The following is a 72089-nucleotide window of genomic DNA, read 5'->3' as shown; positions in this document are numbered from 1 at the left end:
ACTGATCAAGGTAGTACCCCTGGAAACATCAAAATTTGGTAATATCTGTTTAGTTTGCTAAAGTATTACACTGGCTTCCTTTCTGAAATATAAAGTGACAAAGTGCTGACTTGAACTCCTCATTATAGTGTCTTGAGCTGCTACTGTGATTCCTAATGCCTGGAGAGAAGTGTGATCTCAAGGTATGTCCCATCTCACCTTTTCCCCAGCTTTTGCCTAAAAGTCTTCCAAAGGAGATTCTATCACAGTAATTCAGTTCATTTCAGTTATGATCATGTGGTGGCATATGAAGTTGTGGTACACTACAGACCATGAAAATGCAAATGGAAAGGTAGTTCTTTGTCCCACAGACCTTAGAATCTCTGTGGAGGACAAATGGAAACAGGAAAATACTTCAGCGTGGTAAGCGACGTGACTGCCCTGCTCTGCATGGTGAGAAGCACTTTCAGTGCATCAGGCAGATAACCATTCTTTGCTGTTCAAATTCTCATTCTTGAAGAAAACCCATTTTCAGCTTCTCCTTTGTTTTTGAAGCTCCCAGTATATTGTTTATATGTGGGCTTAAGTTAATTTTCCCAGAGATTCCTGACCACACAGCAGAAATTGTATTGCCTTAAAGGAGATAAAGATCGTTCCAAGTCAATGCATGATCTCTGCTCTCTCCTTGTTTTAATGATGCAACCGTGAGTGAAAACACCCAAGAAACTGGTCAAATGAGTCAAATTTCATGGAACATATTGTTCTTTTCCAAAGCGTACATTTTAGTATTAAAAGTTAAAAGTGGCTAACTGAACCGCTTGTACTAGAAGGACAGAAACATAACTGAGAAGTAAGAAAATGGATCGTTTTCTTGCCGTGCCTACTGTGTCCTAATGGCTAGTACTGCTCAACATGGTTTGCAGTGTCTTCATGAGATCAGTCTTCGGAGACCTTCACCATCACCTCTTTCCTGGCTTCTGGGTTTCTGCCACATAAGCATGGCATCATATGAGTTTGTTTAGGTACTGGTGTTCTGTAGTTTGTTCTAGTACTCCAGTTATCTTTGACTACTTCAAGCAAGACCTTCTTGTACAGCCTCTGCTTTTTGACTGAAACTCCTGGATCACTTGTTTTGTTTCTGGTGGTAATACATACTTCTTATCCTTTTTCATGGAATCTGTATGTCCATGAGTACTGAGGATCCCCTTGCTGTTTCTAACCTCTGAGGTCATCTCACATTCCCCTACAAAAGGCAATCCTTCCTATGATAAGACAGTTGGCACTAATTACTTTCTGGTGTAGCTATCTCTTTCTATTGATTAAAGAAGGAGCTTAAAAAGCTAGCTTTGCCTAGGCATCTGATTTTATACAGGGTGGAATGGAATTAATATCATTTTAGGTGCCTCATTTTAAATGGTTAATATTAGGAAGGAAGGAATTCCACCCATCCTATAGAACAAATCACACTTCATTAAAATGCTGATTGCAGGGGTATATCAGATTTTAAATACAGCTTTCCTTACTTCCTGTTCAATATCAGAAACAAACTTTTTTTGCTCTTTGTTTTCCTTATTCTGGTCCTTTTTCTGTTATACCTTTTTCTTACACATTTCTGGCTCTATAACTAAAAACCAACTGCAAACCATGTCACTGGTACTAAATGACCTCATTTTCGTGAAAGTTACATCAGAGAGATTGTAGAGATAGGTGATGTGATCCCCTTCTGCATCACCTCACACCATATGCTAGTTGTCATCTCTGTTGAACTGCAATACTGGATCGACATTGCTGAATCTTCTGAGCTGAGGACATCGTGTTCTGCTGGTAAAAACGGATGCTTTTTCTTCTTTTCTCCACTAGAAGCTTGTGCAGAAATACCATAGTTTTCTCAGCTCTCTGACAAGGTAGCAAAGTGACATAATTGGAGATGTATACAGTTTTCTTGTCAAGTTTTGCCAGCTATGCTTCACCTGTATTACTCAGGTATAACTTCATCCCACACTTTTTATCTTCAACTTCTTTTTTCAAGTGCTGGGCTGCATCAGCTTTTTTGTGGAATTCAAAAGAAAGAAATAGAAGGAAAAAGCCTACAGATTTTCTGGCAATGTTTCCTCTAAGATGGAGAAAAGAATGGATGACACTCATAAAACATGACTTAGAATCTATTATTTACAGGGAAGAGTGCTGAAACATAATACAGAGAATGTACATTTATTACCAAGGTCCAGACAGGATCACATGCACCTTTAAAAAAATAAAAGAAAGGACCGATCAAAGATTCTTGTATTTAGGGTGGTAACATGGACCTCAGAACAGCTTTCTTCATCTTCTGTTCTTTCCACACATTTCTTGTACTGCCTGAGAAAGAGTTTCTCAAAGACCTTTCAGTAGCAAAGTTTCCAAATGTCTGTGAGACAGTAAAAACAGTGTTTTCCAACATCACAGGGGACTTATACATGATAGGTGTGAAAGGTAGGCAGATAATGTCTTGGCAGAAAAAAACCAGCAGAACTCAAAGACATAAAGAAAATATTTTTTCTTGCAAAATATTTTTCATTGAGAAAATGCTAATTATATGTATCACAGTCATAAGAAGCAAAAGAACAAGATCTAGTTCAACAGCATTCACATATTTATCATGCTTAGAGAAATAACATGTTACTTATTAATAGCGTTTGGGATGTTTTCCATCTGAGATGATAAAACTAAAGTTCCTTTCCATAATAAGTGTTGAAAATGCAGAGAAAAATACATTAATCATCTTCTAACAATCTCAAAAAGGCTTTCCAAATAGGGGCTTATTTTCTTTTTCAGCAGGGAATCCCTTTTGACCCTCTTCTGACCTCTTCAATGAAGAATTAATTGTTTCTTATTGCAAACATTATTACAGGCACCTGATTCTCCCCTTGGTGACACTGATATGTTTCAGGAATTACTCCATGACAGCCAATGAATTTATTCCAGTATGAAACCAGTGCACATGAAAGCAGGATTATGCCTCTTTTGCTGCCTGTAGTACAATATGGAAAAAAATAGTCACATAAGATCTTTTTCCACTGAGCTATATCAGTTTCTACTGGTAAAGACTTTGGTTGTATATATCTTTAAGACTAATTTAGAACTACGTGGCAAGTATGTAACAGCAGTAGACTTCTTGTCGTATCTACCAGTCCCACATGGTAGCCTTCTTACTTGCAGGATGTCTCAGATGGTACTAAATGCCAATACTGAGGCAACAAAGTCATGTCTCAGATGTCTGGGAAACCCCCAGGTCAAAGAACGAAGCTCTGAGGAACAGATTCATCCTTCCTATATACTGAGAGATTAAAAAAAGAAATACTTTTAAGTTAGGCTCCTGAAGTAAGGTGTGGAGGAATGAATGTCTTGGGGCATATACTTTCCTGAACACGGGATTTTGAAGCTGAAATTTTGAATCCTCAGGTGTGCAGAGACTCTCAGTCCATTCCTTCTGGGGATCAGAGGCAAAATACAGGGGAACACAGACTTTTATATTCCTGGAGTTTTCATCATCATTATTTTTAGCTCTTCACAGTCATTCACGTATTTTCTTTTTATGGGTAGAGAGATAAAGTTCCTAGATTCAGAACTCCAGAAATGCTTGGAAACAAATTTTAGGATTTTCCACCAGAAAGTGAAGAGCCTTCCTCAGACTAAGAAACCCATAGAAAACAAAAGAAGAACGAATATGGTTCTCAAGAGTTGTTTGCCTCTACTTTAAATGTCATGAGAAAGAAACCAGAAAAACAGCAAGAGTTATGCCCTTGACAGAGCTACTGACTCGATGGCCAGGCTTTGGGTAATCTACATATATTCTGCATGCTAATATCCCACTCTTAAAATGTAGATGATAGTGATTTACATTTCCTAGGATGGATACATATCCATTCAGATTTTATTGCTATACATAATTTATACACTGTTTACCAAACAGGAACAATGGAGTTAAAAGCTTCTTTGGAATTAAATAGAAAACTGAAGGATTCCCTTAAGGGTCCTGACTTTAACCACAATTGTTTCCTTGGACAGCCTCAGTCTAAAAGTGTATAAAAAAATTAATTTTTAGGTGGACTAGGGAGAGGGGACAAGAATGAAAGAAACGTGTTATAATATGGGAAATGCACGGTATGTGTGCAAAGAAGGGATAAATTTACATAGGATATTAGCAATGGGTAAGGAAAACGGTGCAGATGTTAGGACTAGATTGACATGAAGTGTGTAGCAAAGCTGCCAAAACTGTGCTTTGCTAGTGTTTCTTCCTTCTGCCTCTTTGGGCAGTGAGGAGTGGAGGAAAGTCCTCAAAAACTCATGAGACTCTTTCAGTTGAGCATTTTCCCTACTTTTGTAGGGATCCACAAATGCCATGTATCATCCAAGTGCCAGCAACTTAATGAGGGGCAAACTTACTTGGAAGAACTGTTGATTTACACTTTATGATCTTCCTGATGAGTTCCTCCTGCTCTTTATTTGGGTGACTGAGTTTGTGCATGGTATTTAGGCTCAGACTTTACATAGGGAAAGGAATCACTGTGCTTCTGTCCTGTTAGCTGCATGCCTGGCAAAACTGGATTTGTGTTGGAAGTGGTTAAGAGCTCAGATTTGCTCTCTGATCACAGACCTTTATATATTGTTGTACTGAAAGACACAGATGATCTTTTTCTGACTATGTGCAAACCTGTCAGCATGGCCAAGCAGGGACATTTCAATAGTTAGGCTGAGGACAGCTTGCCCTTATTTATATCTATGAACTAGAAGTGAGATATAAGGGGCCAGAAAACAGAAAATTGGAGTAGGGGGGTGTTGATGCTGGCAGGCTTCCTTGTTTAAGGTCTGTGTGATTGATTTAGCAGCAGACGCTAGGAGCAATGCAAAGGAGTAGGGTGGGAGGCAAATGGTTTGTAATGATCAGGGTACCAAGACCCAGATGGATAACTATGGACAGTAAAGTGAGGGTTTACTATACAGTTGTATAGAATATAAAGGTTTACAACAAACAGGTAGAACTTTGGATGATATCATATCTAACAGCTAGCACAGAAGTAGCCAAAGAGACAGACTAATTCAAATTTCCACAGTACTGGAGTAAGTGAGAATAATTCTACTGAGCTCAGTAGTTTGACTTTAGCAGGTACCTTGTCAGAAGAGTCAAATAGGCAGAATACAAGCAATAACAATAGAAAGTTCATAAGCTGATTGAATATGTATGTCATAGAAAAAACTCACACATCTAACATTCTTTCCAGGAAACATACACAAGAATAATGATCTAGATATTAACTTATGAAATGTTGCCTACAGTAAGTTACTGTTGCATGTCTTTCTACTGTAGACAAGATGAATTGGAGGCTTTGACTTAATATAATGAAAATTTTCTGTATTTTTCTCAGTTGAGAAGCTTCATTGAGACTTTATATTAATGTTTCATTATATATGAGATGGGAGAGAAATCTACCTGCTTTTCTCTGCCAAGTCTTTTATCAGACGAGAACATGCATTTCTGCAGTTGTGTGAAATGGAGAGTTGCAGATGTTCAGAGACTGCATCCAGAAGTCATCCTTTACTTGAAGACCCAACACCAATTTTCTGTCATATCTAGCAACAGCTACTTTAAGGCTATCAGGGACAAGTTAGAAGAAGGTGTCAGAGTAATGTGTTGTTTTGGCTCTTGCAGTTTTTAAAGTATGTGTGAAAAAGCCCTAAAAAAACAGCTAAACAAAAATGGTTCTGCTTAAATTTCCATAACTGCAGAGTCGTGCCCTGAAGATTATGAAGACAGTAAGAACCAGCAGATGAATAAAAATATGGTAAATTAAACCTCATTCATACCTGACAAAATCTGCCTGGTCTTAGTCATATTAAGAAATATTAGTGGTTCCTCACTAGATTGAGCAATGTATGATTTCTTCTTCAGATCAGAAAAAAACCAAAACAAAATAACACAAACAAAAAAAACCAAACAAAAAACCCCAACAAAACCTGCTAAATATTTTCAAACTCTGCAAACTACATGGTAAACTTAGAGTAAACTTCTTTCTCTCAGACTTGAAGCACAGGATAGACAATAACTTTGTGGAGCTACCTACATAAATGATATTAAAAGCATTTCTTAGGCTACTCATTTTCATCTGCTGAACTGTAACTGTATTAATGGAAACAAACAACTTCATGTACCTAGCTTGTATTTAGTATCTTTTTGTATGGTCTGAGGTAATAGCTGATGGGATATACTATTAATAAGTAAATACTGGGGTGGAAGAAGTCACTCATACTAAACTCATCACAGTTTGTCAAGATGTTGTCAATTTTTGTAGTGTGGTTTGAAAACTGACAGAAAAATTGCTTTTATGTGAAGGATATGTTTTTTGTTCTCCTACAAGCAGTCACTCACTTTAGACCTTCCTGTGGTCTTCAAAACCTCTGATTTGGTTTGCCAAGCTGTAAACGACAAGGAGTCAGGAGCTGCTTTACAAGACCAGTCTTCAGTGAAGCGTTGGACACCTCGTGTTCTGTAGCTTTTATCAGTTGTGCTAGAAACACCAATACTGTTTGTACACCAAAAAGTTAGATACCTCAAAGTAATTTAAAACCAGGTCTTTCATACTGGAATTTTCAAAGTGTCCAGGGAAATTCAGCATCCAGATAACACATATTTCCCTGTGTTGGATTTATATGGCAAGGTTTTAGTAACAGAGGAGGCTGCAGGGGTGGCCTCTGTGAGATGACACCAGAAGCTGTCCTTATGTTGGACAAAATCAGTTCCAGCCAGCCCGAGGACAGACCCACCGCTGGCCAAAGCTGAGCCAATGAGTGACAGTGGTAACATATTTAAGAAAGTGTAAAAAAGCTGTGGAACAGCAGCTGAGAGAGAAGGGTGAGAAAAGATAGAAATCCTATTGCTCTGAATAGCCACTGACATTAGAATCCTTTTTCACTGGAGTGGTAACTACAGCATATAATGTGTCATAATACCATGGAGAGGAGCCCACGCAAGAGCAGGTTTTCTGGCAGGACTTGTGACCCCATTGGGAACCCACACTGGAATAGGAAAGGACCCATGAAAAGGGCCCATGCAGGAGTAGTTTCTGAAGAACTGCAGCCCATAGGTAGGACCCACATAAGAGAAGCTGGTGAAGAACTGTATCTTATGAGAGGGACCCCATGCTGGAGCAGAGGAAGATCATAAGGAGGAATGTGCAGCTGAGATGAAGCATTATAAACTGACCACAACCCTCATTCCCATCCCCCTGTGCCAGTCAAAGGGAGGAGGAAGAACCACTGGGAGTGAAGCTGAGCCTGGAAAGAAGGGAGGGATGGCGGAAGGCATTTTTAGGTTTGTTCTTATTTCTCATTATTCTATGCTGTTTAATTGGAAATAAATTAAATTAATTTCCTTAAGTGGAGTCTGTTTTGCCCGTGACAGTAATTGCTGAGTGATCTCTCTGTCCTTATCTTGACTCATAAGCTTTTCATTGCATTTTCTCTCCCCTGTCCTGTTGAGAAGGGGCAGTGATAGAGCGGCTTGGTGGGCAAGGTCAGTCAAGGTCAAACCCACCACATTCCCTTAGAATTCACTGAAATCCCCTTCTCAGTCTTACATCTCCCCCACGTATCTCCAGCCACTTCCCTGGTTGAGCCAAGCAAGACCCTGCTTGCCCCAGGAGCCCATACAGCTGCTGAGAGACAGATGTGTGATCTCCAGGGTGTGATCCAGCCTGCCCAGGACTGCTGGGCAGCTGCACAAGGAATGCAAGATGACTGTGCTCCCACTTCTGGTGATTCATGTAATTGCCCAGAGTCAGAGAAGTGAAACTGAACCTCAGTGCTTTCATTTGCACCCCTTGAACTTTCACAGGATACAATATTAGTTTATGCCTGGCACAGTCCCACAAAAGACACCAGCTGCTCCAGCCCCTTCAAAGGCAGAGAGGAGAGTCCCATGACTATTATCGAGCTTATGATTTAGGTTGCAGGCGATGGCAGGATAGTGCCTTGCATTTTATTCCACCCGTATATTTTATGCAGTTCTTCCATTAGCTGCACTCTTAAAAGATGAGGGGGCAACCCTTACCCTGCCACAAATACACATTTTCTGGTCACTTATCTGAATGACACTACAGTATTTAATTACACATTTAACTATTGTATCTCAAATAAAATACAATGCCCAGCATCACCAGAAGGAAAGCAGAGCACATCCAAATATCAGTGTTCATCTACTAGACCAAAAATTGCAGGGCTTGGTTTGTATGGTGTTTCTGCCAGCAACACAATGAACATGCTGCATTAACATACTATCACTAAAAACATAAGGCATCTGATATAATGGGAATGTAACTATTAATCTTAAAACCTGTCCAGGTCTTAATATAATTAAATCATTAAATCAATCTCCATCTTTCTCTTTCAGGAGGTACTAAAATGCATACCCACCAACGTGGATGTGTTAAGTAAAAGAAAAAAATATGAAATTTATATTTTCAAAGCCCCAAAGGAGACATTTAATGCTGGAAAAGAGAGGATAAATTGCTGATATTTCCCCCCATCCCCCCATCCCCCCCCCCCCCCCCCCCCGAAATGGCTTGGAGTGTTATAATGTATTTGATTTTTTTTTTTTTTTCTAGAGGTAATCTTAGATGTGGAGTGAATGAAGTGAAGTCTGTTATCAATCCATAACATCTGCTGCAGTGTCAAGTGATGAAATGGGTGACTCCAGAGCCCAAGACAGCTGGGATGGCTTTCTTAATGCAGTAGGGTATTGTGCAAACAAACAGGCACTGATACCGTCTATGGTTGTCACAATTATTCAAGCTGGTGATACATCTTCCTGTATTAGCTGCTTGAGAAGCCCTATTTCTTTTAAAAGTAAACTACTGTGTAACAATCACCCATTCTGTTCTCTAACTCAGTTGAGTGCAAACATAATAAAACATTGGGAAAAAAAATAAATTAAGATTTACCAACACAGCAATAAAGCATAAAATAAGTATATACAAGCTTGCAAAAAAAAAATATCTACTCACAGTTTACAGAGCTAAGAAGTAATGTATACCTTTGTAGCTGAATCTATACTGGCAAGATTATTCTGCATCTCTGTCGTGTCTCTCAGTTACTGGGAAATCTAGTACACTGTTCAGAGAAGTTAAAGATCAAGAGTTAAAGAGAAAAGACAAATATGGATCTCTGAGAACATCCCTTTGCCATTGCAGGGTGAATACTGAGTTCACTTAGGGGATTTTAGATCAAGGGCAATATTAAAATGTTTCAAATATAAGGGAAGAAAATTAATCTAGATTTAGGATCCTACATACAAACAATCACCAGCCTTAACTTAACAAAGCATTTTCTGCATATGGAGTATATAGGAAACAAACCCTGTGAAACAGAGGTTGTTGTTAGAAAAGAGTAATACTTAGCAACTGCTTTTCATGAAAATCTGAAAATTATAACTTGGATTTGAATTATGGAATTTATGGACAAAATTTAATTCCAGAGTCACTTTCAGTCTCCAAAACAAGAAATGTGTGAGAGAGAAATGTGTAAATTCAAAGCATCTTTTATATTATTATTATATTTACTTTTCCAAAATGAAATGTTTCAACCTTCAAGCAAATAGAAACACCATTTGCTTTTGGAAATTGAGCTACAGTTGTGATATTTTAATGAACAAGGTCACTAGAACTGAAAATAGAATTTTTCATTTGCACTTAATGTTATCATCAACCTAAATGCTATATATTTATATATATATAAAATATATATTCTTATGTTTTATATTTAGGTTGAGCCACAAGGTGTTTTATTTTATCTCAGGTATCAAATGAATAATAGTAATTTTTAAAAAATGAAACAAATGTTAACTGAGTACCAAGTGTGACTTCAAGCCCTGAATTTTAGAATCAGATTTTCAGTCCAAACTTCCTTCCTTCCTTCTTTCTCAGGGAAAAAAAAAAAAAAAAAAAAAAAAGGAAAAAGAAATCTGGCCACAATGAACAGGGCATTTGACTCCCTCTTGCACATGTGGGAGAGAGGGCATGCAGACTTGTGGAACTGGTTCCAATCTCACTGATGATGCTGAGGTTGTGGTGCAGTGTAAGTTGCAAAACTAAGGGCTAAAAGGTAAGCAAAAGATGAAAATAGTGTGCTTGCTTGGATGTTCTGCCTGGTGTATTTGCCACTGCCTTTCTATTGCTCTGAATCAGACCTACACAGATCTTTCTGATTGATTCCCCTGTCATATCTGCAGACATCTCAAAAAGATAGCTGTTCTAAGAAATTGGGGTTGGTTTTTTTCTCCTTAACTGAAGCTGGTGAATCGTTTTGAGGTTGAAGATTCTCCCTTCTCTTTCCCAAGATGAGAATAAATTACTAAAATGCCAATTTTATGTTCTCATGCATTCCTGACTTAATAAAAGTCCCTTGTTTGCCTAGATGCGCACTATTGGTTATTGCTTACCAGGAGGCTGGAAGAACCCAGAGAAAGATGAATAGATTGTGCTAGTTTCATTTCATATCTGATTCTGTTAGATCTTCTCATTTGATTTTATTTTTTGAAACAATGAGTGGAGAGCGCAATTTCCCAACCTATGACCAATCAACAAACCTTAAACTGCTCCTGAAACACCAAGGTCATCACATATACATAGTGTGTGGCAATTGTCAGAAAAATTCATCGAAGGACTACACTGCCAGGAGTCAGGCTGTGTGGCTCCAAAATTGCTGGTCATCTTCCTCCTGCCAGGGAGACAGGACTGAACAGTTTTGGTAGTGGGACTTGTAGGGACTGTACACAGAAAATGTTAAGGACAATATTCAGGTCTGTTAAGCACAGTTACCCCGAAACATTTTAACATCCCCGAGTGAGTTTCAGACTGCTAACTACTTTGTAGGCCGTGAAAAAAATTTCCATTTTTCTGAAGTGGCAACATTATTGCTAAAGCAATGCATTAGCAAAAAGCAGTGAAGGAAGATGACAGAACACGCTGAGTAAGGGAGGTGAAAGTATGGCTCCATACTAGAGTAACTACAGAGAAGCACAACTCCTTCAGCTCATCCATGACAGAAGAAGAGCTCCTTCAGTGCAGAAAGAGGAAGGACCTAGCAGACATCTTCAGGGAGGTAGAGAACACCTCTCCCAGATGCCAGTGAAATGAAGCAGTACCAACCTTGCCAGCATCAAGAGAAACTGAGGAGCTTCTCATTTAGTAAAGACTGATCCTGCACTGAAGGAATAGTCTTGGTGTAGGAACCTGCAGACAAAAAGTATTAATCCTGAATCTTGTGTTCATAAAGAAATAAGCTTCATGTGATCATATACCTTTCTCTCTTTCTGTTCCTCACCTTCTCTTCCTTTCAAAGACCTTTAATCTTAAAATGTGTCAGCTATATGCGATAGGGAGAAATTTCAAGTCTGTTGAAATGCTCAAGGTTTCACTGAAACTAGCAGCATGTAGATGAGTCTCTATGAGGTCACATATTAGGGACCTCAGTTAGGGAAAAACAAGATGGAAAATTCAACAGCTGCTGCATGTAAAACTATAAAAATCCTTTGGTAATACTGTTTCTGAAACCATTTATCTGTTACAGCGACTGGGAACTGAAACTGAGAGTGTTTCAGGTAACTTCCATTATTCACTTCATTCATTCCAACCACTTAAAAAAACCTGAAAGCTTTAAAAACAGAGCCATAACCTGCCTCTTCTGAGTATGTTTCCTACTTCATTTTCAAAGCTTGACTATCCTTATGCAAAAACAATAGCTAAGGTAATTCAGACAGAGATGAAAACATATGATTTTGCAGTACTTGTCCAGTTCTGTTGACACGCCACACGGACCCTCATAAGCATGTGCTGACAGCACAGCTGCTCCCACCTTGAGAAGGCATGCAATGGATTTTGCCTGTTCATGGTGTGAGAAACTGCATAACTGAAGTATCAGATTGCTTGTTCTATCTTTCTTCTCCAGTTTAGCTGCCTTAAAAAACAAATTAAGGGTGTCCTCAAAGGCCACTTCCAAAAATACAAAGAAGCTGCAAACTTCGTGCAGAATTTCACTGGCTGGAAAACACCAATGAGAATTACAATGGTCATTCAGTAATTCAGGCTAGGGACAAAACTTGAATCAGTTCTGGAAGTACTTCTCAGGTTCTTAATTTCCTCATAGATGCTCTCCAGCAAAACACACTTTTGCTGCTGAAATTTTCTTGTCTGTTGCATAGAGGGATGTTGATTTGTATTTTTCAAGGCTGTGTATAGGTTAATTCATACTGATCATGAGAAAAAGAAAAGCATTATTATTAGCAAGCTTTTATTGTGTTTTCATCATTCATTGCTGTGGAGACTTAATCAGATTGAGCAGACGATCAACTTGGGTAATTAGTGAAATGACTGAATAAATTGGAAGCTCATCTGTTGTGAAACCTGTACACAGAGGGTTGGACTATCTTGTATTCTGCATTCCTTTTGTACAAGGGTAATGAGACACAAAGTGAAACACATCGTAAGATGGAACTGGGACAATGAGACCAAGATGGTCTTAAACTTACTCCCATGTTAGTTCCCTTGCCCAGTTGCCTACTGACTCGTCTACTGTTGACTCAGAAGCTTGTCATCTCTAGGTTCTAATTTCCCTTTGTCTCTCTTTATAAAGTTGTTTGGGGATTTTTGGGTTTTCCCCTCCCAGGAATTGAAATACATTTGTAGTGCTTTGTCATTTGAAAAAGCCTTTTAAAAGGTGTCGTGGTTTAACCCTGGCCGGCAACCAAGCACCATGCAGCCGCTTGCTCACTCCCCCCACACCCAGAGGGATGGGGAGGAGAATTGGGAAGGAATGTAAAGCTCAAGGGTTGAGATAAGAACAATTTAATAGGTAAAGCACAAGGCATGCACACAAGCAAAGCAAAGCAAGGAATTCATTCACCACTTCCCATGGGCAGGCAGGTGTTCGCCCACTCCCAGGACAGCCGGGCTGCAGCACATGTAACGGTTACTTGGGAAGACAAATGCCATAATGCCAAATGCCCCCACCTTCCTTCTTCTTCCCCCAGTTTATATACTCAACATGATGTGGTATACGGTATGGAATACCTCTTTGGCTAGTTCGGGTCATCTGTCCTGGTTGTGTTTCCACCCCTTGGGCAGTCGATTCCAGGTGTATTGGATGCCCCTCCAAGCGAAGGCAAACTGTGGCCTGCACTCTGCAGCCAAATATCAATAGTGGCATACCACTTAGCATTCCTTCTTCTTCCCCCAGTTTATATACCCAATATGATGTCATATGGTATAGAATACCTCATAAAAAACTTGCAGGCAGTTTGTCTCTGTAAATGCAGGCTAACCAATATTGGCACAAGGAGAAGGAGTTAGAAATTAAAAACATGGATGTTACAGATACTTTACTGGTAATCGAGTTCATGTGCAGAACCTTTGTTTTATTATTTATTTGATATTATGCAGTTGCATGTTACTCAGCAGGACCAGAATAAAATAAAACTGGGTTTATATTATACAGACTGAAGAAAACTGGTAACTTTTTGGTGGACAATGGAGACTTTCTAGGAGGATTCATACATCAATTAAAGTCCTTTTATTTGGCTTTCTAGTGGAGCTGAAAAGAACATTGATATGGTACCTTGCATACCTTATGTATTTCAGTTTTCCTGTCTATTAAATGGCACATTTGAGGACTGGGTATTTTTTTTTTTCATAAGAAATTTGTTTCACACAAACTGAAACTCCTAAATTAATTTCATGAATTTGTACTGATTTGTTTTGTCCAAACTCTCACCTCCAAAAAAGTCCCTAAAAGCACCAAAATGTGCATCTTAGGAGTTGCAATGCTTTTGTTTTGAAATTTACTTGAAATTCATGCAATTTAAAGTAAAGATTTATTTTTTGGTTTAAGTTTGGCTTTTTTAAAAAAAATGTCAGTTATTTTCATGACTTCAGAAAACTGTTTAACCTCAGAGATCCAAAGGATTAAAAATGTCAGTAAGAGACCAGTGCTAATATCTCTGTTCTTCTGGTGGATTTTATAAGGTTCTGGCATTTTAGCTAAGGTTCTGAGATTCCAGCTAAATTTTTTTTTACTGCAACCCTGATGTTTGTGGCAGAACCATAGACATGCTTTCTACCTCTCTACCTTCCAGTGCATGTACCAAGATGCATTCTGAGAACATGACAATCAGACAGGTTCCCCAGAGAACAGGACAGCCATGGTTCTCATTTTTACTTAAGTCAGTGTAGGATGGAGCAACGATCTGGCACTTTCTGATTAAAATTATTCTTCTTTTGAGGCATCTTTTTGGCTGTATGTCTACAGTTCCAGTGAGTGCAAAAATGTTCCACAGGTCTAACTGCAAAGTAGGATTTGTCTCAGGGTGGATATACTTGCAAATACAAATAATGTTTTCAGTTTCCCTTGGGACACACTTGTTTATTGTAGCAGAGTTACTTCCAAAGCTATTTGTTCAGTTTATCCACTTACGGCCTTTCAGCGCACTGCTATAGCTCATGCCGCTTTTGAAAGACAAGAGCTTTCCTTCATACTGCATATCCACCTGACCCTTCCTCCATGGCTCCCCCACACAGAGCTGAACACCACTTGTGGGCTGGCAGTATAATTGTATGGGCTTGATATTAATGGGCAATGTTTTGGATTCACATACATCCATGCTTCCTCTATCGCTCTCAAGCACAAGTGATTCATAGAATCATTGAATTGCCTAGGCTGGAAAAAAACTTTTAAGATCACAAAATCCAACCGTTAACCCAAGCACTGCCAAGCCCACCACTAAACCATGTCCCTAAGCACCACATCTATGCAATTTTTAAACACTCCCAGGGATGGTGATTCCACCTCTTCCCTGAGCAGCCTGTTCCAGGGCTTGGCCATTTTTTCCATGAAGGAATTTCCCCTCACACCCACCTAAACCTCCCCCGGCACAAGGTGAGGCCGGTTCCCGTGCCCTGGCGCTTGTTCCCTGGGAGCAGAGACCGACCCCCCTGCCTACAGCCCCTGCCAGGCAGCTGTAGGGAGCCACCAGGTGCCCCTGAGCCCCCCCTCTGCAGGCTGACCCCCCCAGCTCCCCCCGCCGCCCCCCCCCAGCCCCTGCCCCAGCCCCTGCCCCAGCCCCTGCCCGGCTCTGGACACGCTCCAGCCCCTCTGCGTCCCCCCTGCCCTGAGGGGCCCGACCCTGAGCCCAGGCCCCGAGGGGCGGCCGCACCGGTGCCCAGCACAGGGGGACGGGCACTGCCCCGGCCCTGCCGGCCACAGCGCTTCTGACAGCGGCCAGGGCGCTGCTGGCCCCCTTGGCCACCTGGGCACGCTGGGGGCTCCTGCCCAGCGGCTGTGCCCAGCCCCCCCGGCCCTTTCCCCCGGGCAGTTCCCAGCCCCCTGCCCCCAGCCCGCAGCTGCCGGGGGCTGCTGTGCCCCACGGGCAGGGCCCGGCACTGAGCCCCGCTGCCCCTCACACCACTGGCCTCGGCCCCTCGGCCCGCCTGCCCAGAGCCCTCTGTAGAGACAATTTCAGACTTGCTCCTAAATAGTCTTATTTAGGCAAAATACCAATTAAAGCAAAAAATAATGGATACTACAATGTTAGAGGCTGAAATATGGGGGGGTTTCTTGCCAAAAGATGTATAATTTGCACAGTGGATAAGGGTTTCTCAGTTTGAGCTCTTTCTCAACAAAGGGTAAATCTGGTGAGAAATGAAGGTTTCCTTTCAGGATACAGAGATAGAGAAACTGCTTGAAAATTCAGACTAAATATTGTGAGTGGCTTTGGCTGAAAAGAAAATAAAAGTAAAAAGAAAGAGTTTGAATAAGCACAGTATATGCTTTTATGTTTTTCTAAATGAATTCTTTCTTCTAAAAAATGCTAACTTGTCTTATATCAGTATCAAAAAAGTAAATTTCCTGACATTTTGTTTCAAAGCACTGTATTTTGCCTAAAAATTACCATATTCAGGAAGTGGGAAAAATATAGATTTAATCACCTAGAAGCAAAATGAACTATTTCATTGAACCTCAAACATAACATTATGGGCCTACCTGAAATTATGTTTTTTAATTATTATTTTCAGAAATGAAAAGCCAACACTGAACATCTTCTATCAGTTTGAGTTTCCCATTTTTCCGCAGCTCTATCCTAGCCATTAACATGTAAAATCTACTATGGACCCAGCTTTACTTTGGGTTTCCTATATAGCCTCAGTCTGACAGGCGGCAAATCCTGTTTGTCCTCTCCAAACAGGAGTCCCATGCTACCATCACAAATTCCAGGGTTTACTGATAGATGTGTCATTTAGGAAGCAGGAGGTAGGTGCTGCAACTTTATTTGCTGCAACATTACTTGACACCCCCACTACAGGGCCATGGAATCACAGAACTGTAGAATGATTTAGTTTGGAAAAGGCCTTTAAGATAATTGTCTGCCTATACAAGGTCATCCCTAAAAAAAAAAAAAAAAAGGGGGGGGGGGTATTATTATATTTGTCCCTCATGGGCATAAATATGGTGTTGTCTTAGAAGAATATCTGGATCCTAAGTTCGTGTGTTGAGACAAATAAGATAAAATCCAACTAGGGTGTCCCTTTTTGCAATATTCTTCCTTCTGCTCTGAGACCTGCTCCTACCCCTCTCAAACCATCTGGCAGAAAAAGCAATTCATAAATATAAATACTTGCCCCTACTTTATAGTAGATGTCCGCTGATGTGCTATGACATTTCAGTTGATCATGACCAGGAGATACCATTGTATAACTGTGTTTAGTTGTATCCTAAGTTTGTGTGTTGAGACAAATAAGATAAAATCCAACTAGGGTGTCCCTTTTTGCAATATTCTTCCTTCTGCTCTGAGACCTGCTCCTACCCCTCTCAAACCATCTGGCAGAAAAAGCAATTCATAAATATAAATACTTGCCCCTACTTTATAGTAGATGTCCGCTGATGTGCTATGACATTTCAGTTGATCATGACCAGGAGATACCATTGTATAACTGTGTTTAGTTGTAAAGCAGCCTTCCTGAGCAGTAAATCACCTTAGTAAGAATTCAGATGGGCATAATATAGCTTCCTGCAGTGAGAGCAGAAAAAAAAAAATAATTCTTCTCTCCCACCAGAAATACAACATTCAGTGGTCACTGGTACCAGCATTTCTCCATTTCTCCTGACCATTGTTCCTTTTCGTTCCTAATTCTGGAGCCTTACACTAAAACACCTCACAAAACAGTTAATGCATAAGACCTGATTCAGGAACCATCCTCAGCACATTTCTAGTCTAGGCAACAAAATTACAACAAAGATAGATTTGTCTGGTGGCAATGATCAAGTATCTTTAAGAACTCATCTTGGCCTGCACAGAATAACTTATTGCAGTTATAAGCTTCAGCTGCATTAGTATCCAGCAGTCCTGGAAAATATCTCCTTCTGTTTTATCAGACTAGAAAGCTACCAATGAAGATGAATTCTTGTTCAGGGTAGCATCCTGGATTGAAAAAGAATGTAGGGAGAAAGCATGACATTTGTCTTCCAATCAGAAAACCAATAAGCACACAACCAGGGGAGGCAGGAAGGGGAGAAATAAACATAAACATTACTTTAAGAGATCTTCTAATGTGCAATATTTATATACAAATAGCAACTAGTGTTATATGCAGTATGCTCAGGTTTGTGAAATATATCAAAGCACAGCAAATTGGAATGAGTCCTGAGTTTCCATTTACTTTATCTAACCAGACTTATCAATTCTTTTTACTCCAGGCTGATAAAGTAGAACTGCAGCAGACAAATGAGCTAGCAGAGCTGACATAATGTGTTGTCTCAAAGAAATGCTGGATTAAAAAAAACAAAACCCTGACTTTGATCACCTCTGAAACTCCTACTTTACTCAACCCAAATTAGTTGTTTACTCATTCTCCAGGGAATGTTAAATATTACTGGGAGGCAAGCAAAGAGAAAAGAAGTGTGCTTGTGAAGGGAGTTTACTTCTATTTTTTTCTTCGGCTTTTAAGTGGCAAAATGGAAGGTGTTGGGCCTTGGTGCTGGTCCTCTATCATTAATAACAAAAAGTCACTTGCTTCAACGGGAATAGGATTGACTGCTTAAGTTTACAGGCTTTATTCCTTGAATTCAATGATGCCTTGCATGATGCCTAGTTTAAGTAATGCAAGTAATAAAGGTCTGATTTGAATTCTAAAACAGAAGTGTGAGACATGTGCTGGGTGAGAACTAGAAGACCACAGCTCTGGGGTTTGCTGCCAGTGGTAAGGGAGGAAGTGTCTTTGACCACTGCCAGCATGTAAATGGGAGTGTAAAGTTATAATCCAATTATACAAAATGTCATTGTATCTGGCCTTCTCAGAAATTTTTGTATGTTTATAACTACAAATATTTTTTTTCCACCTGAAAATATCATTACACCCATTTTACTTACAGGGAGCTGAGCCCCAAAGGATCACAGTGGAAACCTGGGGCAGAAATTACAACTAACTTTAGGATAGCTGCACAAAATGAATGGCTGGATCATCTTTTTTTCTCTCCTTAAATACTATATGCCACACATACAGGTAGTGAAAACTGATGTAGTCCTATTGAGATTAGGACTTTAGAGACAGGAGATATCATTTACTTCTTAGACCCACCCTGATTAAGATATAAAGTAGGTTCCTAAAAGGAGCTAGCAGGTGAATGAGAAATAGAAAATTAAAAATTATGAACCATGTTCTGATTTTTTATTCAAGTGTAAAACAGTTAAATCAACAGCGGTTTTGTTCAAGGAAAGATTATTGAATTTGGCAGCAGTCATTTAAATCAAAGTCATCTGCAGTATCTGCTGTGAAGCATCACTATATCTGAGTGCTCTTCTACAAACTATATCTAGTGTTTTAACAGTAGATGCAGAAAGGTTCCTGTGAAGTTCTGCTTTGCTCTTTCAGGTACTGGGTCTCATATATTTACATCCATACTTCAGAATTCCTTTCTTCATCTTGAAGTTTTCATGGCCCTTCCAGAGAAGCAAACACTGGAGACTGTGAAATAGAGTGGTATGTTCCTTAGGCATATTCATAAACAATGCATTGAAAGACATTTTAAAGGAGACGGAGATTCCCATGTTTATATGTAGTTCATCAGTGTTTATCTAGGTGCTTCTCCAGGCTGTTATTCATTTCATGGAATTGCTTGGAGGAAATTTAGGGCTCTTGGCTCACCGAATATGATGAACAGATAACAAAAAACACAAGAGGTTTTGCACAGCTCTGGTCCTCCAGCACAATACTGTAAGATAACCCATCCCTTCACTCAGTGACTACAGCTGTCCCTGTTTTGGATTAAAACAACCAGAAATCCCAGATTTGTATCTGGTTTGGGAATGGTTTCACTTGGAATTAGCAATCTGAAACTGTGTGAGATAGAAATTCTCTTAGAGTGACGGGGAAATGATGGTGCAACCTGTATTAATATAGAGTAATGTAGGTATGTAGCAAAGGTGGAATGGCCTGAGACACCTCCCTGAAGTACCATCTGTGTTGATTGTCGAAGGGACTGGTTTAGCAAAAAAAATATCACATTGATAAACCCCTATATTTTCTCAAATCAAGAGAAGGGGGTGTTTGTCACCTGATACTCAGTCATGCAATTTTCACATGAGTCTGGGACCCTCATCAGGATGAGAGACCTGAAGAAATACACCAAATGCCATCAAATGTACAATAAAATCTCAAGTTGGGGAACTGGCTAGCTGCTTAGCAAATTACCAATTTTCAGCTGCCCAGTGGTAGTGAAAGGCTGCTAAATAATCCCCGTATTGAAATAAAAGGTTCAACCCATCTCAAAGAACAAACAGATCCTCCAAACAAGCCTTGTGCATAGATAGATAACTTGCAAACAAAACAGCGTCTGTGTCCTCCAGTGGATTAATTGCTACAAGTACCTGCCATGTTCTCATCGCAGCTTTGATTCTGTAGCCTTAAGGAAAACAAAGCTTTCATTGCCTGCAGTGATGTCTGAGACGGTGTGTTTGCTAGTGTAAGGAGTGAAGGATTATTCCTGGAGATGCTTGCTTGCACACGTGTAATGGATCATGGATCCCTGTTAAAGTTAGCTAGGTAATAAGTGTACAACGTCCATCTCAGTCTGATGAATTCAGATGTGATATTAAATAATGAGGTCCAATAAGAAACCAATGAACGTTTGTCTTCAAAAGTTGCATTTTTGAATGTTTTGTTGCTAAAAATGGGTGTGTTTAGATGCAGATAGACAGGACTATTGATTGTGCAGTCACACCAGGCTAAAAGGCAGATGATTATAGCATTGTTTGACCTGCAATATTTTGTTGTGAAAAACCTCACTGGAACTAAATGGACAATGAAAGTGACTCAATATTGCAGCTTGGTTTGGATACCTGAGTACCCAACCAATAGAGAACCATGAACTCTGCTGAAGTTGGTGCTTTCAGTGATGAAAACCCACTGAAGCTAAGGGAAACTGAATGGAAGTGAAATCTGTTCTTCCATGTAAAAAAATGAAGTCAACATGTCTACTTGGATTGTGCGTGTGGATACTTACATGTTTATTATGTTGAGCACCAGCTACTTTGTTCATTTTTACTGTTTTTGGTTAAACTATGTGTTTATGAATATTGCAAACCCTAATGGCAAAGACTGAATTTGTCCCCAATTTTTCAACGACTATATTCTAAAGTCAACTCTGACATCCTGTGGGCAAAAAGGAAATGATAATTTTTTAGCTACTGGTATTAAAAGAAATGTTTGCTGTCAGAGTTAGCAGTATTAGTAACTCTTGCACAAATATATATGCATATAGAATATTTTGAAATAGATGGTATACTAACAAGAACTTAATGTTTGCTTTTGGGTAGGAATCTCAGAAACTTTCTGAACAGCATTTTCATTTTTCGCAGCTCATAGTACTCCATTTCTCTATGGCAGCTGTCCCGTATCTTTTGTCATACCAGAGAAAGTAAGCAGATAAAGCATTGGGTTTACTGTGTTGAACTTTCAAGTTTCGTCTATAGAAGCAGAGTCAACAGCTTCATTTCTCCAATTAAGGCAAACTCTTTAAATAGTAGAATGCTTTGAGTTGCATGTTTGACCGCGTTCCATTTTTAATTAACTGAATTCCTCCAAAGATACTGTGAACAATTACTGCCAGCAAACTTACCGAGAATAAACTATAGGAAAGGCTGACATCTTGTGGAGAAAAATAATTACTTTCCTCATCTGATGTTATTGGCAAGTACTGAGGACAGGCAGGTTTAGTAGAGAATTCAGTAGACCTACAGAATTCAGAAAGTGTATAATTCCATATATACATGAAATTACCTTTATCTCACATGCTAAACATAAAGTGCGTCTATACATATATTTGCACTGCACACACACACAGAGGAAAAACAGTACTTTTAATATTTAGTTCTCTGTGGGTTTTTAAACAGTTTTTACTGCAACTTGTCATTAAGTTTCTGCTAAGTTTATGAAACCCAGTGACTAGTCGCTGTGATTCTCAACAGAGCTAATTCAAAAATTTCTGCTTTTTTCCCCCTCCTTTTTTTTCTGCTTAACAGAAATACATGATATACCTTTTCTTCTCAGAAGGTATGTAAAAAAGCATAGCATTGAGTAAACCAGCAGAAGTATACAACTGAAGGAGCTAGTCTGCTGATTACATAGGGTGTGAACATGCACTGCACATTGAAATTAAAAAACACTAAAAATTTGTTTCACAGCCTGTAGGTTATTTCTCTCCACACCTTGTATTTCAGTCGCAAAATAGATAAACTGTTACACAGCAGTTCACTGATGGCAAAGCAGATGCGTTGTCTGCCCCTCGGTGGCATGGAGCAGCAGTGGCACCTACAGGCCACAGTCATCTCTCAACAGCTAAAATTAGTAAAAATAAACCTCCACAAAGCTGTCTTAAATACTTCCCCCCACTAGTAAATGCATGACAGTGAAAAACCTTCATCCTTCTACTCTTGGTGCCCGGAGAAGCCTATTGCAGGCATGTTCTGGTGATGCAGATGGGCATGAGTGCATTTAATATATGTATTTCAAGAGCAATGGAAATAAGCCCTATCACTAGTCCCAGCCAAGCAATCCCAGCTCCAGAGTTTACAGGCTATGCGTTGAATGGAAAGAAGGGATGTCCCCTTCAAAACAGACATAAAAATGGAGAGTTAGCTTTTGTTGTATATCATCTGACAGGAAAATACAGATGTATTCAAAAATATCAATATCCAGAATTATCCAAACCTCTCTTGTCCCAGGAAAAAGCCTTAGCCTCTAAGTCAATATTTCTGTGCTTTGGAGTTTGTTTCTTGAGATGTCAGGGAAGAAAATTATAGTTAAAAAGCTGTGTATTATCTCTCATGGAGTGGTCTTGGCAGGTGCAACAGTCAAACACATAAACCATGTTGGTTTATAAGGTTTAAGTTTTTAAGGCAATAGAAGATTGAGAGGTCTGCAGTAAAGACAAACAAAAGTAATGTAATGGCAAAAATATAAAGTCTTTCAGGGTATGGGCCTGAGATTTATCCCTTTTTTCTTTGCTGTTCTGCGAGGCATCACCACTGCTCTGATGCTTCAAAATTTACTTTTTTTAAAACCATAGTGTTTCACCAAAGGATCAAAAAAAAAATGGCAAATTGGAATCAATTATTGGATTCACCAGGTCCACAAGTACCTGCTCTTCAGGTAAGGACAGTAGTCCACAACCCAGTGAATTTTAGAAAATGCTTAGAGAAATAGACTCCTATTTTAATTTATGTGACTGTTTTCTTGAGGACTACTCAGGACCTGGTCTGTGTTGGAGCTGGTAATATAGCTGTGTAGTGAGAAGCTCAGATGTTGGGCCAGAATTGCCTCTTGTCTTCATTAGCCAACTTTTGCAGTGATGTTAGGACCAGCAGAAAAGCAATGCTGCCTGTTTTTCTCTGGGCTGAACCTGAGATGCAACCGGTATATGGGAAGTCAGCTGTATCTTTCTGGAGTGTAAACAGACTGTAAAGCTGCTAGTTGTTCTGCTGGTTCTTCTGAGGTAGGACCATCAGATAGAAAAAACAGACAGCCGAAAAATGATCCTTGTGTGGAATCCTTTCCAAAAAGTCTCTCATGTCATAAAGAGCCTAAAAGGTCTCTGGTGTCACCCTTTGATGAAGGTTACCTGCAAAAACTAACAGAAATGTGATGAGCTGTGTCCCCGGAGTATTTTGCAATTCTGGAAAACCAAGGGGGATTTACACAAGCAGCCTGTGAAGATTTACTGTGTGCCTCATAGCCTCCAAACTCCTGACATATAGCCTGGTACGCATACAAATTCGATGTTCCAGTTTTAGGTAAGAAACTGAGAAAATGTGAAAATGTTCCTTGCTGTTTAATGGTGGGACACTTAAGAAGGTGCCTTTGCGAGGAGAGTTTTCGTTACAAGGTTTCTGGAAAGAAACTGTTTCCTACAAAGTTTGACTTAGTTCACCCAGTATCTTAGATATGTATTTTATGATGTGGGCTAAAATATTGATTTAATTCTTTTGGCTAGAAAATAACCTAGGTATTTAGTTTTCATGTAAATATTTACTTTGGCGATATCTACATTTGGTGTGATGAATCCTACTTTAGGTGTCAGGTTAGTGTTAGTCATTTAGATCTTGATTCAGCCATGAGCCATTTGATACCCTCTGTATCTTGCTTTGAGAGGACACCGTTCCCTGGTTAGTTCAAGGGTTGTGTTCTCCAGCAATGTGTGGCTTTCACAGACAGCTTGCAGTGTCTCCAGGGACATTAGATGTTTATGCCTAGTTAGCTGAATGGAGCCCTTATCGTCCACAGTCAATAGAGAGGTACTATCAGAGGAGAGGTCAGACATTTAGCAGGTAGGATGACATATATGATTTAACTCCGTTGTTACTCAGGTTTACACATTGAGAGTTTGAGGGACGGAGTCCCATGTCAATTAATAATGGGGGAGTTTGAATGGAAGACAGATTTTTTTGTTTGCTAAATATTAAGGAAAAATAAATGACTGAGCATAATGGCAGTAACACTGAGTCAAACCAAAGATCCTCCTACCCAACCATCCTGTCTCCAACAGTGGCCAAAGGTAGATAGCCACTCCTTACACAGTTGGGTTGAGCTGAGTTATTTATAACACCCACGCAGTACCACACCTTATGTTATGAGTGTATCTAGGAAGGCAGATCATAAAAACAGTATAAGAGATGGGTAAGTGTGTCGTGATATTTTCCCAGAATACTCTCCCATGCTGCAGTAATCTGTGGTTCTGACGCTTCTTGGGCTTTAAGACATGATTTCATGCATACCCCCCGTCTCTACCCCCCAAAAAAAACCCACCCAAAAGCCACCAAAAAACCCCCAAACAACAAAAACAACACCCCACCCCACCCCGAACTCTAAAATTTTTAATTTCATCTTCCATTAAATTGTCCAGTTGGTATTTGAACTCATGTCAAGAACACAACCAACCAATGAAACCCCAACAGGATTTCATCGGCATTTGTTCACTCAGGGTAGAATTGGGTAAATACTAAGAAAGCATTTCTGGCAAACTTTCATTCAGATTTCAAACAGGTGCTTTGTGGTTTTCACTCCTCTTTGCGCTGTTGCTCATGCAGAGAAATAATTGGAGAATATTATGGGAAACAGCTGCATTCACATGCAAACAAGGGTATTTGCTCATGAACCCAGGTAGTCATTATCACTGTACAGTGAATGTTCTCCCCAACCCACCAAGGCACTTCTGCTTGTGTTTAGTTTACATCAAAGGGATCATTTCTGTTTTAAAGCAAAGCATGGATCTATTTTGCTGGATGATGTTGCTTGTGCAACATAACACTTTGTACCAGCAATATTCTTCCACTGTTCCACTAACCTTAGTGGGCCAGTCACCCAAAGGAAAACAGAAGACAGATGAGCAGCAGGTAGTGACCCACTGCAGTCTTGACTGCAGGGAAAGCTTGTGAATCAACATAACTGCTGGTTATATGACCTCTGCTAATTCAAAGAAAAAGGGAAGAGTGACATCATAAAGCAGAAATCCCCTGAACTCATTTTTTTTTTTTTCCTGCACAGACAATACACCAGCCTTCTGTGTGATTTACATTCCTCCAACATTAGATGCCTAAAACTTGGTTGTATAAATCTGTGTTAGTCACCTGGGTGGTTTGTACTGTTATAAGTTAGCATCTTCCACATAGGAAACAGTTGTTGAAATGGGTTCTTTGAGGGAAAAATAAAGAAGTAAAATTCTTTAAGACAATAGATCAAATACCTTTCCTATAAAATATTTAATGTGTTAATGCCTAACACTCCATCAGAAACTATGCCTTCAGTCAAATACATAGTCCTACCTGCCTATTCAGGAAGCCTAAGCAGGGCATACTAGCAAGAGCCTGACTTGTCTTGTTTACTCTAATTGCACATTATTTGATTTCCCCCCTTGAGAACAAACTTACTTGTAAATGAAGTTGCTGTTATCATTCCCTTTTCCAAAGTAGTTACATTAACATATTTTTTCTCTTATGGGATGCACATGTCTTTGTGAGATGGAAAATTTTGGGAAAAAAAAAACCCAAATCAAACTTACATTGTGACATTTTTTTTTTCTTCAGCTCTCCCCATAATCATGACAAGTGTCCAGCATCCTTCCCTTATTTACATCTCTCTTTTCACAGGAGGAATTAAGAAAGGTTAGGTAAGATTTAAATACTTAATCTTAAAGCTATTGGTAAGTACAACCACAAAAATAAAGGTGTGAGTTTGACTCAGTTGCCTGAACACAGGTTCTATTACCGTTCAAAATAATCTAGGGAAGCCAGCATGTCTACGTGTATTTGCATGCAGAACACAACCCTACGAGAGATCAGTTTTCTTGTAGATATTACATTTATGAAATGGGATCCTAACCAATGTGTGTATGCATGTGAAAGAGAAGAATGAGGAGGATGATAGTGTGCCCCTTAAGTTATCATGAAGATGTTAAATATGCTATGCACATGCTTTGCAGGAGGGAAAGTGAATTCTTTGTAGAATTCCAGGTACTACGCGGTGTTGAAGGTATACCTGTTGTCAAAGCTTATAAAGAAATGTGCTCTTGGTATCCCTTCCATTGTAACCAATGGAAGGAAATAAATATCCCAAAGGATAATCTGTTTTATGAGATTATTTTAGGTGTTCACGATTTTTAGGAGGTATTTCCCATTGGAACTGTTCAGACTTGACCTCTGGAGCAGAGCCTAACAGGAACTTAGACTGCTGACATACATGAATTGACTTTGGGCTCAGCTAAGGTGGGATTTAAGCCAGAACTATGGCCCCATGTCTAAGTGCCATCTGAGAAGCCACAGCCACTGATAGCATCCATAGAAATGTGATCAATGGGATAATCCCTTTGAGAGATCAGTGCTCACCAGAGCATAAGTATTAGGACAGGCAAAACACCCTGGAGTATTTCAACATGCACTAGGTGCCCTTGTGTAGGCACCTGAATTAAGTCTTTAAGGCACCTGTGTTTAGAATCTGTGTGTGGGTGTTTACTGGCTCTCTGGGTGTCCAATATGATGTGGATTTGGTCAATATCAAAGGAGCCTAGGACGTGACTCAGTTTACCCCACTGTGGCTACTACCTTATGTAGAAACAACTACGTGGAGGCAGCAAGACCTCAAGTCAGTTGCTGAAACAAAAGCATATGAAACAACCTATGGTATCCAAAACCACAACATGGCAGATACTACAGGCTCTTTGCATGCAGGAACTCTCGTGGAGCAGGAGCTGGAGTCAGCACACTCTTGGACACCCTCCATCTGTGATACATAACACCTACATTTAGGCAAACTGTTTCAATTAGGTTTTTAAATTATAGACAGTGCTAATGTTCCAAAAAGATATATTTTTTTTATCTATGAGGAAGAGTGTTCTTTAATTATCGTCTGGTGGGATTTTTATAGGCACTTTGAGGAAGAAGACTTGGAAGAGCTCCCACATAGCAGTTAGCTTCTCCATTTCAGCAAAATTTTAAGAGGAACAATTTATTCCAGTAACTCTTTCTTAAATCCATTGGTCACCCCATCTCTAAAAGCAATGTATTCAGTGTGAAAAAGACAGCAGTTTGTTTTGATGCTGAATAAAAGACATTGATGTACTACTATAGTATTACTGTTTACTTGACCTTTTTCTGTCAGTTTATTATGTACAGTTATAAACTCCTTCAGCAATACTTTTGGAACATTGTTAGTGTAATAAACTTCGGTAAATAATTAAAATATTTTCACACAGAAGTGCTCTTTAGGCAACGAATTAAAAATAAACTTGTGAGCATGGAAGAGATCCTAAATGCATGCATCTTTTGTGTCTCTGTGTGTTTTGGTTTGGGTTTTTTTTGATTACTTGTTGTTGGTTTTGGTTTTAATATTGCTATTGTTTATTGAAAAATACAGTTCAGGGGCAGCTGTAACTCTATGAATTTTTGTCAGATTATTCACATAACTTCAGCCATGAAAATTGCTGACCTTGTTGAAGAGATCTGTTGTGGTGCTGAGACAACTGTTGATAGCCACATTTAACTGCTATTAGATAGCTGGAAGACCTGGAGAAAAACATCCTTTAGCCTTCCTATGTGCCTTAGCTACTAGGTTTCTGTGGTCTGTTTCCATAAACAGAAAGTTATTTATGCCATTTACAGAGAATATCCTACACTCCCAGTACCTCCCAATTCAAAAGTTTATTTGCTGTATTCTGGAATCAACAGCCTAATGTTCTAGATTTCCCCCTGGATTAGTGAGGCGGAAGCTGTTCTTCCCCTCAGGATAGATCTGATCAGCTTTGTAGCATCTAGAGTTAATTAAACTTTGGTTTCCATTCCTTGTGTTATACAAAGCAACCTTTTTGGCTAAACCTTTTGTCTCTAAGTGGTACAGATAGTTGCAGGATTTCCATGATAATGTTGACTTTGACAGATATAAATGTTAAATTTGATCAATATATTTTTATTTGGGAAGACAGCTTATGAGTGGTGCCTTGAGTCTGTGATATGACCAGTATCTTAAGACATGAAAGACTTCAGTATGAATAACATCCCAGGAAAAGGACTGGAAACAATCTGAGATGTTGTCACCTTCAAAGCAGCATCAACAGTAACTATCTAGTTCTTGATAGATAATTGTTTTACCTGATTTTAAAAGACCCCTGTGAAGGAGATTTCATAGCATCTATCAACAACCTATTGTGATTAACTTCTCATTAGAAAACTTTCCCTAATATGTGAGTTAGAGTTTCCTTGTTTCTTCCTCTATTCCTAGAGATCAGACAGCACAAGTTGCTCCTTTTGTCTTTGAAATATTTTTAGCCACATTTTTAAGCACCAATTTTTCCATGAAAATAACTATCTTGCTTTTGTCCCCAGCTGAGGCACAATTTTTTAGAATTTCTCCTGGCTTGGATTTTCCAAAAATCCATCCACTCTGGTGAGCACTTTGGGAAGCATCATCCATTCAGGAAGGTGTAACTAGCCAAACGTCAATGAGAGCTAACAAAAATTTTCCTCTGGAAATTGAGTAATGTGTTGTTTACTGGAGTATGAAATTACTTTTGGTCACAATTTGTAGAATCACAGAATCATAGAATAGTTTGGGTTGGAAAGAACTTTAAAGGTCACCTAGTTCCAGCCCCACTACTGCCACAGACAGGGACACCTTCCGCCAGCCCAGGTTGCTCCAAACCCCATCCAACCTGGCCTTGAGCACTGCCAGGGATGGGGCAGCCACGGCTGCTCTGGGCAACCTGTGCCAGTACCTTGCCACCTTCACTGTAAAGAATTTTTTCCTAATATCTCATCTACATCTGCCCTCTGTAACTTAAAACCATTCCCCCTTGTCCCATCGCTACAGGCCATAATAAAAAGTCTGTCCTCATCTTTTTAATAAGCCCCTTTTAAGTACTGAACTAATGAAATATTATTAGTTATTGAATGTATTGGATTTTATGGTGTGCTGTTATAATTATATTATGTTTCCTTTATATTATGTATATGAAGTTATTTTATAATATTTTTTTTGTGAACAATAATTAATTAGAATTAATTATTTTCTTCTTTATAACTTCCAGGTGGCAACACAATGGTAATACTGCTTTTAAAGACAAGTCATGATGAGAAGATCTAGTGTAGTTCAGAGAGTGGAGTGTTCAGAAACTTATTTACATTTTCAAAATAGCCAATATCTTTATGCTACCTATATCTTTCCAGAGCCATGAGACACTCCTTCCAGCAGATGGTGACAGAGAACTTCCAAAGACAGACAACTGCTGCTATGGGCTTCCCTTCCCTTGCCTTTGTGCTTGTGTGTGCAAAAGGGGACTCTGACCCCAAATCAACATTGAATTAATAGGACATTTGTTTAGTGGTTTCATAATGGGACAGCTTGTTGGTTTGTGAACTATCTTATGCTTCCTTTAGGAGTCTGGTTTTGCTCCCTAAAAGTACAGCTTTACAGCATAATCTGGAAGGAAATAAGAAGCTGTAATTATTACTTTGAAAAATTTTTGTCCCAGGTCCTCAACTCCATTTTTGGGAAATGGAGCCTCTTCTCCTTTGCGCCTGAGGTGGTCAGATGCTGTAGGTTAGCAATTTCTTAATTTCATTTCAATTTGAATTCAGAGTGTATTATGGAAATGTTATCTTTGCTTTTAGTGCCTGTCTTCATGTAGCATACTTCTAAGTAACTGAAATAAACATTTAGAAGTTTCAAATATGTAAGAATGAAGGAATTAGATTTAGTAATGCAAAATTCTGTAGCCATCTCAGATAAACCAGTGACGTTTTGTAAGGAAAAATGTGAATTTTGGACATACCATATTTTACAAGGGGACAAAAGAAAAAAAAAAGGAGGGGAAAAAAAGAGAGTAAAAAAAAATCCACTTTTTCTTCAGTAAATGCTCCAAAATGAAAAGATGTTTACATATAGGATGAAACTGGGTTTTCATTTATGTCTAGCAATCTCTTTTGAATTTACAGGGAAAAAAAAAAAGAAAAAGAAAAAAGATTTTATGAACTTCAGAAGAACCATTAAGTTTTGCATGAGCTCAAATTTTGATAAATGCATCTGAGATCATCTCTTAAACATTTGAAAACTGTCTGCCAGAAGTAATGTGGCTATATGGGGCATACTTTAATGATTATAACACTGATGAGGATGGTGGAAAAATACAGGCTGAACCTCAAAAAACTTGTGAACCATTTCACTTACATCTTAAAGTCACATCAGAACAAGGTATAGTTGACTGCAGTGAGGGTGTGTGTTGCAGCCAAAGTATCAATGCTGCCCTTCTGGTTTTATACTCACATGGGAATGACTATGTCTTTCTACATTTTGTTATTGTTCATAATGTTGAGAAGGTATTAGGTTCTCACAAACTTTCAAAGGCCTATTTCTGAACTTCTATAAAATCATCACTGTGAAAGTGGGATGTAAATTACTGTGGTTCTCTGTAACAGAATGAATTGAGAAACATGATGGAGTTTTAGCTTGCTTTTCTGAAAAAAATAGCTGAAAACTGTTTCATGTTCGTACAGATTTTCCTTGGAAACCTAGAGTATTTTTCTCCCCCTGAAGGAACTTCAGTAATCTCACCTTAAATCACTGTGATTTGGAAAAGATTATGGGAATACTTCAAAACAAAGATAAGATCAAAATAAGACCAAAATAAAATGTCTTACTTTACTAGCCAAGCAGAAATGGTTTACTTAAGGTCAGTCTAACACTAATCTCACTGTGCCTGAGCTAACATTTCAGGATTATGGGAACTGTTTTTCATTGCCCTGGCCTTCACTTCTGTATCATCGGGTAGACTTACTAGCAAAATTGTATCTCCTAGGTGCTGCTCTATTTAGGTATCTCTAAGGGCAACAGCAGGTGGTAGAAGAAAAAAAGTTTAATGGGAAAATGTTGACCAGTCAGACTCTTGGTATATTTTCTTGGTGGTCTTTTTTGTTGTTGTTGTTGTTGTGTTTGGTTGTTTTTGGGTTTTTTGTGTGTGTGGCTTTTTTTTTTGTTTGATTTTTTTTCTTTGTTTGTTTGTTTGTTTTATTTTGGTTTTGTTTTGTTCTGATTTGTTTTTAAAAAATCTCATTTGCCTCCAGTAGTCTGGACACGAGATTCCAATTCAGGGGGTCTGCAAGGGTAAGAATATACCTACCATGGTTCCAAAGTAGGCAGAGAGTTGCCAGAAAATGATTCAGCATTATTTTGAATTGAGTATTAAATGTCAGGCTAAACCAGCTGAAAAACTTGCATGAGTAAAACCTGCACAAAATTAATATAGCTATTTTGCATTCCTGAGCAGATTTGAAGATTGCTTTCAGAATTCCACCCTGAATTATTAACTCCATGTCTGTTTTGATAAAAACCAAGACCAGACACTCGGTTTTACTGTCCTGGGTTTTAACCCTAGCTTGCCACCTTCCAAGCTGCCCAAGTGATAGGAGAGCACTACTGGGCGTGAAAAATGTGATGATCTCCCTGCTCTGAACATCTTCATTCTCTTCCAAATTACCATAGGAACATTAATTTGATTGTGTACTTCCTACAGCACTGTTAATTAGTTATATTAATTATAGTTATTACATACACACCTATCTATAGGACTATTAGGCAGTTTATAGAAAAAAATATGAACCAAGATCTTCTTGGTGCAGAGCAGCTAATCAGCTAACAGCTGCTGTTGGTCTCAGAGTTGCTAGTTAACACTTGAAACACTGTACAAAGGGATATTTTCAGAATTCCAGCTAATAAAAACGTTTGCAAGTCATTGCTAAACAAATGTGCTCTGACTGTGTGCTTCCCTTCATCTGCTAATATAACCAGGGATCAGAATTAAATACTAATATGATTAAACAGCAGTATGAGAATCATGAAAGGGATGTGAGGACATATTACCAGGGAACAAAGAGAATATGTTTTAGTAGAGGAAATGCAGTCTTTGCAAATCTAGGTCAATAAACTTATATTTAAAACTATAAAATATGATTTAAACTAGTTTATCTGCAGTCTGTGAGTATGTGGCAGGTTTTGACGTGTCAGTTCAATAGCTGCAAAGGGAAGGAGAGGGCCAGCAAAAGAATTCCTTCCCGGCACCTTCTGTATGGAAGCAGTGGCTGGAGAAACATTTCTGTCCTTGCCATGATTTCATACACTTGGGTGGGTGATGGGAAAAGACAGTCATTCTGCCACATGAGCTGTCATACAACATCCCCAGAACAGGATTTTCATCAATAGGCTTTACAGCAGTGCATCCATCTAATGGGTGGTTCACAGGGGTGCCCCCAAACCAGCATCCAGAGGGTGATGTTCCTCCCCATCAGCCATGAAATGCATTCCTTTGTTTCACATAAGAATCTACAAAAATTGGCAGACTTTGTTCTATGTCACGTCTCTGTTTCATGCTTTGTTCAGTGGCCAGAATCACAGATCAGGTTCCTGCTCCTTCGCGTATTATACAAAGATGGCCTGATACAAGAATCATGCATTCTACCCCTGTAAAATTCATGGTCATCAGATCTCACTGCCTGTGGTGCTTGAGATTATGAAGCATTTGATGACAGATTCATTGGTTTAAAGACCAGAAGAAACCATTAGATCATCTGCTCTAACTTCCTCTGAGTTGGAGGCCAGCAAGTTTTACCTGCGGACTCTTACATTGATCCCATCAAGACAGCTCTCCCATAAAAGTATTAATGCAGCATTGAAAGCCATAAGGATCCCACATCCATTTTTCTCCTTTTTTTATCTTCCCCCCTTCCCCCAGAAAAGCTACTCACCTCCACTGCCACAAATGCTAGGCTTCAACATCCACTCTTTGGGTCTGGTTCTGCTCTCTCTGCTGTGTTACAGCCTCCCATCACTCTCCATCTTTCCTTTCTGTGAAGGACGTGGACCAGAGTCATTTCATCTTCACAGCATTGAGTCTCTACTAGAAAGCATTTTTTGAAACTCTTTATTTTTGTGGCTTTTTTCCTTCTTACAAGGTGATTAAATTGTTTGCATAAACAAATTGAATCTCCTGCTTTGTTTTCTATGCAAATCAGAGCTCTACCATGATGGAAATCATATTTATACTTATCACTAAATTCATCACACAGCTTCTAGCCTGGAAGCTGCATTGCCTTCCCACTCTTCAGCAGTTCCTGCATCGCCACTATTGCACACTTTATTTTTGTGTATTGCCTTGACAGATCTGATAAGAATTATGCATATGAAAAGAAACATGTAGTGTTTGAGGTAAAAAAAAAAGACCACAAAATTGTTTAAGGAAATGTGGAATTGTTTGGTTACACTCTGGTCCAAGGCCCAAGCAAATATCCTGGTCAGGTTCCATGGCTGCCAAGGAAAGTGAGGCCAATCAGGGGTCTACAGTTATATTGGGATCTAAATCGGGGTCTAAATCTGGGTCTAAACCTGCAATAAGTCTAATTGTTATTAGTTGAAGAATAGAAAGAATGACCAGTATTTGACATCCAGGTCCACAACTTTATCAGCTCCTCATGGGTTTTGGAAAATGTTACAACTTTCTGACTGTCAGAACAATTTGTCCTCCTTACTGTATTAGTTGTTTGTTGTAATTTAAACCATTCAAGTTGCTCTTCTGAGAAGGAGATAAATACTATGAGAATTTGATGGACATCAATTTACAAAGCCACCTATGAGCTGATGTTTGCTTTTGAAAAAATACTTAGAATGCATCAGAAGAACAACTTTACTAAATAGCTCAAAATTTTGTTGGTTAAGCCGCACACTTTGCTTTAATTACTTCTGAAAGCCCAGCCATCAGCATTACCATTCTTTAAATTAAAAAGAAAAAAAAAGTCCTTTAGGAAAAGAAAAACCTTTAACTTGTACTAGTTTTGAAAGCAATAGCACTCATTACAAGGGGGAAGTAAGAGGGAAGAACAGGCAAATTACAACAAGAATCTATCGGACAGACAAATGTTGTTTGATCCAGGTTTCCTACTCTTTGAATTTGTATCTGTTTCTTCCCCCTGAACAGGAAGAAAATCTGAGTGATTTCAGTCCTATTTTATGTACATACCTCACGTATAGGGTGAAATGTAAATGGGGTAAAATCTGCACTAAAAAGATGCATAAGGCTGTTTACGTCCCATCAATTTCTCTCATTCCTCTCAAAGCCAGCCCTCATTAAGAAACCTATGTTTAAGTAAAATATGTTTAGTAGTATTATTCTGGAGCCATAACCCTTACCTTTAGCAAAATTAATAACAACCTTAACGAGGAAATCATGTACCAGGGGTGTACAAGCCTTTTAATTGCTCATGTCTGAGAATGACTAATGCAGCTGAATGAATGCAGATGTAAAGTAGGCTGTGGGCACCATGCCTGCAGCAGAGTTCATGTCATGTGAACTAACTGCCAATCAAAGAAGGGATGGATTTAGGAGGCTGCACTGGAGAAAAAAAGATAATTTCCTGCTGGTCTCTGTAGGTAAATATTAAAACCAAGCTTGCATAAGTTACTGAACTGTAGGGACATTAAAAGTGGGCTAGCAAACAAACTTGCAAGAAGATTTTATAACAACTTTTTCTAAGTTGTCATATTAGATGGCCAAGTTAGGCTTCACTGACCTTGCCGCAGATATCTGTAGTAAAGGGAGGATAGTGTCTACAAGGATTAACATCATTAATGGTCAAGCCGTAGACGGCAAAAAGATTTCTGGGTAAGTATGAAAAAGTGTTAAATAGTTTAAAATTCCATGTTTATTCTCATTGGAGAATTGCACTAGTATCCAATGTTGTCTGGAGATATTGACAAAACCAGCTTTGTAGGTAGAAGTACTCTCTCATACTACATCTGTTAATATATTTGGGAAAAAGAGATGGCCTTCTGAATATACAAGATCTGAAGAATAACATGTGTGCCCAGCAGTTATTCTATTTTCTATAATAATGTCAGCTGGAGAAATTATAAGATAAGTTTATGACCTATATCCCTACAGGATATAAGCTTCTCCCTATAAGAATTGCATCATAAAGTTTCCACAAAGAGATCAATTATTAATTTTATACAGAGGTATAAATGCATTGCTGGTGAAGTGGTATGAAAACCCCAGGTAATTTCAGTGTATTTCATTATATAAATAGTGTTCTTAAACAAAAAGTTTAGGTGAAGGTTGCCTCTGAATACATTAAAAAGCCACTGCAAGATTTAATATCACACCTGACATTCTGAGTGTTTAACTGGTGTTTAGATGGTGCTAAACATCCTTATGTGAGTTAATTAAGCAAACATGTGGATTTTCAATAAAGGTTTGATTGATTGAGAGAACATCAATTCAAGCATTATTTCTGAGAAATCTAGGATTCTATGATGATGATTTTAGAGAAATGTATTAGATGCTAATATAATCAATATCAAAAGCAAGTTGTAAAACCTTATTCTAACAAGCAAGAAATCTGATACTCAGACCTTTTCTTCCAAGAAAGTAGTCACAGCTTTCTTACTAAAGGACAATTTTTTCACTTTCCGATAAAAGATAAAAACAGAATGAGAGAGAAATGAGTGAAAATAAATTTATATTCTGTTCTCTCATCTATCATTGACTTCCTTTATGTTTTGAGGCAAATGTCTTAACCACACATGCCTTTTTTTCTAATAACAAAATAACCAACTTACTTTGCAACAAGATATGAGGCAGGTGAATGCCTTGTCTTTATCCCACCATTCTCCAGGCACACCTGGCCTCAACTCTTAGGTAAGCTGTCATTCAGGCCCTCTTCTCTAACCATGTCCCTTCTCAGTCAATGACAAACTTTCCAATGAGTAAACTGTCACTATAATATTTGCCAAATTTCAGTTTTGTTCAGTACTTCATTCTTGTATTTAAATTGATTAGGCTAAAATACCAATAGTGAATTTCCATTCTAGAGGGTATAAAAGCCCCCAGACACTGAGTTTACATGCATCTCATGTATCTCTCCAGACTGAGTTGCTGTAGCTAATACACTAAAGAAAATGTTGTATTAAGTAAACTAAAAAAAAACCAACCCAAAAAAACCAACCAAAAAAAAAAAAAAAAGAGAAAAGTTAAATAGGTAGCTTTCAATTTGTTAATAGGAATGGGAGAGAATTATTTTTTTTCCCTCCTAATAATAGCAAACACCTTTCTGTAAGTGGCTTCTTGCAGATATTAAATGTAACAGATACAGCAGGGAGTGCTTTTGAAATAGCTGATGAAGTGAAACAGTGGGAAGAAAAAGAAATAGGAATGGGATAGGAGACAAGATACTTCAAACTAACTATATTGCAGACAGAGATATAACATATGGACAAAAAATATCTCTCCACAAACTACATTTTGCTTCATACAATGCAGAACTCCTTTCTCAAAACAAATAAAATGCATCCTCTGTTATTTTACATACTTTATTTTACTTTCTCACATGCAAAATAAACCACAGTTGCAACCTCTTAAAAAAAAAGCAGGAGAGAATGTAAACTATTGCAAAGGTAATGCTATGGAATCCTGGACTTAACAGAATGAACAATAACCCCAGGATGAAAGCCATTAGACAGAAACCATTCCCAAAGCTTTGTTCCGATTTAAACAGTATAGAAGTTTTCTATTCATCAGGGAAACTTCCTAGCACAATTCTGTGTCCTTTCAACCCAACCAGAAGGAGGCAGGATGACTTGAAATTTCTCAAATGTCCATTTTGGAATACAAAGACAGCAAAAAGTTTGGCTGGTTTTAAGTTGATGAGGCTTAAAAATTCAGCCCAAGTTTCTTCTGCTTTCAAAAGCAGAATTATTCTTAAGAATAAAAAGGAGCACCATTTAGTGTAAGAATACAGAAGTGTTGATCTTGTACCGCCCTGCTGTTCTGATGTAGATCCTTAGTTTATATGGAGTTTAAACTCAGTTTGAAGTTTCTTTGGAACTTATCGAAACACAAAGGAGAATAAACTGACAAAGACAGCAGTTTAATAAAGTATTCAAAAAAGGTCAGATATCCACATCTGAAACATTTTCATATGAGATTATTAGTGTTAGAGTTAGTGTTGTGTTGGGTTTTTTTGTGTGTTTTTTTGTTTTGTTTTTGTTTTTGTCCTGACATTCTGCTGTCATTTGTGCCTCTTGACTTAATAGTAGAGAACAACATAAATGAACTTCTACTTACAGGGAGATTATAACAAGACCTTAAATAAGGGTTTAAGGTATTTATGAACTGAAGGAAATTCCAAACCTTGAAACACCATTTTCACAGATTTCCACTGCGCTGAGGCTGGATGAAAATTACTTTTGAATCTAGCCACACCAGCTGGTTTTGTATGATCTTTCATCTCTGAAAATGACCTTATCATATGTAGTTCAGAATGTATGTGTGGTTACAAAAGATGCGTTCATATAATGAGCTCAGATAGCTAAACTGCATGTGTCTGGAGCCATCATCATTTCATTGTGAAAAAGTGCAAATCTTGTCTTTTACCTATAGGAAATCATAAAATCAGCGAGCTAGAAGGACTAGATTTTTAAAGGACACCTTATTTACCCACTTGCCGACACAGTGCTGATCTCTACAGCCAAGCTAACTGCCAAAAGATTGTTTGCTGTTGTCCTGTACAGGTTTTCCTGACAAATAAAAGAAAAAAACATATTGTATTTTAAAGTCAAAATGTAACACCTTCTTAGTGTTATATAAAAGTGCCTAAACCGAAACAGGATTAAACCATGAAAAGGTTTCTGGTTTGGCTTGGATAAAAACATTTTTCTTGCATTTTTTTCAAGAGTTGTTTTATTCTCACAGAAGAGTCTGTCTCAATGACCAAGGTAGTAAAAATCTGATGTATCTGTTTCTTCTTGGGAATTATTTAGCTCAGTTTTACAAAAGTGTGTAGGGACAAAAGTATTAATTCGGATCTTAATATAATCAAACATATTTACATATCTATAAAATATAACATAAAATATAAAATGCCATATCTGAAACTATATTGGAGAAGAGCACATCCTCAGACCCTTTGAAAGTGCAGATTCAGATTTTCAACTAAAGTATAATGGGGTCAATCCCCAGAAGCTGATGGAGTTTCTCTAATTTCCACCCATAAAAAAAAAAGAAATGCTTTTTCCTCCTGTCTTCTTGGGTCACAGGAATAATCTCCTTTTTAGAGCATACCTTTCCGGTTAAATTATTTCACATACTCTGTCTCACCCATCTCAGAAATATCTCACTAGCCATTAGAGGCACTTTCAGTGTGTGGGTGGACTGCATGCCTAATGTTCATCTGTTAATATTCACACTGTCTTCTGTGGTGTTCCTGACATGTCGATAAAACCTGCTTTGAATACCATTAATTCCATTTTATATTTGGAGTTGTTTTTAAGTTGTGACTATCCTTTATAAAAATAATGCTGTATTTCATTCTGTGGTTGCTGGGCATGGTCTTTATGCTGAAGACTCCTCTCCCATCCTCCTCACTTCTTCGCTCTCCACCGCTTTCCTATGCTCTAATCTCTTCTATGCTCTCCTCATTTCTCCTCCACTATTATCATATGCTCTCCTGTGCTCTAGTCTCTTCTCCTCCACCCTGCTCCACTCTTCTCTGCTCTAATCTCTTCTACTCAGCTCTCCTCTGCTCTCCTCTGCTCTCCTCCACTAAAATCTATTCTCATCTGCTCTCCTCCACACTCCTCCACTCAAATCTCTTCTTCTCCGCTCCTGTCCACTCTCCTTTGCTCTAATCTCTTCTCCTCCACTCTTTTCTGCTCTCCTCCACTCTAATCTCTTCTCAACCACCCTCCTCCACTCTCCTCTGCTCTAATCTCTTTCACTCTGCTCTCCTCCACTCTAATCTTGTCTCCTCTGCTCTCCTCCACTCTCCTCCGCTCCCCTCCACTCTAATTTCTTCTCCGCCACTCCGCTCTCCTCCACTCTCTCTCCCCTGATCCCCTCTCCTCCACTCTCTTCTGCTCTCCTTTGCTTTTCTTCGCTCTAATCTCTTGTCCTCCGCTCTTTCCCACTGTCCTCTGCTCTTCTTCACTATAATCTCTTCTCATCCACTTTCCTCCACTGTCCTCCAATCTCCTGTTCCCCTTCACTCTAATCTCTTCTCCTCCACTGTCTGCTACTCTCCTCTACTCTCTTCTATTCTCCTTTGCTGTTCTCTGCTCTCCTCCATTCTAATCTCTTCTCCTCCACTCTCCTCCGCACTCCTCTGATGTAATCACTTCTTCAATGATCTCCTCCGCTCTAATATCATCTGTTCTGCTCTCCTCTGCTATCCTCCGCTCTCCTCTCCCCTCCTCCCCTCTCCTCCCCTATCCCCCCATCTCCTCTGCTCTTCTCCACTTTAATCTCTTCTCCTCCACTCTCCTCTGCTCTCCCCCCATCTAATCTCTTCTCCTACGTTCTCCTCCACTCTCCTCTACTCTTCTCTGCTCTAATTTCTTCTGCTTTGCTCTCCTCCACTATCCTCCGTGCTAATCTCTTCTCCACTCTTCTTGGCTCTTCTTAACTCTCCTCCACTCTAATATCTTCTCCTTTGCTCTCCTCTGCTCTAATCTCTTCTCTGCTCTCCTTCACTGTAATCTCTTCTACTCCGCTCTCCTCCACTCTCCTCTGCTCTAATCCCTTCAACTCCACTCTCCTCCACTCTCTGGCACTCTAATCTCATCTCTTCTGATGTCCTCTGCTCTCCTCTACTCTAATAACTTCTCCTCGCTCTCGTCCACTCTCCTCCAACCTAATCTCTTCTCCTCCGCTCCCCTCCACTATAATCTCATCTCCTCCACTCTTCTCCGCTCTCCTCCAATCTAATCACTTCTCCTCCACTCTCCTCTGCTCTCCTTCACACTAATCTCTTCTCCTCCACGCTCCTCCACTCTACTCTCTTCTTCGCTCTCCTCTGCTCTTCTCTGCTCTAATCTCTTCTTCCATTCTCTCCTGTGCTCCAGTCTATTCTATTCCACTCTCCTCGGCAATCCTCTGTTCTCCTTCACTAATCTCTTCTCGTCCACTCTCCTCTTCTATCCTCCTGTCTTCTTCACTCTCCACATCTATCCTCCTCTGTAATCTCTTCCATGCTTTCCTCCGCGCTCCTCCGCTCTCCTCCACTCCCATCTGCTCTCCTCAGCTCTAACCTCTTCTCCTCCACTCTCCTCCACTCTCCTCTGCTCTAATATCTTCTCCTCTGCTTTCCTCCATTCTCCTTCCCTCTCCTTAGCTCTCCTCCACTCTAATCTTTTCTCCTTTGCTCTCCTCTGCTCTAATCTCTCCTGCTCTGCTCTTTACTGATCTCCTCTGCTCTCCTTCACTCTAATCTCTTCTCCTCTGCTCTCCTACATTTTCCTCTGCTCCAATATCTTCTCCTCTGCTCTCCTCCCCTCTAGTCTCTTCTCCTCTGCTCTCCTCCTCTCTCCTCCACTCTTCCCCTCTGCTCTCCTGTGCTCTAATCTTTTCTCCTCTGCTCTCCTCAGCTCTTCTCCGCTCTAATCTCTTCTCCTCCTCTCTTCACTGCTCTTCTCCACTCTTTTCCAAGTATAATCTCTTCTAATCCACTCTCCTCCACACACCTCCACTCTCCTCTGCTCTAATCTTTTGTCCTCCGCTCTCCACCACTCTCCTCTGCTCTCTTCCACTCAAATCTCTTCTCCTCCTCTCCTGTCCACTCTCCTTTGCTCTAATCTCTACTCCTCCACTCTCCTCTGCTGTACTCTAATCTCTTCTCCTCCCATCTCCTCTGCTCTCCTCCAATTTCCTTCTCTCTCATCTGCTCTAATCTCTACTCCTTTGCTGTCCTCTGCTCTCCTCCACCCTAATCTCTTCTCCTCCACTCTCCTCCAGTCTCCTCTGATGTAATCACTTCTTCACCTATCTCCTCTGCTCTAATCTCTTCTCCACAGATCTCCTCTGCTCTCCTCCAGTCTCCTCCACTCTTCTCTGCTCTAATCTCTTCTCCTTTGCTCTCATCCGCTCCCCTCCAACCTAATTTCTTCTCCACTCTCCTCCACTCTAATCTCTTCTCCTCCGCTCTCTCCTCTGCTCTCCTCCACACTGATCTTTTTGCTTCTGCTCTCCTCCGCTCCCTTCTCCTGTCCTCCACTCTCCTCTGTTCTTCTCTGCTCTAATCTCTTCTTCCATGCTCTCTTGTGCTTTAGTCTATTTTATTCCACTCTCGTCTGCTCTCCTGTACTCCAGTCTCTTCTTCTCTGCTCTCCTCCACACTCCTCTGCTCTCCTCCATTCTAATCTCTTCTTCTCTGCTCCCGTCTGCTCTTGATGCTCTAATCTCTTCTCCTCTGCTCTCCTACATTTTCCTCCACTCTAATATATTCTCCGCTCTCCTCTGGTCCCCTCCCCTCTAATCTCTTCTCCTCTGCTCTCCTCCACTATCCTCCACTCCTCTACTTTTCTCTCCTGTGCTCTAATCTCTTCTCCAATCTCCTCCGCTCTTCTTGGCTCTAATCTCTTCTCCTCTGCTCTCCTCCACTGTAAACTCTTTTATTCCGCTCTCCTCCACTCTCTTTTGCTCTAATCCCTTCTCATCAGCTCTCTTCCACTCTCTTCCACTCTCATCTTAACTCCTTTGCTCTTCTCCGCTCTCCTTTACTCTAATCTCTTACCCTCTGCTCTCGTCCGCTCTCCTCCACTCTCTTTTGCTCTAATCCCTTCTCCTCCGCTCTCTTCCACTCTCCTCCGCTCTAATCTCAACTCCTCTCCTCTCCTCCACTCTCCTCTACTCTAACCTCTTATCTTCTGCTCTTATCTGTTCTCCTCCACTCTTACCTCTTCTCCTCACTCTTCTCCACTCTCCACCTATCTAATCTCTTCTCCACTCTCGTTTGCTCTCCTCCAACCTAATCTCTTCTCCTTCACTCTCCTGCACTCTCCTCTCCTCTCATCCGCTCTCCTCTGCTCTAATCTCCTTCCACACTCTCCTGTGCTCTAGTCTATTCTATTCAACTTTCCTATGCTCTCCTCTGCTCTAATCTCTTCTCCTCCACTCTACTCTCTTTTTCTCTAATCTCTTCTCCTGCACTCTCCTACGCTCTCCTCTGCTCCCTGCCAAACCCCTCCGCTCTTCACTCTCCTCTCCCATCCTCCTCTCTTCTTTGCTCTCCACCACTCTCCTCCTCTCTAATCTCTTCTCCTATGCTCTCCTCCAGTCTCCTCTACTCTTATCTCTTCTCCTCTGCTCTCCTCTGCTCTCCTCCACTCTAATATCTTCTTCTCTACTCCCGTCTGCTCTCCTCCACTCTAATCTCTTCTCTCCACTCTCCTGTTTTCCTCCACCCTAATTTCTTCTTCTCTGCTCCTGTCTGCTCTCGTCCACTCTAATTTCTTTTCCTCTACTCTCCTCTGCTGTCCTCCGCTCTAATCTCTTCTCCTCCGCTCTCCTCTGCTCTCCTCTGCTCTTGTCCACTCTAATCTTATCTCTGCTCTCCTCCACTCTTCTCCACTCTCCTTAGCTCTCCTTCACTCTAATCTTTTCTCCTCCGCTCTCCTCTGCTCTAATCTCTTCTCCTCCGCTCTCTTCCACTGTAATGTCTTCTACTCCACTCTCCTCCATTCTCCTCTGCTCTAATCCATTCTCCTCCACTCTCCTCCACTCTAATCTCATCTCCTCTGCGCTACTCCGCTCTCCTCTACTCTCTTCTTGTCTGCTCTTGCCTGCTCTCCTCCACTCTAAACTCTTCTCTTTCACTCTCCTCCACTCTCCTCTGCTCTAATCTCTTCTCCTCCGCTCTTGGCTGCTCTCCTACAACCTAATCTTTTCTCCTCCACTCTTCTCTGCTCTCCTCCAATCTAATCTCTTCTTCTCCACTCTCCTACGTTTTCCTTCACTCTAATATCTTCTCCTATGGTCTCCTTTGGTCTCCTCCACTCTTCTCTCCTCCACTCTCCTCTTCTCTCCTCCACTCTAATCTCTTCTCCTTCGCTATCCTCCACTCTCTTCCGCTTTCCTCCGCTCTAATCTCTCTTCTCTGCTCTTTGCTCTCCTCCACTCTAATCTCATCTCCTCTGCTCTCCTCTGCTCTCCTCTCCTCTAGTCTCTTCTCCTCTGCTCTTCTCCACTCTCTTCCACTCTTCTCTGCTCTCCTCTGCTCTAATATCTTCTCCTCTACTCTCCTCTGCTCTTCTCTGCTTTAATTTCTTCTCCTCTGCTCTTCTCCACTCTCTTCTGCTCTTCTCCACTACAATCTCTTCTCATCCACTCTCATTCACTCTCATCCACTCTCCTCTGCTCTCCTCTGATCTAATCTCTTTTCCTCCACTCTCCTCTGCTCTCCTCCACTCTCCCCCACTCTAATCTCTTCTCCTCTGCTCTCCTCTGCTCTTATCTGTTCTCCTCCACTCTCCTCTGCTCTCGTCCACTACCCTCCACTCCCCTCTGCTCTCCTCTGCTCTCCTCCACTATCCTGCGGTCTCCTCCTCTCTATTCTCTTCTCCTCTGCTCTCTACTGCTCTCCTCTGCTCTAATCTGTTGTCCTCCACTCTCCTCCACTCTAGTCTTTTCTCCTACGTTCTCCTTGGCTCTCCTCTGCTCTCCTCTGCTCTTCTCCGCTCTAATCTCTTCTCCTCTCCCCCACTCTTCTCTTCTTCTCCCCTCTCCTCTGCTCTCCTTCAATCTAATCTCTTCTCCTGCACTCTCCTCTGCTCTAATCTCTTCTCCTCCGCTATCCTCCACTCTAATCTTTTCTCCTCCACTCTCTTCCACTCATTTCTGCTGTCTTCTGCTCCCCTCTGCTCTCCTGTCCTGTCCTGTCCTGTCCTGTCCTGTCCTGTCCTGTCCTGTCCTCTCCTCTCGTCTCCTCTCCTCTCCTCTCTCCTCTTAGATTCTCAATTTATTTAAGGGTATGTATACATACAAGAAAAGGTTACTTCAGGTTTTGAAAAAGCTTAGAATTTGTCTTGTAAAAGGATGAAATTTATGTTGGATAAACTGGATGTATTCTTCTCCACCACCTACTAGTCCACCTACTTTCTTGCTTCTGGGAGTGGTTGATACTTGTTGGGTGCTGAACAATGTGAAGAAGAGATATGATATGCTTGATATTTTCCCAATGAAAGAGTAACTGAAGAATCAGTTTGGAAATAGGTGGGCTGAACATGTCATCCTGGACTTTGATTTTGAGGTTTTAATGGTAAGGAAACAAAGGATCATTGTATTATGCACTGCAATGGTTATCAATAATGAATTATTCCTTCCTTGTTCTCCTTCTGCTCTTTCAAGCTGACATCAATAGTCTATGAATTGCCTTTTTCATATTTTCTCAATGACAGGACAAGAGCTTGTGTGCAAGTGTCCACAACATTAATTTGTGAAATATGAGCTGTAAGTCCTTGTTTTGCCATCTTGGCTGAGGCTTGGTTTCTCTTCTGCCTTCCAAGTTGTCTCTCTGCTTCTTCAGCAGAGTTGCCATTGCAGCTTGATGTCTGTAGCCTAGTATCAGTGAGCAAGCCTTGGCATTCACAGTAGACAATTCTGGATTGAACCTTTCCAGAAGCTGTGAAGAGACACATATGAGAGCCAAGACTATGGCGTTGTTACAGGAATCTGAGCCTGTTCTGGAAGTCTGGAAGCAAAGACTTCAATCTGACTGTGTGGGTGATTTATACTGTTCACCTAGCAACTTGGATGCAATATTTTTTTCCATAAAAGATAGATACAAAGGATTGCAAGGAGAAGGGAGAACAGTGCTTTTGGTCATTGCATCTGCATCACTATCTTTTTGCCAGACTGCTCTGCAGGTCATCCAGAGAAACACTCAGCTTGGATTAGATACACAGTGAGCTGTATGCTTTCACTTCCAAGAACATAATATGACCTTCGTTTGAAAGGCGAAAAATTATTCAGAAACACCTTATTGCACTATTATAGTTGTAGCTATAGGTAGGTTTTCCAAGAACATTCATTGATCTGACTCAACACTCATTGTTCTGGCTCTGTTCCTAATTACATGAATGGGAAGGGATTTAAATCAGAATTGTGAATTTTAGGAAGGAAAACACAGGGTCCATTTTGGTAAATGGGATATATCCCTCTGCCCTTGACTGTCAATATATTTTTTCAGCATGTCTGTGAATGTGTGACAAAAGGCTTGCTAGGGAAGAATCATGCCATTTCAATCTTTGCACAGAATCTTGCAAATTAATTTCCCATTAGTACAACTGACATGTTGCTATGTTAAATATATTTACTGTTATTTGTACAGAATAATCAAGGTGCCAAAGACACCTATGTTTTCTCTTCATAAGATACATTTCACATATTGATTTCCTTCAAGGGACTTTTAACATTTTGGGAAAAGATTTTATTTTGATTGCTGGTTTGCTTTTCCCATGGCAGGCTTGTGTTTTGTTCTCAGCTCTTCTATGTAGCAGATGTAAAAACAAGGACAATGTCTGACACATGAGCTCTTTAAGGTTTGCAGTCTTCGTGTCTGTGGCTAAAAGTAGGTCAATCTGAGTTTAGATTTGTATTTTTGCCACCCTGTTCTTCATTGCCTCATCAGGCTCAAATTTTAGAATAGGTTGAACAATGACATGACCTTCCCTGACTGGACAAGAGGAAAACATTATTCACAAGGGTTTATGTTTGGTTTCATAAAATGAAATTAAAATCTTCCTCCAAGATGTATTTTTCTTTAACCTGTCTAAATTTGGTGTGGGAAAATGATGATGTCCCCTAGGATCCTGCTAATAACATGCAATACAATATTGTTAGATTATGTACTACTTTGTTGAGGAAGAGTTATTTTGGATGAGAAAAGAACTGAACACTTTCCTGTAGCTGTGCCATGTAACCTTTCTTTCATCTTTCTAGGAGCTCCCTAGAAGCAGAATCTCATGCAGCCCAGTATTGTTCCTTACCACAAACCTCCAGATGCTTAATTAAATTAATAACCTACACTAAGAGAGGTTTATTATTTATCATAAAGTCTGATGTGTCGATGTTGATACACATGTATTTTTATTTTTTTAAGTTAGACTTATTATTCCTATCTAACTTTAAAGAATTCACTTATAATGAGATCTAACCAAGTGAGTTTAGGAAACTTCCAGGTCAGGTTTTGTTAATTTCGTTATTTTTGGATATCATCTACCTTGTTTCTTGACTGGAGGTCTAACCCCTTCTTAAGATCTGATCCTGTGACAGAAATTTCCTAATGTATTCCCATGCTGCCAGAAAAACAAGTGGATACATGATAATTTCTTTCCCATGTGCAGATATGGAGATATGAAGCGACATGGGCCTAAGTGTTCTTTAGTTGATGTTGATAAAGTCGCGGAGAATGGCAAAGCCCTAAAGCAAGTATTTTGACTTTGCTTGCATAGGAGGACAGAGGGACTCCTGTCCTCCATGGGGTTACCCACATTGCAGATGGCAGTGAAGGACAGAGAGCAGCTCCCACAGAGCTTCTGGAACTGTTCTTAGTTATGCGGGCAATGACATTGTAAGCCCTCTGCCATATGTATCAAAAAGAGTAATTTGAGCTAGCTGAGGTGAACGAACCTCTTTTTTGAACCTGGTCAAGAAACCCAAGCTTCTTGGTTACAGCTGCTATGACTGTACTGAGAATGAAATGGCCTGTCTCCAGTCCATCCTCAAGACTCAACTGCCTACAGTTCCATCACCCTCACAGCTAGCCTAAATTCAGATTGCCTGCAGTTCCCACCTGTGGCAGGTCTAGGTAACACTGGGGTCTCCCTAAGATGGACTCCCACCACATATCTGCCCAGAGCTGGGTGGGTGAATCACCACAAGGACAGATGGGGTGCCTGGAGGACCAGAGGGCAGGCACAACATGTGAGAGCGCTCTGCAGGTGGCTGCCCACCTGACTGTGCATTAAAGCAGAGGAAAGACTTGGAGTATTCTTCACGTTGCAGGGTGTCATGACCCTTCTCACACTGAGGACTTTCCATTTCACTTGTGACCCCACTCTCCTACCTTCACCTATGCGCCCTGGTGCTGCTGTGGTGTTTTTACCCTTGCATACATTACGCTGTTGTTCTTGCATGTTGTTTTCATGACCTTGCACTTGCAAATCCTGAAACACAGATTTAGTCAAGTTTCTCCTGGAAGCAGTTGACACTGATTTGAGAATGACTCTTTTCTTTCTCCTTCTTCATCTGCCATTTGTTTTGTAGCTTTTAGTGTATAACTTTGTAGTAGAAGAAAAGAAGACTTAATGAATGACTCAGTACATAAAAACTATTTAAATAGCCAACAGTACTTATCTAAAAATATATATGCACAAAGTTTAGAGGTTAATCAGTGTGTAAACTGTGATCAAAGCTTGTTCCAGGGAGTGCTAGTAGGACCATAGGCAGGAACCATCAGCTAAGATTGTGCAGGACATGAGGGATGAGGGAGTATCTGCTGCACTGGAGAGGACATCTAGAAGAGGTTTCCCATCCAGGAGACAGTACTGTTTCTTTCTGGGCTGGGCTCTGGGGAGGAGTTTTCACGTTTCCATTCTATCTCTCTTTCTGTTTATCCCCTGAAAGTAACTTCTCCTTTTGTCAGTGTATGCCACCAGCTAGAGATCCCATGAATAAAACTTTGTCCATATAGGCAACCCTCATCATTCTTTGTACAACACTGTCAGCATCCCAATAGGTTCAAGCTAAAACCAAATCCAAACAAGAACCTGTGAAAAAAAATCCAGATAATCAACCAGTTCTGCCCCAAGCCTGGCCTGGTGATTGCATTTAAAACACAGTGAAGAGGGAGCCAGGGGGAATCCTTGTGTGATATTGATGCATTTGGTCCTTTTTGGAGACTGGGCAAAGCTGCAATCAAATTCAATGTTAACAGCAATTTATACCACTTTTGCATCTATCAAGTCATAAGCTTATACTTGTGCTTCTGATTCATGCTCTTGGGGATGTATAATTTGCAGGGTTTCTGAGTATACATCATATGGTAAAAAAAATGAAAATACTTTATTTTCTTTTCCCTCATTTTTAAAAGACTGTGGTTAAGATGTGTATTGCAGAGTGCCCAATAGTTGTCAACAGTTTTTTTTTTCTGTTATGTAAGATATATTCCTAACCTCTCTGAATCTATGGAAATAGAAGTGTATGCTCAAACTATTTATATCTCTGAACACATCATTTTTCTTATCAAGTTGTCATTGCATTTGCTGAGTTGCTTGACTGGTTATTGCAGACAAGGTGAAAATATTCAGCTGCCAGGCATGCCTTAAAAACAAAACAAAACAAAACGAAAAAACAATAATAGCATGTTGTTCTAATAGTCTACAGTTTTTGCCCTATTCCTGCTGGTTACTGACAGGATGGTTCTGTTTTTGAAGATACATTTAATCATACTTTTAATCTGCCAGCTGTAGTGCAATGCATTAGAACATTTTTGCCAATGATTTTTTTCCTTTGCAAATATATTCTACCAATGTGATCTTGATGGGTTGTCTTGTAGGGTGGTAAGAACATTCTGCCTATCAAATTGGCCTCCCATTCATGAGCTACCCTAGATGATACCTGAACTTTGATATAGATATTAACAACCAGTGGGAACATACTAGCCTGTGGCTAATTGGAAAGAGATTACAAAATTGCAAGGATTTAAAGATCTGTTCCATGGATATTCCTTATTGATAGTCTTTTACATTGAGTTGATCATCAGAGATAGCACAGTGAAAATTCTCTTAGTCAACCATATTTGCACTTGCTATCACCATATGCTAAGTTGCTTGTGCAAATGTTACTCCTACACTGAATAAATGACTTGGGTAATTATTGTATTAATTGTTGGTGGTCTGAATTTGCATGCTCTCTTTCATGCAGTGTTAGTTCATGGTTAGTAATATTTGCCTGTTTGATTTGTTTCCTCACAGATTAGAAATCTCTTCCTGCATCTGACACAGAAATCTACGCTATGATAAAATAATCACTGTTTCAAAATGCATAAAAGTAGAGATTTCAGTAACCAGATAAGCAAAAAAGTAAAATCACACTCTTTCTTCAACTAAACAGTGTTATTTATATGTTATCAATTAGCTGCTCTGGTTTTGCTGCAAAATCTTTTGTCTTGCAAAATGAAGCAAATTCTACAAGGGTTTTAGGTGCTTGGCAGATCTGTGAGATAATGATCACTGCAGCAATAACTGGCCACAGCTGAGCTGCACTTCAAAGGAGCCAAAAATTATTGACTAGAATGAAAATATCAAGAAATCACTTCAGATATGTTGTTACTGATCACCATCTAGTCTGACATTTTACCAGACTTCACTAATTGCTTATTCCATTAAAATCAATAGAAGTTTTGCCTTTGTGGCCACCAAGATCAAGACTTGCCTATGAGTTGCGCTAATACTGTCTGGATTATAAACCTTTCCTGACAGGTGCACTACTGTACAATATATTAGGGATTGGTAGAATTTAAAAAAAATAGTACATTTTATTTTATGTCCTCATTATCTTACCAGTAAACTCTGCAACTGGATTGTTACTTCCCTTGTCACTGTTTTTCAATAGTTAAACATCCTTACTCTTAAAAGAAAATGTCTTAACTCTTATTCACTTTCATCTGGCTGGACCTTTAAATTTACTCGTTGTATCTTTGTCAGAATAAAGAACATTTTGGCACACAGCACACTGTCTTAATGAAGTTGTTTAACATGGTAAAGAGGTTGCCCCTTCTTCTTGAGAAGCTAAACAAATCAAATTCTTCAGGTCTTTTGGTGTAAAACTTCTCCAGCCCTTAAATCACTGTTAATAATTTTTTTTCAAAATAACAAGATAAACAGTTGCCCTGCAGTAGTATTTGTCTCGGTGCAGAATCCTTTACAGATCCCACAAGTCAATCTCTTGTTCACAGGTCAAAAGACTGAGTTAATAGCTTGGGTCCAAGATTTGCCTCAATTACACTGACTCATTAAATTCTTTCAGTTCTTGTTCCCCAGGACACAGGCTTTCTTTTTACAGGTATGGTCTTCATTGCCTCTTCCTCATTGTTCAACATTGTGCTGCCTGTGTGTAAACACTTGAATCCATGTTACCCTTACTGGGCTATTTTTCATTTGCAAACTGATCTGACTTCATCACAATTTCCCACACTTTCAGTTGTGATGTCACCTGCTTTTTTTCTTCTGATTTTCTTATGAAAATACTGAGTGGCATTAGGCCAGTCTTTGCAAATCTGTTTCATTTCTTCTTTCTCCCTAAGCTGACAATAATTCTGTGCTGAACTTCCTTCTGAGAAAAGACAGTTAGCTAGTTCTCAGCCCACCTAATGTGCTTTCTTGACAACTTTTGCCAGAAGGTAGTGAAACACTAAATCCTACACTCTTCAGAAGTCTTAGTATGCTTGCAGTTATCAAGCCTGTCATTTTTTTTTTTTTTTTTTTTTTTGCTTTGATTGCATTGATATTCCTGGGGAAAAAAGGGCATTTATCACCTTTCCAGCCTAATCATTTAGGAATTTATACCAGGATCAGCTTTTCCTTGAATTTTGTCTGTGACAGATATCAGAGAATTGTCCATAGTATCCTAGAGCATCTTGCTTACCATCTCTGAAACAGCACAGTGCTAGGATTCATCCAGCCTGCTGGTGTTTTCCCTCCATCCCTATCTGTTCCTGCTATCTATTAAAAATTCTGAGCATGAACTACAGATGTCCTCCATCAACTCACACAGAATCCATCCATGCAAGTATCCTGGCCTGCTGATTTAAAATTATTTATCTCTGGGAGATGTTTAACACCCTCCACAGTTACTAATGGGCTGGAAAATACTTTATCATGTTCACATGATTCAAATACATCCTCCTGCTTCTTTCAAAATACAAAACAGAAATATTGTCATTAAAAGTTCTGCCACGCCCCTAAGCATCAGAATTCTATTATAGCTATTATTTAGAACCTACCTTATTCCAGCTAGTCAGAGATTTTGCTTTTTGCTGCCTTAATTTCCTAAAACCTATAACTTGCCCTTCTAGTTGATAGCTGTTGCTTCACTTTTCTGTTTGCTAAATACTGCCTTTTAATTTCTAAGTGCAGCTTCCAATCTCTTATTGAGCCTGGAAGGTTTATAACTAATGTTGACCTCCCTTTTAGATGTGTATTTATGACATTTTAGGTACTTCAGTTGTTTTTAAAGACCTCCCAGATTTTATCTGGTTTTTTGTAGCACTTTTCTCCTAACAAATCTCACTTTCTTCTCTAATCAAGGAAAGTAGCCTTATATATCTGCTTTGACTGATGAAATATGGATGGTGCAGAGGTGACACTGGCCTGTTGTCCTGCAATTGCTTCCTAGTCTGGTGTGTATTTCAGGTCTCTTAATAATGGAGTATTTACACCACTGCTTAGGCTATAAATGTGTAAATGGATGTATAGAAAAATGGTGTGGTCTGAGAGAAAAGACCAAGTCCTACCAGAACCTCTCCCTCCCAGCTACAATTTGTCCATTGAGGTGCACACAGCTCCAGCCATGAAACATGGGGCAGTTGTGAAGCTTTTGTACTTAAGTTATATTCAGATATTAATTTGGGAGATTTTTTTTTTTTTATTGTTTACCTTAGTTCACAGAATGTATAACCTTGTTTCACAAGACAACAAACAACTTGCAGTACACTGAGTAATTCCTTTTCATCCATAAAAATAAATCAAAATTTCTTACCAGTGAAACTGGGCAAAATGCCTTTGAGAATGGGTCTTTTCTCATTGTAAAAAAATTAAAATAATAATTGTCTTACGCTGAGCATGGAAGCAGTGCATTACTCACTTACCTGCTTCTTGTAAGCTTTAGATGAGGTGTGTTTGCTGTGATGTCTATGAGGAATTGGCCAACATATGATGGTTTGGTTCTGAATCAGCCATGGACCATTAATTACATTTATTTTGCTTGTAAATAGAAAAAAATTTTGCCTTCAATAGGGCACCAACTTCTTCAGCAGTTACCTGTGTAATCTTCCTATGTTTGCTGCTGTCATCCTTCTTTCTTATGTTCCTGTTATTGTTATTTATGGTCAGCTACCATCTTATTAGCTTATTAGAACATGGTGTTTATCCTTTTATATATTTGTCTAACACCTACAGGGACAAGAACCATGATCTTGACATGCTTTATAAATAACAGCAGGAACCTTTGTTGTTGAGATCATAGATATTGGTTAAGACCTTTAAAAGGAGCCTGAAGGGTGACCTCATTGCTGTCTACGGCTTCCTCAGAAGGGGAAGTGGAGAGGGAGGTGCTGAGCTCTTCTACCTGGTATCCAGTGATAGGACGTGTGGGAATGGTGCAAAGCTGTGCCAGGGGTGGTTTAAACTGGACATGAGGAAGCATTTATTTATCGAGGGTGGTCAAACACTGGAACAGGCTTCCTAGAGAGACAGTCGATGCCCCAAGCCTGTCAGTGTTTAAGAGTCATTTGGACAATGCCCTTAATAATGTGCTTTAACTTGGTCAGCCCTGAACTGATCAGGCAGTTGGACTAGATAATTGTTGGCAGGTCCCTTCCAACTGAAAATATTCTTCTGAAATATTGTTCTATTGTATTGTGTTCTATTCTATTCTATTCTATTCTATTCTATTCTATTCTATTCTATTCTATTCTATTCTACTCTAATTCTATTCTATTCTATTCTATTCTATTCTATTCTATTCTATTCTATTCTACTTTAAATAGATAACAAAGCTATATTTGGCCACTAATAATACAGGTGGTTTTGTCTCCTGTTTCTTGAAATGGTGAATCCAAACCTTGCTACTGATCCCAACAAGATTTGGATCAAGTTCTGCAGAAATACACTAATGAGGGTATTAATAAACAGCAGTGTTCGTCCATTGTGGGTCCCTTTCCTTCAGGCACTTCTTGAATATGAGTCTGTTCCCATTAGAAGGGCCAAAGTAAGAAAAACAACCAACAGTCATCTAAGACCTTTTCAGATTTCTTTACAAAGGTGGCAGAAAAAATGCCATTTCAATTTATTAATGTCTTTACTATGTTAGCCTTGAGAATAAACTCTTGTAACAGTCTTTGCACAGGGTCTGACCCTACATCTCCCACCAGCGCCAGGAGCCCTCTTCCTATCTGCTCTCTAACAGTCCAATACTTGATACCTGGCTGTCCGTTCCTTTGCCATCAGGCATCTTGTCAGGAGAAAAATAACAACTCACAGCTGCACCTGTCTTGGAAAGCACTGAATCTTGGTAACTGAGATGTCTCTGAGTCTGTGATCTATGAAAAATTGAACAGGCATTGTTACAAACGAACTGATTTTGTTTTAAGCTACTAGTATGATATTCAGCTGATTTCAGGAGTATGTTATTGAAATTGGAAGGCCTGTGCATTTTGCAAATCTCACAAAGTATTTCTGAGTCCCATGGCATGCTTACAAATCTCAAAACAGTTTCACCAATTAAGTCAATGAATCCTGAATGAAGAACTCCCTCCCTTTCACTTGCAAATCCTTACTTTCTTTCTACAATACAGGGATAAGGAAGGATTTACAAAGACCATACTGTCAAGTACCGAAGCAATTTTGATTCTCAATATACCTTGTGACTATGTTTGAAATAACAAGCAAGCAGAAAGTTACTGACATGATCTCAAAACAGCAAAGAGTAAAATCCTCCCAGTAGAAAGGAAAAGGAACAGAGGAGGAAGCTGAATACTGCCCATGAGGATTTTTCCTCCCAATGATGAGAGTAATTATTTGTCCACTTATTGGTTATGGCAAGTTCAAGGAATAATGGTATAGACCTCCTTAAAGCTGTTAAAACTGATGCTGTTGTTCCCCCCAAATAAGAGTAAAATTGAATTGAATTGAATCAAATTTAATCAAATAGAATAGAAGGGTTGCAGTTGGAAGGGACCTATAACAACCATCACTCCAACTGCTTGACTACTTTGGGCTGACCAAAAGTTAAAGCATATTGTTTTTAAAGGTGTTGTCTAAATGCCTCTTAAAATTGACAGAGGGGATGTTAAGCTTCATAGTTTGGGTGTATTGGTTGCTGGGTCTGTGGAACATATAGTCTCAAAAAATCTCTAAATCAGAATCCTTAATTGCAGACAAAGTCTTTTCCACAAGTTATCACTAATTTGAATAACAGTAGTATGCAACATTCAGTTTACTTTTAGATTTGATGATTATTGTTATGTATTGCAGTAAATACACATTAAATTGTGCATACTCTTCATCCTTGGCCTATTTCAATCCTTTTTATTGTTTGTATCCCAGAAAACTTTCTTAAACTTTCCATTGTAGTAGACATAGTTCATAGAAAATGAAGCAGTTTTTACATTTATTCACTTGAATCTGCATGAAAGCCATGAAAGCAATTTTTGTCTGCTTAATTTTAGGAGTTTCTAGTGCAGCTATCTAGCTATCTGTATATTTCCAGGTATATTCAGTACAGATACACTCTTTCAGCACACTGATTTTAAACCATCTGTGTAATAACAATGCCACAGATTCCTTAGACCCTACTCAGATGAGTACACAAATGTGCCCAGCACTGTTCAAGATGCCCCAGGTATCCTGCCTGACTTCCCATTTCTGCTGCAGAAGGACACGGGGCTCCTGTAAGAATGTGTTCATATTTGCCAGATCAGTCTGGATGTCTCAGATGCCCTAGGCATCTGTGCTGCTGTAAGACATCCATGTGGAGACACCTGAACTGAACCTCAGATCTCAAACCCTGTAATGGGAGCAAAGGTATCAGCCTGACACACGCACTATACTGAAGACCCATGAGTTAGATGTTCAATGTGGGATTCAGCTGACATGATACATTTCCATTTATTTAGATTAAGCCCATCAAATTTGGATTTAACTGGAAAAACCCAAATCCCAAAAGAAAAGATCATCAGTAGGACTTAATCCAAGCACATCTAGTCAACCAGCAGAGCTTGAACACTGATTTCAATGGCAAATTTTAGAGGCATGCATGAAATCAGAATCCACCAGAATGTTACCAAGTGTTGAAGAAATTTCTTTGTTGACAGGTACACCGTCAAGTAATCAATCATGTGCTTTACACATAATTTTGAAAACATCAGTCCTTAAGCCAGTGGATTCTGACATATTGTACATATTTTACATAGAATCTGTACTGTATTTTCCAGAATCTCAATTTATGCATAGGTTTCTTTTGTTATAGTCATGGCACTGAACCCTTACTAAAGAGTTTTAAACAAATTTACACAAAATCCTGGATCCATGAGGAATGTTAAGTCACTTGCTCATCCTTGTGGTGGAGATGCCAGGTGATGATCATTTTAACGTTAATATTGTGAACTGAATTATTCTTCCAAATTGTGATAACATATGGGATGAACCACTTTCAGAAAGTCAAGCCAAAGGGGTCCAGCACTGCTGGTGAAGTTTAAGGACTTTATAGGTATTCAGAGAATACATGTTATCACACATCCAAATCTGCACTCCATTAGACAGTACTGTTTCATGCTGGTAGTGCAGAGAGATAGGTCTTAACATTGAATCGGTCTACCTTCAAGTGGGTGAACAGGTCATGAGATCCCTGAATGTTTAATTCTGTCAGTAGTTTCAGAATTGCCTACAACTTTTGCTTGTGAAGGTCAGTGTACAAGGAAGGTTTAAAGGAAGGCTAGGATGCGGTAGCTGGCAGTGATAGTAATTCCTCATTGCCCACACAAGTAACCAGTGCATGGAATTAATACAGTTAAAAATACAAGTACCAATCTGGAGCATAAGCTCAACAAAGAAATACATTTTATTTCCTTATACTCTATCAACTACCATTTTGATAAATCTCACAGTATTCCTTTAGGGAATTTACTCATGTAAAAGCATTTCTTCCCTTGTATCATACGATAATCTTCAGACATTCTCAGCAAGATTAAATAAATGTTATTTTTAATAATGAATGACTAAGTACCAACGTACTAAAAATCAAGGTAACTGATGTATTATTCAAGTACATGATCCACAGCTATTTGAAGCCAATCAGCTTATTGATCTTATCTAGTTTAATGGCTTTGGATCAAACTCTAGTATTTACAGGAGCTTTTATTTGCAAGGCATTTAGAAACAAGTTCAGATAAGAATTTGCAAGTGGCATGAATGTTCAACCTACTGATAAATTTAAGCAAACAGACAATGCATAAATAAACATTTATAGGTCAATGTTTATCATGTTACATAATGCAACTTTGTAGAATTTTCTGTTAAAAGATTTTTCATCACAGCTATATTATTTAAAATTTGTTTTTACTTATTGCCTAACATCCAAACCGGCAGGGAATTAAACAGCAGTAGCAAAACAAAATGTTTTCCTTTGATTAAAAAAAAATTATCTTCTAAGAGGTTTTTTTTATGTTGCCACAGTGTTCCTACTGGCATTATATTATGCCAAAAACATATGATTGAACTAAGAATTTTCCTGAACAGCATTAGATGGCAGTCTTGGATGTGTTGTACAATGAGCATCGAATGTACCAAAACGCAGAAAAAAGGTATGCTGGATTAAAAGCTGTTTCTGTGGTTGCAGTTGGCATCCTTATTTAAATGGGTTTAGATCCCATAACTTCTGTCATCTGTCACAATAACAAAGCTCTGGTCTGAATAGCACAAAAAGAAACATTAGAAGAGAATTTTTTCAGACCCACTGGAAAAATATTCTTTAGAATAATGAGGATACTTCTTTATTTACTGTTATTTGGGTAAATGGTTGTAGGTACTTTTCATGAACTTTTCTCTTTGATTTTGATTCTCTTTGATTTTGTAAATAGCCATATATTCTTTTAAGGCCTTCAGAGACTTTTCTGCCACAGCCCCCTAGAAAATCCTATAAATATCAGTTGTGTTGCATCAGCCCATTGAAATTGGCTGTTTCCTTTGAAATTGTTTTCTTCAGAGTTGTTCATAGTCCCAAATCCTGAGATACCACAAAAGGACATTCAGAGTATAGATGAAGAGAGCAAAGGCAACCTCCCATCACTTTTTTTTTTTTTCCTTTTTCTGTGTGTGTAAGATCCTCCAATTATGGCAGCTGCCAGCATCTGTTCTAGCATCTGGTCATCACATATGGTTTCTGGCCATACCTCTTTATGTGTGGCTAGTGTCCTTGCAATAGTGACTTTGAAAACTGGTGGGCTGTCAAGCTTGGGTCCTGGAGGTTGCTTATAATTACAATATGTTCAAGACTGGAAGTATTGATGTTTATCTGTCCTGCTTATTCTTCAATGTAATTCAATCCTGTGGATCATTCATTCCTTCTCCCTGTTTTTCAGGTATTTGAACTTCCTGCAGGATAATGTTTCTAGAAAACACTATTGTCTGGAATATGGTTTTGTGACGTGGTTGCTGAAGTCAGATTTACAGGTATATAGGATGTAAATAGGCATCAGATTGCCACCCCAAGTTAGTAACTCAGTGCTTAGTGCAGTACAAATCAGATGTAAAGGTCTGAAGTAGATCTGATCATCCATGCAGACCTCAGCTTTTGCTGTGGAGTGGTGTTGGACTGCATAACCTGCACTCCCTATGGATGAAACTCAACTGGAGAATGAACTCCAGCTCACACCTGTTGCACTCTAACTACCTGGAGGCATTCAGTTCCTCAGACCAGGCTCAATGCTTATAGTACAGAGGTGACTGCACAACTAAAAGAAGATGAAGAAAAAAGTTGCAAATGTATCACAATGAGCTTGGTTCACTTTTAAAAAATACTGGATAGATATCTGTATTTGGTAGAAAAGTGGTTTTTATTTTCTTATCATTTTATTAACATTAATGTTATTACTAATAATACCTCCTAACTCCTATGCAGAGCTCAGTAGATATCAGTGCTTTAGAAACCAGAATCCTGCCTTTATTCCCACCATACAGCTATCAAAACCAGGCACAGACAAGATTAACTGACTTCAGAAAGGTGTCCTTGCAGGCCTTTGTCAGACCCACATATAAAACCAAGGCCAATGGAATTACAATCCAATACACTATCTACTAGACCATAATCTCTTTTGGAACAATTCATTTGTCTGGTGTACACAACATAAAATACTTTATTATTGGGATTTATTGTTTTTTTCTAGAAAGTGGAGCAGATATTTGTGTGGGCCAAACTTTTCTGTTATAAAGCACATTGTAAAGTTGTATAAAGAAATCAAAATCTGCATCCTGGGAGCATACAACCATAGAACTGTTGGAGTTGGAAAGGACTTTGAAAGCCCATCTAGTCCAGCCCCATCTGCAATGACCAGGGACACCTTTAGCTAGATCAGCTTGATCAGAACCCCATCCAACCTGACCTTGAATGTTTCAAGGGATGGGGCATCTACCATCTCTCTAGGCAAACTTTTCCAGTGTTTCACCATCCTAACTGTAAAAAATGTCATGTGGGTGGCATCCCATCCATCAGGTGTGCCAACTACACCACTCACTGTGGTGTCACCTGCAAACTTGCTGAGGGTGCACTTGATCCCACTGTCTATGTCATTAATTAAAATATTAAGCAGTACTGGTATCTTGCTAACAAGGCTGGATTGGATATATTTGCACAGTATGATAGATACAACAGAAAGGAGAATGCTGAAGCCCACTGATTTTTGAAGGAAGAAAAACTGATCCCAAATGCCCATATACATACTTGTAGCTTGACTCCTCATTGACTGGTGTTTTGGGTACAAAAAAAGCCACAAAAACACAGTACAAAAAACCCCCCAGATTACAAGTACCCAGAGAGGTTAAAAAGTTAATAGCCCAGCTCTCTCTATGGTTCACTTTTCTTTCCTCCTAAAAGGGGAAAGATGACTCTTTTCTTTATAAAAATCTTGGAAACATAGCTAGAAAGTGATGAATAATGTCTAGATATCATTTTCATAAGTGAAAAATTTCTTTAAAAAGTTTTGGTGTAGTATGTTCAGATTAAAAAACTTTTAAAAGCACGAAGGAGCTATCTGTTTCAAAATAAACTCTCTGTCAGGTGACTAGAGACTTGATTAAAAAAAAATCAGATGGATGCTCAAAACTTTAAGTGACTTTTCCACCTTTAGGTTGAAATACATACAGAGGCTGTGCTGCTCTGGAACTGAAGCACAGGTTTGACTGAAATAGCACAAATTTGAAAAATGCAGTGAATCCCTTTTTTTCTGATGCAGCATCCTTTTTTGGGGGTGTGGGGTGTGGAGTGCTGCACATTTTTCAAATGGAGTTTTTATTTAACTTCTCAACAGGGAGAAGGTGAAATTCGTGGTATCCCAGCACTTTCCATGACTTCCTGAATTTTGTGTGTTTTTTTTTCTTTTTTCTTCCATTCCATTCCATTCCATTCCATTCCATTCCATTCCATTCCATTCCATTCCATTCCATTCCACTTCCCCCCTCCCCCCCTACACACACCCCCACCCACCCCTTACTATATTATCAAATAGTTTATTGTATTTTCCACGTTCCAGTGCTCTGTGATGGCTGATCCAAACCGCACTTCAGAATACTTTCACCATGGATACCAACAGCTTTCAAACAAAGCATTCGCATGCTACTTTCTCAAAATGAAGATATAGGCAAGACTCTTTTGAAGACAGTCAACTTTTCAAATGACCAAACATCCTTGATTACATGGAAAACAGCATCTAATTTTAGTGAAGCAATCCTTCTGTGTGATTTTAGGCATACAAATAAATAATAAGGGAAGCTGAGAAGGAAAAGTCTTGGTCAGTGATATAGCAATTATGTCAGTGTAAGAATAGAGAACTGTGCAGTAGCAAGGCTGATCAGCAAATATGGAAGTCTAACAAGGTGTCAGTAGACTATGCAGTAACTCTTTTTGTGCTGCCTCACATCTTACACAACATAGGACAGAACAATAGCTCGATGAAGATCAATTAAAGCAGTTCGAAGATCAAACTTATCACAAACTACATATGGCTTGGCCGTCACATCAAGATGTGAATTTCTCTGAGCTACAGTTACCTTTAATAAGTTGGTTTCGTTTTTTAGATTCCTAGTTTAAACATCTGGTAAGCTACATCTGAGGGAAAAAAAAAAAAAAAAAAAAGAAAAAAAACAAGGAACAAACCAGCATTCTTGTCCAAATATTACAGATACAAAAAAGTTCTCAAGGTGCAATGAGGGGAAATTACTTTCCACTTCCAACACACAGACAAGTATCAAACTCTGGTTTCTAATAATTTTAACTGCCTTCATGGATACACCAGTACAGAAAATTCCTATTCCTCCGTTAAAGTCTGTGTCTACATAGCAGAAACATCTGATTCAGCTTCCTGATGCATTTTTGACTGTGGAAGTAACACTAGGTTTTAATATTAGATTCAGGGGCTCTGGGCAGGCGGGCCGAGGGGCCGAGGCCAGTGGTGTGAGGGGCAGCGGGGCTCAGTGCCGGGCCCTGCCCGTGGGGCACAGCAGCCCCCGGCAGCTGCGGGCTGGGGGCAGGGGGCTGGGAACTGCCCGGGGGGAAGGGCCGGGGGGGCTGGGCACAGCCGCTGGGCAGGAGCCCCCAGCGTGCCCAGGTGGCCAAGGGGGCCAGCAGCGCCCTGGCCGCTGTCAGAAGCGCTGTGGCCGGCAGGGCCGGGGCAGTGCCCGTCCCCCTGTGCTGGGCACCGGTGCGGCCGCCCCTCGGGGCCTGGGCTCAGGGTCGGGCCCCTCAGGGCAGGGGGGACGCAGAGGGGCTGGAGCGTGTCCAGAGCCGGGCAGGGGCTGGGGCAGGGGCTGGGGCAGGGGCTGGGGGGGGGCGGCGGGGGGAGCTGGGGGGGTCAGCCTGGAGAGGGGGGGCTCAGGGGCACCTGGTGGCTCCCTACAGCTGCCTGGCAGGGGCTGTAGGCAGGGGGGGTCGGTCTCTGCTCCCAGGGAACAAGCGCCAGGACACGGGAACCGGCCTCACGTTGTGCTGGGGGAGGTTTAGATGGGATATTAAGGAAAATTTCTTCACTGCGAGGGCAGTCAAGCCCTGGAACAGGCTGCCCAGGGAGATGGTGGAGTCACCATCCCTGGGGGTGTTTAAACAACATGCAGATGAGGTGCTTAGGGACCTGGTTTAGTCATGGATTTGGGGAGTCCTGGGTTAATTCTGGGATCTGATGATCTTAAAGGTCTTTCCCAACCTAAAAAACTCAATGATTCTATGTATGCATTTGCATTAGCTGTTGAAACAGCATCTAGGGTCAACAGACAAAACTAAGAATTTCTGGGCATGATTTGTCTTACCCTAAAGTAGACTTCTAAAGTAGAACAGTTAAATCAGACCCTTAAGGTGCCTGTTTGGCTACCTGTATTAACATTAAGGTCTGATTGCCTCAAACCCAAACACCTACATAACAGACAGTTGATGTTACATGAGATTAATTCCACTCATGAGTTACCCAACCCTGAAGCTATAGTGGGATGGCATGTTATTTTTGGACCAAAATTAATCCGTTATGTACTCAAGTTTTCTTCTTAATTGAAATTGGCAAGTTCCCATGAAGGAAATTTTAGTATTGATGTACTAGCACTTTCCAACATAGCTTTTTCTTTTATTTGACCAAAAAGAATCTCTCTTAACTCTTCCAAAAAGTATAAAAACAAAGGACTGAGTCACTTTGAATGGACTTCCCAGCCCCAGTGCATACTTTACACACTAATTTTGTGAGTTACTGTAGTCTTTGTAGTTGTGTGGAGGGTGGTGTGGTCCTATATCTAGATGTTAATGAAGAACATTCAAAGATACATACAGTTTTATTAGGGTGGGTCACATATTTTACTTCCCTGATTATAAATTCTATTTTCAGCAAATACATATATTTATAGAAATGCTCTTTATTTCCTTTAAAAAAAACATTATTAACAAAAAATAAATTATTTTTTCACTGTTACTGAAAGATTTTTGTTTCTAGTTTCTGTAAGCACAAAAGGTCATACTCTCAAATAATGGAAAACTTCCAGAAAAATAGAGAGATTTTTTAAAAAAATACAACTTTTAAGTTATTTTTAAATCTTCTGAATTTCATTTGCAACTTAATTTAGATTAAGACTGAAAATACTCCTAACACACTCTGTAAGTTCTTCGAAACCTCGATAATTCTCTGAAATTCTGTGGAAAGGTCTATACTTTACATTTTTTTAGATAGAAATTAACTGAACTCAAATTCAACTTAAAACTTGTGGCAGATTATATAGGAGAGACAATAAACTTCGAAGCTAACTAATGTGAGTCATCCTCAGTTTAAAACTCATATGATAGAGTGTAGCAAATGGCCCTTAACCTCATGAGGAACTAAACCAGATTCAAAGAGTAATCCATGACCACCAGGTAATGGAGCATGTGATACTCAAATTATGTCCAAATAGTCTGTTTTGTTTGTTTGTTTGTTTTGTCATAGGCCAATGCTTGAGTTTATCAGTTACAGCTGAGGTCTGTACAGTCCTGTTTTTACCCAGATTCAAAAATAGGTAAATCTCATACTTACTCACATGTCTCAGGGGAGTAAAAAAAAAAAAAAGGTTTTGGAGAGAAGGAAAATCCAAGTAAACACAACATAGAGTTAGATAATCCCTATAGATATGCTAAAGCTTTTCAGATTCATGAACAATAGAATTTTGTAGCAATTCTTCATTTGCATTGTATAAGCTGCAATCTTTGCTTTGTTGGCAGAAACACTTTGTATTCATGAACTGTGTTTAGTTTAGTCCTGCTTAGAATTTCCTTTTTCACTCTAAATGCCAATAGAATAGAAAGACAAAGTAGTGATATTAGGCTAACATAACATACAAGCTCTTGTTTTGATTACTCATCTGTCTGCTAGCCATTATGTTTGCCCACCCAACTACTTTCTGCTTGTTTTACTTTGTACAGTCTTGTGGAGCCGCCAAAACAGCCAGTGGTATTTCAAAGCGGTTCATAGTGCTGATACTAGAAAATGAAAGCTTATGCATAGAACAACACCAGTGTATTTGAGAGGGGGGAGGCAGACAGTCATAGTTTCAATTGTCATTCATAATGACTTTTAAGGCATAGAATAAAAGCTCATGTCTATAACAGGTTTGTAAAATTACAAAATATTTTTCCAGTTTCATGTAGGCTGATGGCCAGATTTGTAAACTTGCATCCTGGCAGGTTTGAAGTAGGGACTTAAATGTGTTATGACCATATTTGAAACTCTGCTATTAATTTCTCCTTTGAAAGCATGATGTAAATATTCATAGGGAGAAAATTCTCACTGTCTTTGGTAGGCTTAGTATTTTCACATTGAAATTTTCTAACTTGGGTGCCCCAAATTAGAGATCAAATTTAATAAGTCACGTAACTAAAGGATCTGGAATATTTGAAGGTGCTGAGAAATTCCAGCTCTTGCTGACTTGACTAAAAGTTTTCTCATGAGCAAACACCTCACATGGGAGAGTGAGAGACAGTCAAGCACCTTGATCTGCTAACAAACTGCCGTGGTTTAACCCCGGCTGGTAATTAAGTGCCCTGCTGCCACTCACTCACTCCCCCCTCACCCAGAGTCATGGGGAGGAGGATTGGAAAGGAGTGTAATACTCAAGGAAGGGCTGAGATAAGAACAATTTAATAATTGGAATAAAATAAAAATTAAAAAGCAATAATAATAGTAACAATAACAGTTATAGTGAAAAGGAGGGAGGGAGGAGAAGAATGAAATCCAAAGGGAAGGGAGAAAAGAAAAGAAGTGATGCCCAATACAACTGCTCATCCCCTACTGACCGATGCCCTGCCAGTCCCCAAGCAGCGATCAGCTGCTCCTGGCCAGCCTCCCCAGATTATATACTGAGCATGACGTCCCATGGTATGGAATATCCCTTTGGTTAGTTTGGATCAGCTTTCCTGGCTGTGTCCCCTCCCAATTCCTTGTGCCCCTCCAGCCCTCTTGCTGGCAGGGCCTGAGAAACTGACAAGTCCTTGACTTAGTAAGAACGTTACCCAAGAACATTATCCAGCAGCAACTAAAACCATCAGTGTGCTATCAACATTGCTCTCCCACCAAGTTCGAAACACAGCACTGCACCAGCTACTAATACGAAAACTAACTATCCCAGCTGAAACCAGGACACAAACACTGGATGTGCTTTGTGACCTGAATGGTACGGAAAGGTAATGGTGAAGCTGTAGTAGCAAGACTCAAATGAAGTCATACCAGAACTGATTGTCAAGGTCAAGCATTTATGCAAGGAACATATTTATTGTTATTTCATTAGTATTTAATCATGACAAACTGCTTTTTATCAGATACATTTGTTTCAAATATTTTGTGTTTCCAAGAAGTACATTGGTAAGACTGTCCAGTGCTCCTCTTGCCTTGCTTGAAATGTTTATTCTGCTGAAAAGCACAGATCTGTTACAGATGATGCTAAGCAGAGAAGTGTGAAGAGCAAATTATTTCTGCTAATAGAAACATCCAATTCAACACAAAACACTTGGCTTTGTTTTGTAGAGGTTCTTAATTCATTTTTAAAAAATAAATTTAAGTAACTATTTACATGGATGCCATCTATGTCCCTTTTTGTGTTGTTGAAATTTTTTTGCCAGTCAGTTCAGGTATGTAAGAAATTAATGTTGACTTTTTTTTGGCAAATAATTTTTTTGTTGAGCACATATTGGCTCACTCCTGTCCTGTTTGGAAATTACCTACCATCACCTACTTTGAACACATTTTAATTCACCTCCATATAATCCATTTACTCTTCTGAAACTCAGAGCATTAAAAATATTAAGAAAGGTGATTGAGTAATAATGCCCACATATGAAACTGCAAAATAGTTAAGCTGTATTCGAGTCAGATGTATACTTATGTCATGAAAAAAACAACTCCCATTGCATATAATTCTGTGACAGAGTATACTTAATAAACATAATGACTTAGAAAATTGTCTACAAATCTTTTGCGTTCATTATAAGTAATGCTATGTCAAAGGCGATTGTTAGCTGTGAGGAAGAAAAGTAACAAATATAAAGAATTGGTAAGATGATGTACATAAAAAATTAAAATTCTCTACAGAAGATTGTAAGTAACATTCAGATACAACTTCCAAGAACTTGATTAAAGTCGCATAGCAAGCTAAGGGTAGAGATGTGACTAAAACTGAAGCGATAGAACTGAGAATTGAGGCAAGAGAAAGTCTCTGGTTTGATAAAGGAAAGCCGGAAGTGATTGGTTTGGTTTTTTTTCTGTTTGTTTTGTCTGGTTTTATGTACTTTCATTCAGTTTCTGACTTCTAAGCCTTTAGGATTAATTTTTTTAAGGTTTCCCTCTCTTCCACTCTAGCCACGAGGCCCCCTTTCTGGCTTCCAAGCTAACTAACATTCTCATGTAATTATAATCTTCCAGGAATTTGGACTTAATGGCAGTGCTAGAAGGTTGGTCTCAGACCTCAGACTTGAGGTTATAATACTAGATTGCCAACTTGCTCCATTTCAGACCTACAGCGAATATAACATTATAGGTATGATTAGCTAATAGAAATAAAAATATCATGATGCTTTTGCAAATTGGCTGCTGTAGTCCAGTGGTAGTTGATTATTTCAGAATCTGGCAATAGGTAGTCTTTTTCTTAAGCTTCAGGAGGCATACCCTGATACTATTGCCCATGCAGTTAATAAAGGTGTTAGAGCACCTTTACGACTTTCTCATATGTTCATTATTCATTTAACATTACACCTACCCCTGTACTTTTTCCCCTATAGAAACCAGGTTCCTGTTGGTAAAATGCTGAAGTGTAGATTGAGTGACATGCAGAAGATTTTGCTATCGTGTGACCCTCTGACACTCAGTAATGAAACCAGTCCTCAGTGTTTGTATAAAAAGAACATTCAATTTTCAGGGAAATGTCAGTAAGATTATTTTCTTTTCTTCTCTGTATTTATTTTATTTTATTTTGTTTTGTTTGATTTTTTTATCATTGTTTAAGTCCAATGTGTATTTTAGGAGCTGTATTTTTTGGTAACAATGAACAATTCTGAAAAAAATATACTGAAGTTGTGACATTTTTTCTTATCTTTTGAATAATTTTGCTTGTAGATAGGAATGAGGGGAAAAAGGTAAAGGAAATACACGTAAACAATAAAAATGTCTCCCTAGTAGTGATAAACTGACATTTTGTATATGCAGAATACTAACCTATGTGCACTTTCAGGTTAAGGAATATATCTTCATAGCTCACAGAGGAAATAAAAAATGCATGGGATATGCATTAAGGCTACATTCACACACAAACACCAAAACAAGCCCAGATGCACAAGATTCACATAGAGTTATGAAAATGGAATTAATCCTTAGTGGTAGTGGTGACTTTGGTCTGATTTTCAGTGGGTTTTTAACCATCTTTTGCAATCTAATCACAGTGGTTAAAACCTCCTTAAATTACTGATTTTGTGGTGTAAATGTTGAACTGAGAAAGGTGAGACGAGAGGAGAATGACTAGTAAAACCTATATTTAGTTTAGTTGTTTCTTATTGAAGAAAAATCTGAAACAAATAACTGCTCAGCAAAAACTCTATGTTAGCTAATCGTAAAAATGAAAGCAAAATGAAGCCTAGATTCATCATGGTCTGCTGGCAAAGACAGCCTCCCAGATGAAAGAAATAGTAGATCCAAATTTCCATCAGGTTGATGAAGGAAATAGCTTGGATCTCTTGGCTATGTGTCCAGTATGGTGTTTTTTGTCCACTTGTGGGAAATTTTTACCCTCTTTGGTTTCATTTATGGATGGTGTCCTACTATATGCAAATTAAATATTCATTAGCATTGAAAGTAAAAAACAGGTGCCCCACTTTTAGAGCATATGTCCTGATTACCCTAATAAGGACCAATTCTCTTTGTCTCAAAAGACTTTTAAGCATTTAATGCAAAGTAGAACAGCACTAGCGGGAAGAACTGAGGAAGAATGACCTCAGAGCAACCTTGTGTCAGATTCATTCTCCTGAGAAGTCAGATACCTGCGTTCTAGCCTATTTTCCAGGGGAATATGAAGATTTTCATAAAATGGAGCAATGTCAACAGGAGACTCTGAGCACATCCCTCCATAGAACAGTCTTTAACATGATACCTGTAGGATATGCTCATTGAAGTGTCTTCAGATGGAGGCATATCTGAAGTGCAATGTACCACTGCACCAATTAGATCTATTAAAAAAAAAATGTACTCTATTACACTTGAATTTGAGAAGAGCTTCAGGATGTGCAAGACTGCCTTTTTGGGGAAAGATGCTATGTGTAAAGCAAATCCTGTGGGTCTAATGATTCTACTATGAGTTGTATTTATTACAGATATTGTTTAGAGTCCCTTTGTTAGTACATGGAGATGCGAGGAATGGAGTCTGGTCTCAGATCCAACTTCAGAAAAATAGGCATCTCTATAGTTTGACTTAGCTGACCTTTCTAAGCTCTCTAACTCACAATGACATGAACTGAGGCTGTTCATTACCTGCCTCCCTTGATTACTCAGAGTAGACACTGTTAGTCTAGATGTTGGAGAAGATGAATCTGGGTAGGTAATGTACACTTCTGAATCCCACAGCCACTAATTTGTCCACAGGGTTTCATCCAGTCTTCTTACTCATCTTTCCTTCCATAAGGAATCATTCAAAGCTGACTGCAAAATCACTTCTCCCCCAGCCCTCCCCCACTTTGGAGGTCTGTCCAGTCCCTACAGATCTCTGCTTCTTTGGGCAGTTTCCTGTTGTTGACTGAGGGTCATTATGCCTAACATGTACTTAATAGCCCTATGTGTCTGAAGTTCAGTGTAACAAGAGCTGGCGCAGAAGGAAACCTTAAACTGAAACAGATGAAGACATGCTGTTTCTTGCAGTGAATTGTGTGCAAAGAAGGGATTATACAAGGTGGACTGAGTAGCCAAAAGAAAAAAAATAAAGGAGAGTTATAATTGCTGAATAAATAACCTCGCTGCCTTAAGAGTTGAGTAAGGGAATAAATATGCTGCCAATGGGAAATATATCCTTCCCAGCTCTCTCTTAATAACACCCAAGAGCAAAAAAAAAAAACAAAACAAAACAAAAAACCAAAACTGTGTTCAGTATTTAGTTTAATTTAAAGCTTGGACACTGCTATAATCCTTATGAGAAGTATCACATTATTTGGAAAAGATTGTAGGCTAAAAATTATGTGCATACATATGTTTCTGAGAAGAAATGGAATTAAAGTTGTGCTTAATTGGATAGTAAACTAGGACCTGGTAGACAGCAATAGGAACTTGTTGTTTAGTTTTATGTATTTCAGAAATAATGCAGTGCATTTACAATATGACCCAGAATCACTGGAATCAAAGGGAATGTGACTAATAGCTGCAGTGCACACAAAACTATCCATTGAGGGTTGATTAAAACTCATTCAAGTCACAAAACTCTTGTTAGCACCAAGCTTCAAGCTGTCAGCAAATTGATTAAGAAAATGCCCTTCATTTCATTCTGATATTTCAATGCATTTCACAGAGAGACAATCACAGAACTCATGCATTCATCATACACTGAGGTTCTCAGCAATATAGAAAGCTGCGTGACGCCCTGTGTTGATGTGAAGTACATGCCACAAATATAAGTAAGCAGTACAAACCCATGGCACACAAGTACAAATGCTTTAATTTCATATTGTCACCTTAAATTCTCTTATTGCATCTTATTATTCAGGATCAAGTAAATACAATAATGCTATTTCTTTTGCACGGGGAAAGTAGATTTCATGCAAAAAAAGCATATGATAGTTTCATAACTTTTACCTAATTATTCTTACAAACCTGAGCACCTCAGACTTCTATTGACCTTCAGTTAAGAGGAAAAAAGGCCCATTTGAATCCTGTGAGGCTAAAAGTTCAGAAATATCTATGGCAACTTTGAAATGCTTTTCTACCATTTCCTCTTAGGTATTTTCCTCGCAGAATTTTTATATCTTGTGGAATTTATTTTTTTTTCCATCTTGCTTGATCTTTACTAAATGCTTTCCAGAAACAGCAATATATTTCCTAAATGACCTTTCTTGTGAGAGAAATTTCTTCTTTATCTTACAAGGAAATTTGGAGAGCCATGGTGAAACCACTAAAGATGTATTGCTAAAGTGCATGGAGAGATATCTAAAAAATCATGGGAGAGCTACCCCTATGGTTTATGTATGAGGTTTTCAAGACGGAACTCAGAAGAGCTTCCAAAAACTATGGTATGAAGGTACTATGTCCAACCTCACAGGCTCCTCAAGCAAGAAACATGCTTTACAGTTTGGAACATGATTTTAAGTTTGCTTCTAGCTTGGCACCTTCCATACTGCTTTTGATTCAGACATTCAGCCATAGAAATCACACATTTAAATGAGACAGATGTGCATGTGGAAATTCTTACCTTCTGACCCAACCAGATCTAGGAACTGCAGTGGGAATTCAGTGCTACAAATCCTCTCGGTGTCTTTAACATGTACACATACAAACACATATGTAGATATTGTCCTTTGCCTGTTGCAGTGAATGTATAGAATGAACATGTGTATGATATACGATTCATCCTCAGAAACTCTACCCCAAAACTGTTTATAGTTTTTTTCATGTTTATCGTTGAAATATCTCAGCACTGTGGAAGATTAAAAGGTCATTGCAGCACCTAAGAAATGCTTTCTTTCACCCTTAAATACTTGATTAAATTCTGAAGCTCAGGGTAGAATTAGCTGCAAATTTAGGCCAGGATACTCCAAGAGATCAAATTGAGATTTAATTGAAAGCTACTGGCATAGCACAAATTATAGGCAAATGCCTCTCGATGTAACTCTTCTGGTGTATAATTATTCAAAATAAATTTGACAGTACTTATTGTTTAACAATTGTCAAGCTAGTCAAAGCTATGTAGAGATCTAGAGGAAGAAATGGCACACTGTGAATTTAATATCACCCAGATTTATTTTTTTTTTTTATCCTGGCCTCACAGATAATAAGGAAACATTGCTGTGAAAGAGCAAACAGTCAAGAAAGCTTGTATATAGAGACCTTCATTGGATATCTGGCACTGACTCTTATCTTTCACTGGGGAGAGGGGAAGGAAAAAGTGGGAAATAAGCAGAAAGTGCAATTCTGTCTTTTTTTTGCCTTTATTCCAAGAACTACCTGATGCTCTGACTTTCCCTATGTTAATATGCACAGACGACTTCACAATCCAGTACTCTCAGTATAGTAATTAACATCCTCTAACTCAAGATGCAGTTCCTACTAAATGTATCATTCCTTCCAATACTTCTGCAAGTGGTGAGATCCTTGCAAAGCCATTTGCAGAAGCTCTGGTGGAGAAAAGATTTTTATGAAGTTCTTACCAGAGTACCCACTATGCCTTAATATTCCCTGTGGTTGGGATCCTTTCTTCCAGAGTTAAAAAAATCCATTAGGTTTTTATCATGAAATATTGAAAAGGTTAATTTGTACCCTAGATTATACCACACATGCATCCTAAAATGAAAGAAATAATGGATAAATGGGATTAAAAACCCCAACAAATATGTTCTTCTTTTATAAATTTGTTCCTTCACAACTCTTGTACCAAAGAATGTTTTTTAGAATTGGGCCTAATATTTGTAGCATATTGGACTAGAAGAGTCCCCAGCTCAAAGCCTGTGTGCTTTATTAAGCTAAGTAACTCCGCTTATCATGTGCAGACTATCCTTTGGGTAAGGCTGCTACATAGCACCCAGTGACCACCTTTGTGTAGCGAATTACGAACTGGTGATCTGGGCTCTTTTATAGCTAATGGACCTGTTTTATTTGGTAAAGAAATTTCTATTTCAGTCATTAAGTGTAAAGTGAGAACTGTACCACTTTATGCTCTCCTGAAAGAGGAGACAGGATTCAGGCTCCGCCACCAAGGTGCAGTTAATAATTCAAAATTATGTGGTGACAGAAGGATGGAAGAAAGAGTAGAAGGTTGCCTGAGAGAGCAAAAGTTTGAGTTGCATAAACAATATATTGTTCTCAGCAGCAATGTCACTGTACCAGGTTTGTGTGGCAAGGTTTTGGTAGCAGGGCGGCTACAGGGATGGCTTCTGTGAGAAGCTGCTGGAAGCTTTCCCTGTGTCTGATGGAATTAATGCCAGTTGACTGCAAGATGGGCCCACCATTGGCAGAGGCTGAGCCTATCTGCGACAGTGGGAGCACTGCTCGGATAACATATTTAAGAAGCAGGGGGGGGGGAGGAGAAACTGCACAACAGCAACTGCAGCTGAAGATGGGAGTGAGACAGTGTGAGATCAACAGCCCTGCAGACACCAAGTGCAGGAGGAGGGCAGGAGATGCTTGCTCCAGGCACCAGAGACTGCAGCCCGCGGTGAAGCCCCCCAGAGAGGCAGGCTGTGCCCCCAGCCCATGGAGCCCATGGAGGAGCAGAGCCCCCACCACCCCCACCCCCCAAGCCTGAGGAGGGCCCCATGCCAGGGCAGGGGATGCCCGCAGGGGGCTGTGACCCATGGGCAGCACCCGCTGGGGCAGCTCCTGGCAGGGTCTGTGGCCCTGTGGGGGAGGAGCCCGAGCTGGGGCAAGGCTGGGGACCCCCTGGGGCCAGCTGGGCCTGGGGGGCTGCACCCTGCTGGAGGGACCCATGATGGAGCAGTGTTTGACGAGCTGCAGCTGGTGGGAAGGACTCATGCTGAGAAGTTCTTGGAGGACTGTGTCCTGTGGGATGGACCCCAGGCTGGGGCAGGGCAGAGGGTGAGGAGCCCTGTCCCTGAGGGGGAAGGGGCGGCAGGGACAGCGGGTGAGGGACTGACCGCAGCCCCATCCCCCATCCCTCCACTCTGCTGGGCAGGAGGAGGTAACGAAATTGGAAGTGAAGTTGAAACCAGGAAGAAGCAGGGGTTTGGGAAGTTGTTTTAAGATTCAGGCTTTATTTTCTTGTTACCCCACTCTGATTTGATTGGTAATAATTAAACTGATTTCCCCTAGCTGAAGCTGTTTTGCCTGTGACAGTAATTGGTGAGCAATCTCTCCCTGCCCTTATCCCAACCCATGGGCCTTTTGTTATATTTTCTCTGCCCTGCCCAGTTAAGGAGAGCAGTGATAGAGAAGATTGTGTGGGAACCTGGTGTCCCACCAGGGTCAATCTATCACAGTCGCACACCAC

The sequence above is a fragment of the Falco biarmicus genome, chromosome 5, assembly GCF_023638135.1.
Source record: "Falco biarmicus isolate bFalBia1 chromosome 5, bFalBia1.pri, whole genome shotgun sequence".
Taxonomy (NCBI): Eukaryota; Metazoa; Chordata; class Aves; order Falconiformes; family Falconidae; genus Falco; species Falco biarmicus.
This window is presented reverse-complemented; position numbering follows the sequence as displayed.